Below are 64,857 nucleotides of genomic sequence, written 5' to 3'. Positions count from 1 at the left end.
TAGATAAGTAGGTATCTTGTAGACTACTGCTGTTATATGTGAACTTATCATATGGTGTCAATATGTTGCCATTCTCACTTAGTTTTATAAGCTGGTTAACCGCTTAAGTCTCAGTTGACATTCGGACAGGCATTTATGGAGTGTCTCTTGAATAATGTAATTCTTTAACTATTTACTAAAGATTTTATGTAGATATTTGGCATATTGTTATATATAAAAAGTGTTTTTGAATAATCATTGCTATGTATCATAGGTCTAGGGGATGATAAATATTTGCTATGTATGTAGATGTGCATTTAGTCAAGAATTCTAAATATGAAGGTTAGTCAGTATTATAGTGTATTAAGTGTACAGTATTTTATTTCATTATTTAGCATTTATTTTAATGTTTAGTTCTGTAGTCATTTGCCAATGTATATTTAACATAACCATTATAAAAATATATTTTTCTGTTATATTTATATCCTATAACTGAATTGTTCAATACCAAAACAAATTTTGTGTGCTAAAATTCATCGTGAAGCAGTGCTTTTGTATGTTTTACACCTGGTTCAACTATTGTAAACATTTTTTCATTTTATATGCTTGTATTGATAATTGTGTAGTAATTTGTATCAAAACATTTATTCTGTAATCAGTTTTGTTATTAAACACTTGTGAATTTAATTACTGGTTGGAAGTGTTAAGTTATTTTTTTTGTTTATCCCATTATTTTATTTTTTTCAATTAAAGTGATTTGATTTGTATTTTATTGGCGCATTAGCAACTAAGGCTATAATGCACCAAACAGTTAAAGTTTAACTCCTCTTACCCACTATCTCCTTTACAGCAATTTTAACATTGTAAATAGTTTCTTAGATCGTTATTTATTAAAAAATTTGATTTTATTAGCAAATTTGTGAAACATCACAAATTTGCTAATAAAATCAGATTTAGATCTTGCATCCCACACTGTGTATGCAATTGAAATTTTGATTAAATTTAATTTAATAAAAATTGTAACTGCAATTAAGAAAAGTGAACTTTTTAAAATTCTATTCTGTTTCATTTTCTGTTGTAATAAATATCCTTATTTTTGATATACCTTCTCAAATAATTTACAGAAATATTTCTACAAGCTAATGCTGAGCTGGCTAAGGTGAGGAATTTCATTTAGGATTCTGCATCTTACTGGCAGAAAAATCAGCCCTTAGAACACACACAAAATGCATTTGCATGATCTGAGTTCCCTTGTCACTAACCCTTTCATAAGTGAATTTGCCAAATGTGAATAGGCCCTGTGGAGTGAGTTTTTTCATAAAATTTTGAAATTCTGTAAATATGAATAAAAAAAAAATGTTCTTTTTATTCTCCACAATGGCCACTCATAGGAGTTTACAATAAATTATGAATATGATCATTAACTATATTTAGAAGTTGTGTGACCAAATTCTACTCAAAGAGCATGTGCTATTTGACTCAGCTGTCTTTCTTCTTATTTTGACTTGATTGCACGGAATTAGATTAATTTGTCACAAATCAAACCAAAATTTAAAAAAAATTATAATAAATTAAAAGAAGTCATAAATCAAACATGGGTAAAAAATTTTTTCTCTCATTATAATACCTTCTGTTCTTTGAGGCACTGTATGTAGAATGCAACATTTACTCTCTCCCCTTCACATACAGATTCCTAGTGAATCAAATTCTGTTTATTGTAAAACAAACAGCATTGTCTTGAACAGGTGCAATGCCCTCTTATTTTCAAAACCATTTTTGTGCTGAAATCTATTAAAAGTGGCAGTTGGAAAATTCAGATAAGCAATTGCAGCATGTGCTGGACAAATTTCAAGACAACTCATACATTATGGAAATATTATTTGAAAAAATATATTTACATACATACAGACCTACAACACAAGGTGTGGAAATAAAGTTCCTAGACTGGCACAATAAAAAGAACCAAGTTTTGAGCTCCTTCACTTTGCATAAGCACCACCTGATTGAATACTTATTACACCATTCTAACAGTTACTGAAGAGTCAGTGAAGGTGTTTAAAACAGATGCTCAGTGCAGCTGTTAAATTTTTCTTTTATGTCCAGAGCATCCTAAAATCTTTTCCTTTGGAGACAGTTTTCACCTTGAGAAAGAAGAAGTCTGCTAGTGCAAAGTTGATTTGTACAATGCCATGTTTCATCAGAAATATTTTCACAAGTGTGAAATGGGCAGGAGTATTGTCATGCAATGAGAACCAACTGCCTTTCTCTTGAAATTGTGACCTTTCCTGGGAAATGCACTTCAGTCTTTGAGACCCCTGTATGTAGAATGCAACATTGACTCTCTCCCATTCAGATTCCTAGTGAATCAAATCCTGTTTGTTGTAAAACAAACAGCATTGTCTTCAACCTGGACTTCTGTAAATGAAACCTTTTGAGCCTTGTTAATGATTTTTAAATTCACTGCATACTCTGATGCTTCATCTCTAGGTTATACTGAAACACATCTCCAGTGACAATACAGTTGAGGAAATTAAGATTATCTTGACAAGTTCTGCATAAAGTCTTTGCATGATGACACTTTGTTGCTTCTGTTCATCTGTGAGTTTGCGCAGCACAAATTTTGCACAGATGTTCCTCTCACCTAAATCTTCAGCCATCATTCAGAGAGACAAAAGATCTCTTACCACAATTTCAACTCAGTCCTCATTTTGAGAGGCTGACAGATGCCCACCTTTTGGGTCATTGTAAACATCCTCACATCATAAATATCCTCACATTTGTCTTTGAACTGCTTATACCATTCAGACACATTGGTATACAACTTAATGTTTTACCACCAAAAACAGTTTTTAACATTTCACATGTATGTTGCAAATTTTCTCGGTTTAAAGCAAAACTTGATATTCATGTGTTGCTCCATTGCAAAATTGTGACATGGAATGTTAAGGCTGTTAACAATACTGGCTATTACTTGCAATCTGTCAACCAACAATACAAGAGTTTTGGTAGCAGAGACAAGGGGGTGATTATCCCATTGTATAAGACATGGTTGGTACTGTATACAGGTCTGAACACCTTATTTTAAGAAAGATGTCTATCTCTTGAAATGGGTGCAGAGAAAAGGAACCAGATTGGTCAAGGACACAGAAGGGTACTCTTACTACAAAAGACTTCAGTTCTGCAAATTACAGCACTTGCAAGCCAGGCACCCACAACATGTAATTGAAATGTTTAAATGGATTGAGAAATAAATGCTGATGTCATCCTTAGTCTTTCTCAGGCAACAAATAAGGATTCATAAACTTAAAGAATGGCTGCAAGATAGACTTGCAAAATTTTGCTTTCAGTCAGAGGGCATTTGAGTGTAGGAACAAATTAGCTGGTGTTTGCAGAAGTGAGTATCTTGTATAAAGCTAAGGGAGAATTAGACAAAGATGGGGTAGGTGTTTATTTTTTTTTATATGATGCTGTATAAGCTTGCATCATTTGACAGTACTAATGAAAATTACAATAAAAACTCAACTTTATTACAAGGATGTCTTTGCCTTTTGTCAGATTTCCAACGTGTAATCTCATGCCATCGCAAGCTTTTATTTTGATAAGAAAAATATAATTCTTGGTTGGAAGAGATTTTTCCTGTGTTAACAAGAACATGTTGTTGATTTTCAAATATTTAGGCATAAGAAAGTATTCACTTGCTAAAGAATGTTTTTTGGATCAAACTTTAGCCTAACACAAGATAATCCTCTTTAAGAGGATTCATCCTAAGTAGGATAAACCACATTGAAATCATTGTATGACCCAATTATTCACACCAGTGATCAAGGCCAGGTCTAAAGCTAAGGGGTCCATGTGCAATAAAATTGTTGAGGAAAGAAAATAGGAGTCTTGTTTCCTGTATTGAGGGCCCATTGTTTTAATTTGGAGCTCAGTTCAGTTAGAGTACACTGACCCCATTCAAGTGTGGCCACTTTTTCCAATTGTGGAATTTTGAATAATCTCACAACTGCACTTTAAAATGCAGTTATAGTTCAGCATCTATAACTGTCAGAATTTTGTTGATTGTTCATACAAACCCCAAATTCTAGTTTTTTAGATCAGAATTGCTTAACTCCATATCAGGATGCTATTTAAATTGAATGTGGCTACAAGCAAGTTTGGAGTACATTATATTACTTCAAGTAATTGTTCAAAACTTCCGTGATGTAAGGAAGTTTACTCTTCGAGACTTAAGTGCAGACTTAGTTAAAGAATTGTTCAATAATGCACCTTTTCCATTTAAATAACAAACTGTATTCTTAAGTGCTTACACTTAGTTTAAGAAATACTGGTATATTTTAAGGATAAGATTGGTCTTAAATGCCTTAGTGTTCAAATTAAGGGCCTAGTGAGTTTAATCTAGCAGTCCCTAATTGTTTTCAGAGACAATGAACCAAGATTCAATATTACTGTAACTTTTAAAGAGCATGCCACAGATAATAAATTGCTGGGTATTTTTCATTCTTAAATATGAAATGCAATTTTTTCAATAAAAATTTATTGTCTTTATTAGTACATTAATACAGCAATGTTAATCAGTTTGAAGAGAATTTTCTAGCAGAGAAGTGCACTAGTATAGTGTTAAAATTCAAAGAGTAAAACCAAACTCCCAATTCTGGGGGAAACTTTGGATTCTTATAGACTTTATGCACAGGCTTTACTTTTGACATGTTCCTTGTTTGCATGTGAGGTCCTTATCACAAGGGCATACCTCAACATAACCACCTTTAACTGCTATTTGCTGATTGTTTGGGTAGTAAAGTGTTTTGTCTTCAGGTTTATTTCCCATACGGCATGAATCTCCTGCTGGTCTCAGTTTTCTGCATGAAGGAACTGAATAGCGCATCATTCCTACAGGTGGAAAAGTTAACAGCATATTAATTATATCACATATGTTACAATGTAATTGAACTAGAAGTTCTACATTTTATTAGTTTAAACTATCAAACATCTCAAATTAGTGTTCTAATATTTAGTTTCATGAATATTTACACCATACACAACATTTAGAACTGGCTATTAAAAGTATTATCAGCCAATATCTGAAAAGCAGCAAAATTCCTATGTTCTTACAGAGATGAGAACAGTAGCTAAATATCTAGTTTTGGATTGCAAACTACTCAACTACTGCTATGAAGTTGATTTGTTTGGACACCTTCACTTTGGAAGGGGGAGTAATCTCCTGTAGAAGTTATCAGCCAATTGACTACTTGTTTGTGTTGCATTGATGAGGATTAGTAGTTTCAGAACAGGGAACTTGCATTGCATGTTTCTCCAAGTGAATGAGAAACTTGTCCAGTAGTTAAGAGGAAAGCAGCAGTAAGAAAGACAAATCAAGAGGTTGTCCAAATACTTTGAACTGAAAACCAAGTTTGGATATTGCAACTGTTTTCTTTCTTTACTGTTCTTAGTCTTCCTTGCAGGAGGTTAAAATAGTTTAACTACTTTTATGCAGTATAGAGAAGAATAGGTGCATGTATACCAATGCTAGAAGTATAGTAAATAAATTTGAAGTGTTGGTCAAGACATCAAAGGTGGATATTGTTGGGATATCGGAGACAGTGTCACACAGATATAAGGAATGCCGAACTGGAATTTGGGGAGTACAATGTGTACAGAAAGGTGTTATGCTGTTAATAAAGAAAAACAAAATCAAAAGAAGTGCATCCAGTTGATATAAATGAACAGTGCACTGTTGAGTCAGTTTGGTGTGACATAAGCACTGCAAAAGCAAAAATAAGAGTAGGAGTGTTATAGGCCTAATGACTTGAATGAGTACAATTGTACAGAGAAATAGAGTGGGCTAGTAAATTGGAATGTCTTATAATGGGGATTTTAACTTCCCAGATATTGACTGGAACTTGTGGGTTGGGCACTCACACACTAGTCAGACTTTTGTGGATTTATTGGATGATTGTTTTCTGCAGCAGCATGTTTGAGAGGCAACCAGAGAGAGTAATACTCTTGATCTGGTTATCAAGAGTGATCATTCATGTATTAGGAATTTTCAGATAAAAGAACCACTAGGTGGCAGTGATCAGTGTACTGACATGGGATTTACTTACCATCAGGGGTAAAGGAAAGGGTTTTTGCTTCCATAAAGGCAAGTACAGTGGTCTCCGACAGTTTTTAAATTCTGTCCAGTGGGATCAACTGATGATGTTACCAACAGTAAATTCTAAGTGGGAAGCATTCAAGGAATTAACCGTGGAAGCTACTAAAAGTTTCATACCTATTAAGAAATATTGTTCAAGGTTTAGGCCTAAATGGTTGTCAAATGAACTAATGAGACTCTTAACAGAGAAGAAAAATGCATGGGATGCATATAAATTATCAAGTGACTCAGACGCCTATGGCAGATATAAACTAGTCTGTAATCAGGTGACAAAAGAGGTTAGGCAGACGAAGGCAGATTACGAGAAATCCTTGGCAAAAGATGCTAAGAAAAACAGCAAGGATTTCTTTACTTATATAAACTCTAAAAGGAAAGGGATGAATATGATTGGTCCACTTGACATCGATGGTTCGACTGTTGATGATCCTGCTCAGATAGCAAACAAACTGAATGAGTATTTTGCATCTACATTCACACGTGAGGAATTAAGGTTTGAAAATGGCAGAAGGTTATCAAATTGTAGCACGATACTTAATGATTTTGTAATAACTGAGAGCAAAGTGGAAGAGAAATTATTTCTCTTCCACTTTGCTCTCAGTTATTACAGTTATTATTAACAATAATTGTTGAAGTTAAATGTAAGAAAAGCACCTGGGGTGGATGGGATCTATCCAGTTATATTAAAGGAGGTGGCAAAGCAACTAAGCAAACCCTTAGCCATAATTATGAGAGCATCCTTGGACTCAGGGGAGGTTCCCACGGACTGGAGATGTGCAAATGTATCCCCAATTCACAAAGGGGATCAAAGGGTGACACGAGTAATTACAAACCAGTTAGTTTAACTTCTGTTCCGGGTAAAATAATGGAGTCTCTGGTTAAAGATGCATTGCAGGATCATCTAGACAGGACTGCAGCAATAATTCAGACACAGCATGGGTTTAAGGGAAAGTCTTGTCTGACAAATTTGATTGGTTATTATGATGTGGTTACAAAGGAACTGGATGCAAAAAAATTTTGATATCATATTTGGATTTCAGGAAAGCTTTTGACACTGTTGCGCATGGAAGACTATTGTACAAATTGGAGCAGAATGGTATTAAGGGTAAGTTGCTACAATGGATAAAAGGATGGTCAAGTATGAGAAGACAGAGGGTGGTAATCAATGGGTGCTGCTCTTCTTGGACTAATATTATTAGTGGAGTCCCACAGGGTTCAGTGGGAGGTCCACTGTTGTTTTGTATATTTATCAATGATATTGATGAAGGTATATCAGGCTTAATGTTGAAGTTTGCAGATGATACAAAGGTTGGCAGGGTTGTTAATGACAGTAATGGCAGTGTGCCACTGCAACAGGATCTAGATAATTTGGGCAGATGGGCTAAGAAGTGCAACTGAAGTTTAACCTTGACAAATGCAAAGTACTGCATATGGGTAGAAGTAACCCCAGAGAAACATACCAACTGTGTGGTACTACACTTAAGGTGGTAGAAAATGAGAGACCTGGGAGTAATTGTGCAGGCAGATATGAAGTTTTCTGAGCAATGCAGACAGGCTGCCAGGGCAGGTCATGGGTTTTGTCAATGATATATAGGAATTTTGCTAGCAGGGAAAAGGAGATGATTATCCCTCTGTATAAGGCAATGGTCAGGCCATTGCCTTGAGTACAGGTCTGGAGGCCTCATTTTAGGAAGGATGTAGATTTACTTGAGTGTGTACAGAGAAGGGCAACAAGATTGGCAAGGGGAATGAATGGATCCTCTTATCAAGAGAGGCTTAAGTTCTGCAAATTGCAGTGGCTGGAGACTAGGCACCTGTGTGGTGATCTGACTGAGGTGTATAAGGCCTTGAATGGGTTCAGCATGCTGAATTCTGATGGGATCCTTCCACTTGTTCAGATTATGAACCTAAGGGGGCATAAATTCAAATTATGAAAGGACAGATGTAGAATAGATGTGCAGAAATTTGCCTTTAGCCAGCGGGTGGTTAATTGCTGGAACAAACTTTCATCTGTCGTTGTGGAAGTTTATAGGTTGAATAAATTTAAGGAGGAACTGGACAGGCATTTGGAGGGAATGGTGAGATTTTTTAGCTGATGCTGCATAAGCTCATACATTTGCATCACATGCCACTACTAATTACTGGCATGTAGTAGATTAATTTCAAGTCTTAGCATTCATAGGATGATAGTTCAATGGAATTAATGTCCTTCAGGTAAGTAATCATGTTCTGCTTGCATACTTTAGTACAGTAAGGATTAAGATTATTTTCTAAATAAGCAGACTTTCAACATTAGGAAAAAAGTTTAGCCTTTGCACTAATTGTTTTTCACATAACTTCCTTTAGAAGGTACATGATACACACTATAAAGAATATGATTATAGTGCTTGTAAGATCCATTGCAATGTTGATTTATACAAATCATCTGTAGATCCTTAACAAATCTGAATATTGAAGGAAAGTTATTTTTAGAAGTTGTATTGAGAGAAAAAAAAAAAAAAAAAAAAAAAAATTTAAGAATTAAGAGTGACAAGGTTTCCAAAGAAAACCAAAAAATGCAATATTTTGAAAACATTGCAAAATTAAAAATGAAATTATTCCAACAAATCATTGGTTGAGAAGTTTTAAAAAACTTTCAAAAAAAGTCAGTGATTGAAAAATCACTAAGTTTTTAGCTCTAGTAATATTACCCTAGAAGGCACTGCACCTAAATTATCTGCCAAAGTCTTTTTTTTTTTTCAATAAAGCTACAGCTTTGTTTAATTGTGTGAAATTCTCTACAGGAGTTTTGTTAGGCAATTTTCCTAATCAGAAATACCAGTTTCTTTCCATATTGCATCTAGGTTTCTATTTTGAAAAGTTTGCTTCCCTGGAATATTTATAGAAATTGGTCAAAGTATTTGCAGAAAAAAAAAAAAAACTCAACTGGGCAAACTCTTGGCTCACTTCAGTAGATAGAAGCTCTGAATAACTAGTCAATGTCCATTAGACTAGGAGGTCTAATGGACATGGACTGTCTAGGAGGTTTCCGGATCAGCTAGTGTGTAATCTTGCTACCTCTACTCTGACAGCTAGTGACTCGAGGGAGTCAGAATAGTGCATATATGGGAGGTTGTCAAGGTCACGTTATGTCAAGGATTTGGGTATATTCTTACCATGTGTATGCTATATCCAAAAATTTCATTATTTCATACACCATGTCCCACCCATTTTTTCTTACCATTGAATACACCATGAATTGTCAAACTAAGAGCAAGCTTATGTGGAAAGATCTAAACCTCCCAAACACTTCCTAATTCATTTCACAAATATGTGGTCTGTTGATATTCTAATCTCAACAATGTCCATTTCCACTTGCAGTCTGCCAAGCCCCAAGTACTTTTTCTGACAGAATTTTAGTTGATTCAACTACTGCTCATTGCAGATGCCCAAATTATTTGCTGTATGATTCCTTTTGCCTCAAAGGTGGTACTTGTGCATATGTCCATTCTGATATTCCCTGTCAAAGACTAATTTGGAATCTCCTCTTTGATCTTCTCTAGCTTAAAATCTCTACTCATGTCAAATTCATCTGTTGAATCTACCATTCTCTCAGCTCCACTAATCACTTGGAGCTCTTTGACTTCCTCTCTTTGCAACTTTACTTTCTCCAGTCAAACTTCCCTAACAATGAGGTAATTTCCTTGGTGATATTAATGTTCACAACTCCAGCTTGCTTCCGTTTTCTAGTCACACCAACCCAGCTGGTCAAGATGCTGAGGCCTTGCAATTACTAATGACCTTGCACAGATTGTTCATTTACCTACAAGAATACCGGACAATCCTAATCATACAGCCAACAAGCTTATTCTTTTTCTCACAAACAACCCTTCTAAGTACACAGTTGAAGTGACCAGTCCTTCAGATCACAACTTGGTGATTGTCTCTTCTCCAATGGAGCCTTTATCTCATGGCTATTCCCAACCTTGTGTTGTTTGGCATTACAAGAATGCAAAATGGGATGACCTGCAAGATTTTCTTTTCCTTGGTTGGATTACTGTTTCAAAACTTCTGATGTCAACGTTTGCTCAGATAGTGTCAGTGAAATTCTTTCAGGAATGAATGGAATCCTTTATCCCACACTACACTTTAAAATATCATCCTTTATCTAAACCTTGGTTTTCCAATAAATATGCTAAGGCTGTTCAAGAGAAGAATATTACATATCGTAATTGGCTTGTTTCTAATTCTTCAGTTTCATTTTCTGCCTACACCAAAGCTTGCAACAATGGTAAAGCAGTTATTAATCAGTCCAAACTAGTTTGAACAGGCTAAGAGTAGAAAACTTGCTTCTTGCCCTAATGGTAGCTGAGCATTCTGGTCTCTTTCCAAATGCTATTGGCAACAACTTTTACCCATCTCTGCTCCCACCTCTGTCCAAACCAGATTGTTCTGTTTTCACCTCAGCCAAGGATAAAGCTTACCTGTTAGCATCCCCATTTTTCTTCCAACTGATGTATTGATGATCTTGGTAAAACACCTCCCACCATGCTCCATTCAATGCCTCCTGTGGTCTTCTGTCAAAACGATGTCAGAAGGATTTTGACGAATCTTGATGCTAAGAAAGCTCCAGGTCCCAATGATATTTCTCCACTTGTTCTCAAAACCTGTGCTCCCGAACTTACTCCTATTCTGTGTTGCCTTTTTTCATTTTCTTATTCCAAAAGGTGTTTTTCCTTCTGCTTGCAAATTTGCTCATATCCAGCCAGTTCCTAAAAAGGGTGACAAATCCCACCCATCCAATTATTGTCCCATTGCAATTACTTCTACTCTTTCTAAAGTAATGGAGAAATCAATTAACTGCCAACTCATTAAACTACCTAGAAACCTTCTGTCTGATCAACGATTGCCAGCATAGATTCCATCAGTGTCGATCCACTGGTGATATTCTGGCTTATGTTACCCATTTATGGACTAATTCAATGGAAAGGTTCGGTGAAACACAAGTAGTTGCTCTTGACATATCAAAGGCTTTCGATCGTCTGGCATAAAGGCCTTCTAAACAAGCTTCCATCTTATGGTTTGCCAACTGTTTTTTGTAATTGGTTATCCAATTTTCTCTGATCGCTCAGCCTTCTAACTTCTCCACTAATGCCGGTGTCCCCAAAGGTTCAGTTCTTTCCCCCTTGTATATTAATGACCTTCTACCATTGACTGGAAATCCTATCCATAGTTTTGCCAATGATAGCACATTGCATTCCACTTTCCATTTTGAGAAACCTTGTCCTGCTCAATCAGCTTCAACTTCTCAAAAATCTGCTACCAATTCCTTAAATGCCAATCTTCAGGTAATTCTCCAGTGAGGCAAAGACAACTTAGTTGATTTCAACCCTTCTAAAACTCAGTCTTGTCTTATATCTTGCAAAAAGGATTCTTCTGCTCCTATGCTTATCTTTAGTGACACTCAGATTTCTAGGCAAAATGATATATCTCTTTTGGGGATTACCCTGACTTCTAATCTCTTGGCACAAGCACATTACAAATATTGCTTCTTCTGCATCTAAATAACTTGGTTTTTTCTTTTGCTCTTGGCATTACTTTTCTTCCAAACAGCTGCTCACTCTGTATAAATCACAAATTCGCTGTCCCATGGAATATTGTTCCCACATCTGGGGTGGTGGCCCCAAAACCTCTTAGGCTGCTTGATTCCATTCAGAAGAGGGCAGTTAGGTTAATTAATGATCCATCTCTAACAGGTCTCCACTTGCGTCTCATAGACTTACTGTTTCTGCCACATGCCTCTTCTACAGATACTTCCATGGGCACTGTCCTTCTAGGCCCCTCCATAGCCAGGTGGGAAGGAGCAGCAGTGCTTAGCATACTGCTTCTTGATTAGACCAGGGTTTGAGCCTGTCACCACCAAATATGGAGGATGCGGGAAGGTCAGAAAATGACCACTGCCTATCCTGGAGCAATATGGCCTTAGTTGCTAATGCTCCTAAAAACCAAATAACTGTTCTTCTGAATTGGCCTCTATAATTCCCACTCTTTCAAAACAGTTCGAACACATGCAGCCACCAGCAAACATCCATTTACTGTACAACTTCAAACTCCCAGAACCAACTTTTCATCTTCCACATTTATTCATTCAACTGCCATTTTCTGGAAAAACCTTCATATGTATTTCCTGAAAATTAGTCTACAGAAGTCCAATGTCAACAAATATCTTCTTTAGTCTTATCAACCTCCAACCCAATCACGGTACTAAAGGTTCTAACACCTTTAGTGTTAGAGGTTTACACAAAAAAAAAAAAAAAAAAATTAGAATAGGACCACAATCAAGTTTGCAAATTATCAGCTACTTAAGTTGATTATTTACCTTTATATTAGGTCTTTCCATGTTTCCCAAATTCTAAAGCTAGGGTTTTTGTATACGTAGCTAAAGAGCTAGTTATAATATGGTATGATTTGCCAGAGGAATTTCATGAAGATGACACTAGGTCTTCAAAAGCAACTCTCCAGTTTTTCTGTGGCAAAAATGACTATTGGACAATTTAATAGGCATAGTTGTAGGAATAACTATTTGGCTACATTGAATAAATCAGCCATTCAAGGGGGAGGAGAGGAAATAAGTAATGCCTACAGCTCTAAATGAGGCATCACCGTTGCCATTATACCTTCTGTTGTACCTAAGGGCCTTGTTCTTAAATCATTCTGATTAGTGCATTACCACACAGTGAGTTAACTATCACCATACTTTAGTTCCATTTCTCTCCTCATAAAAATTAAACAAAACACCAAGGCAAGGGTTTTCTGCAGAACATTATAAATGACCCAGTTTGTCACTCACTTCTACTTTTGGTATTCTGGTCCTTTTTAATTGCTGCTTAAGGTCTAGTGTAGCAGCATGGTCAAGTGCAGCAATGCACACTACTTGAGTGGACCATTTTTAAGGCCCATGTGATTTTATTCACTGAAAATATTAATTAAAAAACTTATCTACTAGTCATTCTGGAATAGAAACTTATTACATTTAATAATAAAAAAATTACACACTTAACTTCACATTTAGTTTTACTTACCAATGACACAACATTCATCACTTTTACAGTCAGCCTGGCTGGTACATTTATCAAATTCTTCTCCATAAGATATCTGAAAGAAGTTTGAAATGTTAGATATTGTTTGTGCAAGAATGAAGGTTTTCAATGCATTATCTTCCCAACTAAACTGATTTATGCAACTGATGACTTGGCTGTTTTGCATATGATGTAAGAAAGCAAGCTTATACAGCATCAGCCAAAAAAAAAAACAACCCTTCCCATTTTGCTCATCCATTCACTCCAAATGGATGTCTAGTTCTGCCTTGAATTTATTTAAGGCATCAACTTCCACAACAGATGTTTGTTCCAGCAATCAACTACCTGTTGGCTAAAGGCAAGTTTTTGCACATCTATTCTACAACTGTCTTTCCTCTATTTGAATTTATGTCCCTTCAGGCAATTAATCTGGGCAAGAGGAAGAATCCCATCAGTATTGAGCCTGCTCAAACCATTCAAGGCCTTATATACTTCAATCAGATCCCCTTGCAGGGGAGCAATATGGCCTTATTTGCTAATGCTCCAAAAAAAAAAAAAAAAAAAAAAAAAAACTTGCAGGTGCCTAGTCTCCAGACACTACAGATTGCAGAACTTAAAGCCTTTCTTCATAAGAGACTTTGTTCCATTCACCAATCTCATTGCCCTTCTCTGTATTCTTGCTTTAGCAGCTCTAGATCCTTCCTAAAATGAGGCTTCCAGACCCCTATACAGTACTCAAGGCATGGCCTGACCATTGCCTTATACAAGAGGATAATCACCTTATCCCTGCATATCATTGACAAGAAATCATGCAGACTGTCTGCACTGCTCAACTTCATATGACTGCACAGGTCTTTTTTCATTCTCCACTACTGAGTATAGTACTACACAGTTGATGTTACTCTGGGGTTACTGCTACCCATATGCAGTGCTTTACATTTGTGAATGTAAAACTTCAGTTGCCATCTCTCAGCCCAATTTAACTTCATTCAAAGTTAAACTGCATACACAAGTTTATGAACACCAGTATAAATTTTTGATATTGGACTCTGAGTCCTACATAGACTTAAGTGCTTTATACCAAAAATAGAAGCATTTATTTTAGGACTGACCAAATAAACAGTAAATGGCACTATTAATTGTGATATCCATTTTGGAAACCAAAAATGTGTACTCTGCTGGTTCTTGAGCATACTGATGCTCTGTGGGAGGGAGTGGTTTTCTTTTTTACTTATAAAAAAGAATTTTCCTGTACTTTAGCATTGCTGTCAGTGTCAATTGTTATAGTAATACAACAGCTCCTATCAAGCACCAAGATCCACAAGCTACCTAACTGCATTAAAATATCAGAGGATTTCCAGGGGGCTAAGGGATTTTCCTACTATAATATATGGAAGCTATCAGTTTATGATCAATGAGATCAAAATTATAAAGCAGAGTCATTTATTACACAAAACTACTTACAAGTATATACATAACTGATATTCATTTAATCTATTAATAGTGTTTTTCAACTGGGTTGCCATAGCACTAGGGTGCTGCAACAATGTTCCAGAGGTGCCATGTAATTTGGATTTAAGTTACTTAAATTTTTTAATTTATTTCATTATAAAAAAAGGTGTATGGTATCTTTAAGTTTTGTGGTGATCTATAATTGATGTCTATTTATTATCTCTATATAAAGAATTATAATTTTATTATGAATTGTAATTTTGTTTATAGTTATATTATTGTAATACTGTGGGGAGGGAGAGAGAGAACTGGATATAAACGGGCAGAAAATTGAGTAGGGGTGCCACAAAATTAAATTTTGAGGTGCTGTTATTAAAAACAGGTTGAAAACCTTCTCATATTAATACATTCTATTTCCATAAATTAGCAATATCAGTTCTCTTCACAACTTCAACCCATAAACCACTATTACTAAACAATTCTTTATATTTCTTCAACCTTACTTAAAAATAATCTAGGCGCCTCTGTAGCCAGGTGAGAAGGAGCAGTAGTGCGTAGCAGACTGCTTCTTGATTAGACCGGGGTTCGAGCCCGTCACCACCAAATACGGAGGATGTGGAAAGGTCAGGGAATGACCACTGCATATCCTGGAGCAATATGGCCTTAGTTGCTAATGCTCCTAAAATCCAAATAACAAAACAATCTAGAATTTTATCTGAGCATCCTTTCCAATACAACAGTTCAGAGGACTTTTGTTCCTACTCTTTTATGGTAGGGTTCCTTTGTGAAGATTCCTTTCACATAGTGTGATGAAGTCTCTTCTTTGTTAAAGTTAGAGAGCTCTTTCAGTATAGTCTTATTTTGGAATGAGTTCTCTGATGATACTGAAGGAAATTATTGCAGAAGCTAGGGGCACTGATGGACCTGTTACTTAGCTTCTCTCACAGGAACATTCTCAACAACATATAAGTTGAACTTCCCTTAATAACGTTACTGCTTAAAGAGTAACTGGACAAAACGGGTACCATTTTACTTTACTCTTTTCAATATTCTCTCTCCTAACACTGAGACTTCTCCCCCACGCTACTAAAACAGCAATTGTAGTTTCCGGTAGAATTCTTCTAGAACTACAACAGCAACCAACATTTGGTACAAAACCTTTTTCTCCTCATTTACTTAATTCCAGCTAATTTAAACCTGACCCAATCAAGGTGTCATTCTTTAAAAAAAAAAAAAAAACTCTTCCCATATGCCAGTAACTCATTGTTTTTTCCCACACAACAGAACTATCTCTAGATCACACTTTTGAAATGCTACATACTGATGCCCTTCCCCAAAATGCACCGTGTCACATCCTCAAGTAGCGGCAAAATCTGAAGCTTTTAATTTTAAGGCTACTTCCATACTTTACCTACAATCGTTTACCATATTTATTATGTACCCTACTGCTAGGCCTACTCCCACTAATTGAAATATTTATGTAATGATGATGTTTTCTTTATTCCTAAAGTGCTTTACTCCCACACTATTCTTATTAAGAGAAATATTTATAATACTGTCTTGCAGTTCCAAATGAATTTGGAATACTAATTCTCCATGACAAAGCAAACAAAATTGTTTAATTTCATAAAACATTTATCAACTGTAGCTTTGAGAGTTGGAAAGTAGAGTCAGAAATCGGCAACTTTCCTTGCCACAAAACATGATTATGGCAATCATTTCTCTGACAACAGAGCATTTTGGATTATTGCCAAGGCAATAAGTGTAGCATGCATTGAATGTTCTATAGCTAGTTTGTGGAATGGAACTGAAAGAAGCCAGGAAGTAACCCAACATACTTCCTCCAATAGATTTGCTGCACTTGAAGCGACCATGAAAGCATAGATCATTTAGTAGTTTCAATAAACCTTGCCAATTAATTCAGTTTATACAGTGTTCAGGTTTTGAATGCTCAGTTCCTGTTAGTTATTATTGTAAAGATGTCAATCTTAATTACGTTTGCATGCTAGTACTGCAAATACATGTATAATTGATAGGACAAGACAATCAGCTTATACCAGTTGAGCAAGCTGCTTAACATGTTGAAATGTTTTAATTATGGCAGAATCACTATATCTAATGCAAGGTGCAGAGCTGAAGGATTTGTGGAGAGGTGGGGAGTTACATTTAATCAACTTTTTCCAAAACAGAATTTCTGGATTTGTATTTCATATTTAAGGCAGTTGCAAAAATTGAATATTTACAATGAAACTACTTTATTTTATATGTAGAAGGTATTTTATGTGTGATTGAAACTTCCTAAATGAGAATTGTTTCAATTCCAAACTCTTCAGAATTTGTTTATCATCTTGCCCTTCCCTACCTGTATTGCACCTTGTCAAGTAAAAATCATTCGGAAGGAAAGTTAAATGCAAATAAAAAACACCAAGCCATGAAGAATGAAACTGTAATATAATTAAGGACCTTGACTGAGAAAGTTTCCAGATTTCTTTTGAAAGAAATCCAATTTGTGATCAAGTGTATATATCCAGTGGTGAGCTGTGGTGGCAGTAGCGTAACTACCCTTTTTTTGGGCCCGGAGGCAAAGAAAATGTTCGGGCCCCTACTTAATGAAAATTGCAAAAACAGGAGACTGCGGGCCCCTAAAGGGCCCAGAGGCTATTGCCTTGCCTGCATGGTAGCTACGCCACTGTAGTGGGCTCTCGAGCACCCATTGTTATTACTTTTTGAAAATTTGGGAGCTTGTTGTTGAAACGATCATTTATTTTACAAATGAAATCCTGAATTCAATTGAGTATCCAGGGCCGGAACTATGGGGCCACAACCCCAGAATTTTAATGGCACAAATCGATCAGTTATGCATTTTAAAATTGCTTTGAAAATTAAAATTGAGTTAATTACAGTTGGACCTCTGTTTAACAAACTTCTTTATAGCATTTTTTTTGCATTCCTCTTGATAATTAGATTTAAAGTAGTTTCCATAGAACGAACGGATTTACGAGAGAACTTTGTACGCATTGTCCCCACCTCTGGCCTTTCGAAAACGCGAATTACTGTTCCACAACGTTAGTGGTGTCCGTAAAACGTAAGAAGCCACATTCTAAGAATGTCGCGTTAGTTAATGCTTTCCATATCCAGTCAGAGGATTAAGAAAATTCCGGATATGGATCAATAGCTCTGGTCAACCTGTGTTGTAGTTCCCCTTTATTGTTAGCCATATGGTACAAGGAAGCCCGAGGCTTATGTCGCATCAGCCAAAAAAAAAATAAAATTCCTCGAGTTATCCTGAGAGAGTGAAGTAGAAAGGAATTACCAAGAAAGAGAAAGTTAAATATTCTGGATTATTAAAATCAACTTTTCAATCTGGAATTTCTTAAAGATTTAGCACTTTATCGACATCCTGCAGGAGGCTCTTACCTCTGAAGAAGCTTTACAAAGTTGCATCACTATAATAAAAGGCAGATAAATTAATTATTCTATCACTAATTTGAAAAATTAGTGAAGAAAATTATGAAGCTAAAATTGAGAGCATGTTGAAAGAAACAAAATCGAAAGAACACATTTAAAAAAATTACCTCGTGACAAGTTATTAATGCAACAGAGTAATTTTAAATTAAATAAAGAATAATTATACTATTGAGGAACTGAAAGAAATTAAACATATGCTACCCGGAATCGTGGAATATGAAAGAACTTTCGGCTCGGTGGCAAGACTGAAAAACGAATAAGTTTTCTGATAAAATATGAAATAAAAATTAATGATTTGAGATTTTGTTGAAAAGTTTCTTTAAAATCAAGTGAAATTCCCTTTTCAATAAGAAAGGCAAAAAATTTCTTTGAAACCATTGCGATTAGCAAGGCTGAAGCTGAGCGAGCTTTCAACGTAATAAATAAATAAATAAATAAATAAATAAATAAATAAAGTGTGAATGAATGTTGAAATTAAACATGTTGCCCATACATTTAGATTTTTTATTATTAGCTATATGGTGCAAAGAGGCTTATGCTGCACCAGCCAGAAAAACAAAAAAATTCTGAATTATCCTGAGAGATGGAGAAGAATCACCAAGAGAAAAGAATGATATCCAGCTCAGGACCCTGGGTGTGCCAAACCTATACTCACCAGATAGGAGTCCCTTGGGGTTACGAAATAAGATATTTTGTATTATAAATATTTTATTGAACATTCGCAAATTCATAATTTCTGAAAGACAAGATACAATGGATTTATAACTAAAGTAAGTGAAGGCCTGACGTAGCCCAGTGGTCAGGAGCGGAGTGCATAGCAAGCGTTCCTTGAGTGGACCGGGGTTCAAGCCCGTGATTACTAAATACGATAAATATTTGTATTGACGATTTATTGTAAACTCTGACTTGGTTGTCGTGCCGGAGTATAAACAGAATTTATTTAGATGTATACTTACGATTGCAAAACGTATCTAAATGTCTCTAGAAAACAGCGTCGATTGAAATACCGATCTTTTAGTTGAAACGACATACGCACCTGTTAGGGACACCTAAAGATGGAATGTTACGAAAATGCGAGACGAAAAAATAAATTTGACAAATATTTGTATTATTGCAATCATACTTATTTCAGGAAGTATGACTGAGACGTCATACTATTCATAAATTCTTAAGTTAGAACTCTAGACTATCACATCCAAGTATCATCGTGAAGGGGGTAAGAGGAGTATGATGACCAGGCTGACTAGAGATATCATACCGGTCACGAAAAATGCGTCACGCGCTCTGACCACTGTACTAGTGAGTGCTCGGCGCAGACTAGTAGTGCGAACCGCCTCTGGCGGAAGCCGCGGATGACGTCACTTCCGTGACCGATCAGATTTACTCGACAGGAATCCCAAGGATGTTTCACATTAAGAAGCCGGCAAAACTGGGAGCCCATTCTTAAAATATTCACAGCTCACTATTGCATATATCCTATAAATGGGATATATCCCATTTATAGGATATATGCAATATTATTGCATATATATGCAATATTGAATATATGCAATATATTCAAAACAAAAACATGAATAAAGTTGTCCTAGTACTGTACCACCTAAATGAATAGGTTTTCTGTATTGTCTTTTGAATTACTCGAACATATATTTTATGATCTAACTTTGAAATCATGCGATTTCAAAATATACCTCACTTAAAGATACTTTCTTTTCGTCTAATGAAATTTGCCAACTTAATTCTAGCATTTATTTCTACCAGAAGTTTGCATCTGTAAATTTAAACACTTCATATGTATCGGCAGAAATTCAAACTTTTAAAGTTGCCGATATACACCGATGAGCCAAAACATTATGACCACCTACCTAATATGGGGCCTCCGTAGCCAAGTGGGCAGGAGCGGGAGTGCAGTAGCACACTCTTTGAGTAGACTGGGGTTCAAGCCCCTGACTGCTGAATACGGTCGATCTGCCAACCCGCACTGGACCAGCGTGGCAGATTATGGTCCATTTCCCTCAGCATGAATTGTTGAGGAGGCTTCCATCCTGCAGTGGGTTGATAATAGCTGCACTTTACTTTTTACCTAATATGGTCCTTCACGTGCAACCAAAACAGCTCGTACCCAGTGAAGCATGGACGCCATAAGATTTCTAAATGCGTCTTGTGGTATCAAGACATAACCATCAGATCCTTTAACTCCTGTAAGGTCTGTGGTTGAGACGCCACGGATCGGAGTTGCTGTTCCAACACAAACTATAGATGCTCGATGGGATTGATGTCTGGGGAATTTGGGAGAGCCTTCGCTCACCTCGAGAAGCCGTGATCATCCAACACCTCGCCGGCGATTCGTGGGTTTTCCCCCACTGGACCGCTTTCCGTGGGTACTTACCACGGCTGACTGAGCATCCCACCAGCCGTACCGTTTCGGATATACTCTAACAACCTTCTGCAGTCCATCAGGTCAGTCCAACATTGACATTACAGTCTCGACCAAGGATCTCAGGACAGCAGTCAGCGAATGGACTGTCATTCCAGACTGGACACTCAGTGACCATAGGGTGATCCTATTCAACCTCTGCCTGAACCTGAAAGACTCAACATCCACGAACCGGACCCCGGACTTTGTTAGGTTCTCCACGAAAACAGTTCACTGGACCGCTTTTGATGACACCATCCAGAATGACTTCCCTGATTCAAATATCCAGGGCCTGGAGCACATCTCAGCAGTTGACCTTGGACATAAGATTCAGAATTCTTTATCAAAAGCAGCGTACAAGTCTGCTAGGAAAAAGACTATCGTGCTAAGACCCTGTGCCTGGTGGACAGCTGAACTAAGCAAACTCAGGAAAGACACCCACAGTGCCAGGAGGGAATACCAACGCCATAGAGACTGGCCTCCCCCTGATGTCGAACGTCTTTACACTGCCTACTTGATAAAGAAGAATGAATACACCAAGGCTATTGCTGCTCGCAAAAGAGAAACCTGGACTGGATTTGTCAGAGACTCAGGTAATACTAACCCATGGGGCCTCCTGTACAAAATCACAAGGGACAAAACCTTTGTCCCAGAAATCTATGGATCGGTTGCCACTGCTATGAGAGAAACCACCAACTGGGAAGACTCAGTCAACGAGATACTAGATAAGCTTTTCCCCCCAGATGACGTATCAGAAGATATGCCAGAACATATGACAATCAGAAGAAACAATGCTAACTATATAGCATCCAACAGTACTAACCCTTTTACCCCACAAGAACTTGAAACAGCTATGATGAAAATTAATCCCAAAAAAAAAATGTCCAGGCCCCGACTTGATTGAGTATATGTTTATACAAAGATTTTATAAATTAAGACCCAGCCTACTGCTACTCCTGTATAACAAATGCCTCCTGGAATCAAAATTTCCGAAATACTGGAAGGAAGCACTCCTCCGCCTTATACCTAAACCAAACAAGCCACCAATGGAGCCAAGATCCCTTAGGCCAATTGCTCTTTTGGCCAACCTAGGCAAAATCCTGGAACGCCTCATGGCCCTGAGGATTGTCAACTTATTCCAATCACAAGATCTTATTTCCCCAGCACAATACGGTTTCACGCCTGGCCGCTCCTGCGAAGATGCCCTCTTCGACCTGGTTCTTCATCTAGAAACATCTAAGTCAAAGTATGAGCTTGCTGTTTGTGTTGACTTTGAGGGTGCATTTGACAAAGTTTGGTGGGAGAGTGCACTGGAGCGTCTCCGGTTAGCCAACTGCTCCTCACAACTCTACTGGCTAAATAGAAACTACTTTTCTGAAAGGTCAGTTATGGTGAAAACAAAACATCAGCACGTCACCAGACCAGTCTTTAGGGGCTGCCCCCAAGGATCTGTCCTAGGCCCCCTGATCTGGAATGTAGTTTTACAAGATTGGCTAAGCAGATCATTTGAACGCACCAAGGTCATTGCATTTGCTGATGACCTTACCATTGTTGTCTCCGGACACTCAAGACTTGCTCTGGAAGATACTGCTAACCTAGTACTAACTAACCTTACCAACTGGGCTAAGATTAACAAACTGCACATCAATCCTCACAAGACAAATATGATGATTTTTAAAACTAAACTGGATCTTCGGCGGCCCCCTCAGGTCAAGATAGATGGAATACGGCTCCCCCTGGTGACACAGACCAGGGTCCTTGGGGTCGTTATTGATCACCGGCTATCCTTCTTACCACACTTGCAACATTTATATGCCAAAATCAGAAAATTCTCTGCCTCAATTATCAGAATCTCCCGAAGCGACTGGGGTCTCTCTAAGCGTACCTTACAGTTATACTATAAAGCTGTTTTCTTACCTATCGCCACGTATGCTGCAGGAGCATGGTTTCACAGAGCGACCAATTGCAAAATCAAACAGAAGCTTAACTCCATCCAGAGAAGCATTATTCTTGCTACCCATCGTGCTTGTAGAACTGTGTCAACTGCATCATTGCAAGTAATATCTGGAAACATCCCCCTGGATCTATTCCTTATCTATAGAGGACTTGCCTACCGTCTGAAGAAAAGAATCCCAACTGAAATACTGGATATTGAACTCAACCTGGACAGTGATACCAAACAGGAAAGAGCTCGTTGCTATAACGAGCTAATCAATTACTGGCAGACAAGATGGGACACGACCACAAAAGGCATTGTTACGAAAAAATTTATACCGGATGTCACATTCGCAACCAGCAAAGCGGTCAACAAGTGGTTCTCAATCAGCATGGAAACATCCTTTCTGGTCACTGGACATGGATCTCTCAACCAGAAACTCCACCAACTAGGTCTGCTAAATACTGACCTCTGTTTCTGTGGGTCTGTCGAGAGTTGGGAACATCTACTATTTGAATGCACTATCTACGAGGACCATAGACAACAACTGCAGGCAGCAATTTTGGGATTTTCTCCTGACCAAGTAGAACTCCTTGTCCATTCCAAAAGGAACTTAGGTGCACTACAGCACTTTGCGGCAGACGTATTCAAGCGTAGGAGGAGGATCATCCTAGAAGCTTCTGCAATTCAATAACTAGTTATTTATTTTTATTATTTTTTTTTTACTCTCTCTCTCTCTCTCTCTTCTTCTCATAATCAGCTAGCACTAGTAGCCCTAGCACTCTCCTGATAGCCTTTTCCTATCCACCCCGTGTGGGATAATTTGGAAAAAAAAAAAAAAAAACCCTCTTTCTTTTCTTTCTTATTTATTTGTTATTTTTTTCCCCTTTAACATCATTCTGCTTGCTGACATCCTGGCTCTATTCCTTTCCTTGACCAGGTTGTGGGATTAAATCTTTTTTTTTTTTTTTTTCGCGTTCTGACCTGGGCTGGGGCTCCCCAGACCAGGAAAGCTCCTCTCTCACACTAATTTTTTTTTTTTTTTATTATTATTTATTTATTTGTTTGTGTTGTTGTTCTAGCTATCCATCCTGGACTGGGACTTTCCTGGGCCGGAACAGTCCTTCTCCTCTTTACTCCTTCCCTCTCTTCATCTTATACAAGTTTTTCTTTCTTCCCTGGGAACTCTTCCCCAGGGAGGAGGGCGTGCAGATAGTAGGGGAGGCCTTGCCCTTCTTCTGCTAGGGACGAGTACCTGGAGGAATCGTCCAGGTGCTCACTCCTTCCAGGTAGCCAATAGGCCAAAACACAACATCACGCTACAGAACACACACACAAGCTCACAAACACAGTTTTTCTTTCCTATCACTTTCTCCCGTGCGGGATGAAAAGCTTTTTTTTTTTTTTTTCCTTTTTCCCTCTCTCCCCTTCCTTTTCATCTATCTTCATGCAATCTGGGATATTCCTGTGTGGATTCGGTTTGGAAAAAAAAAAAAATATATTATTTATTTTTATAAGACACACACCGGCCTTACCCTTACAGAGTGTATAAAAACTGAACAGAGCAACGAGGCGGAGATGAACTTCTGTTCTAGGAGCCGCCCATACAAAAACACAAAAATAAAAATAAACTCTAACCCATCGTCTGGTCATTACAATCTGGCCTTTGTCAAACTCGCTTAAGTCCGCTGCCTTTCCCATCTGAAGAAAAAAAAAAACAAGAGTAACACTGATTAACGGAGCTCCATATCAGGTGTTTTTTTATACAGTGTTCCGACCCACGCACGCGCCGTACTTCACCTGCAGTTGCTTCGATTTGCATAACGACTCGCTGGTCAATGTTTTGGCTCATCGGTGTATATCCAGATATAAACGTAGCATGAGATAGCATCTGTCATTTAGATTCTTGCTGATTTTGTGACCAATGATCATTACTTTGTCTCTTGTGCTGAACGGTGAAGAGAAAAGCAATAATACGCTTTTGAAAACAGAATTTAGTTTTCCTGTACAACTTCTTAGGATGTTGTCTTTCTGAATGACGTTAGTGTGGAAAGTAATTCAAAATTAACATTATTTTGCAGATTTATGATAGGTACCAACGGGTTTGCAGAGTAATGGCTATTGAACGTTTCTTGGAATATCCATTGACCAGAGAAAAGTCGCATTAATCACCGATTTGTAGTGACATCTTCGAAACTAAATAGTTAAACACTACTGTAACATTACTCTAAGCGGTTCAGCGTAGAGACCAAAATGCATTTGGATTAATTACAGCGGTTCAAATGCTCATTTGGAAATGAGGGAATTAGCATTTTGTTCCCCGTACGTTCTGCAGAATCTTACCATACAGCAAGAAAAGTTCATTGTTTAAGGGACGAAATATGTACCTCAAATATCCATCCTTAAAAAACATTTTAGGATGGAAAAAGTTCTTAGTGAAGCTTGTCTAAACTATTTCTACAAAAGTCTTATTTTTATTGGGGTTTATTGGTACAGCCTATTTTAGGCAAAGTAGGTCTTAATAGCACCGGAGTTTGTTGCTGAAATCTGTATTGTGCATTTGGTTCACGAGTTGAAGATCTGACGAGGGCCCTATTCCCTCCTCCTAAGATCGGGTTTCTGCATCCTACTTTAGCTTATACCGACTTTTTTTTATATTGCGAATTCATTGTTTACCTGGCTAACTTCCCCAGAATATCCCACGATAAGCCAACATTCTTTGCTCGAGAATTAACTACAGGCTCTAGAATTTGTTGTAGTGGAGTTTTTAGAAGCATCAATTGCTAAGGTCATATTGCTCTTTGTATACTCTGTGAATTGCGTATGTTCTGTGATCGAATTTTTGTTTGTTGGACGAAAAACCAGAATTCGGAGAAAACGCCATGTAACTCAGCGTGTTGTGAAAAAAAAAAAAAAAGCCAGTAAGAATTCACGTCATCGACGGGACTCGAACTCTGGTCTTTTCCATCTGGTGTGGGGAGGACGGCAATTTTATCAACTGTGCTACCCACGAGGGCCTAGAATTTTCACTGGAAAGCATATTCCTTCAGCAAACGTCAGCATTAGATAACGTTACTCGTATAACATTTAGGCTAAAAATATTCACTCGCATTACATTAAGAAAATACTTGCATTAGTTGAACTGATGCAAGGCTAGTCCTTGCATCAGTTTAACTAATGCAAGTATTTTCCTATGCCTTTCTAAATGCAAATGTTGCTCAGCAGTTTTGGTTAGAGTAATCGAACCGAGACAATTTCAATTAAAATCATCTCAATTCAATAATTTCAGAGATTGGATTTAAAAACGAATCCAAACAGTTTGAAGATATTTAATGCCAAAAATTTTAAAACGACGAGATGCGCTACTTTAAATTTAACAGAAGATCATACCTCGTGGGGGATTTCAGCGATTTTTTTTTTTTTTATTTCCTTGAGTTCAATTATAAGACTTTCTTATAATTGATGCATCAGATATTCAGATGTACATTAATGGAGTTTTAGTTAAAAATTGGAACTTTCTCCAAAGAATTGTTTGGCATTGCAGCACTATGTTATGTGAAATATTTTCAATTGCTAAGACATTTTCTCCTACCAACAGTAGGATACACACGACCCTTACCCACCCAGAATATTTCAAAATGATAGGGCACTTACTTGCAAGGATACGACGAGGAGTACAGCAAAGATTATTATCTTCATGTTAGACGGTTTCGCTTTCCACAAAGCTGTAAAAGAATAGAGAATAACTGAGCGTGTTCTGTTTATTAGACAGAAACATTAATTTAACACTAATGCGAATGACCCGAGAGAATAATAGAACAATGGTTACCAGCACGAACTAACCTTAGGTGATTTACTCTGACCAGAACTAGTTTTGGGATGAAATACTTACGTGCATCATCACAGCAGCCTTGACCTAGAAATCTAGCGAAAGTTAGTCCAGACATATGGCATGCCTCGAGTCGCGGTTTTCCCGTCTTTGAAATAGTCGTTTTTAACAAGCCGCGCTTAATCACTAGAAGTGGACAGGCAAGTTCAGAATCGCGTTTGACAACACATTCCTGAAAGTTTCTTTAAAGAATGTTATTTTAAAGTCGTTAGAATATATGCAATGTTAAGCGAATTCTTTTAGACTGGTATTTATACATTGTGTTCATGATACATCCTATCAATTCATGTGAGCAATGGATGTTTTTCCCACTTTCAAGGGCTACCCCCCCCTCCAATTCCCCCTCCTCCGTCTATATCCCTACCTAATAGACTTCATTACTCCATTTTCAATGGAGAACTATAAGTACGCCAATACTAATTCCATTTTAATTTATGGGGCAAGAATAGGTTAGTAAAATGGTAAAGCAAGTTAATCTTGTATACTTTCTGAACACGCATCCTATTTCGATTCTTCTTCTTCGAACCGTTTTGCCGAAGAAATAGTTACATGGATTTTCCTTTAATACTAATGTTGGAACTAACTGAATTATGCAACATGTATGCACGTGTTGACTGTCTGCCCACTATTACGAATAAACAATCATAGAAACAATTTCCCCTTATACACCCAGTTTACCCTTAGCAGCTTTTATTCGATCAGGCAGCCTTAGAGTGCTTTAGATTTTGTTTTAGTAAAGTGGTTTTAGGAGATACAGCAATGATTTTAGAAATTTCAAACAGAATCAAACGAAATTATTTGATACGACAGTTGAATTTACTTTAAGAAGCGTTTTATTCGGGTTCTGCGAAATGGAGTCTGCCAAAATGATTTCAAGAGTTCCATTCTATTATGAATATAGTAAATCACTCATCGGTGAAATAATTGAGTGGATGCGCACTTGAATGCAAGAGCCAAAAGAACCAACAAGAGAAAAAAAAGTTATAAATAGCATCAAGGAAGAGTTAAGTTTTTATCTAACCTTTACTCTTTATTTATAATGGATTAAAACAGTCTTTCAGAACATAACCAGTTTGCCTTAATTACCTACTAGCTGCATAAAAATAAATAATAATAATTTAAAAAAAAATGAACAAGTACTCAAAAACGTGCTTACCTTGCTCACACGAATGTTGATAATTGGACCCAGAAGACAGCTTCTTGTCGATTGTCACTGAGGGTAATTTATACACCTCGTGCAGAAATGGGCACGTGTTTTATAAACCACTACAGTAGTGACGCCACATTTGCAAGGCGCTTATCAGGAGATCCTAGTTCATCTGATTCTGGTTCTTCCGGGAGAGTCGTCCTCGAATGAAAGACAAAGGGGGGGGGGGAATTAACGTAAATTATGTAACGTGGGCGTCCCCGAAAGTAGTGACTTTCCTCAAGGTTATAGATAATTATGGTAGGAACCTCTTCAGTTCCTGGAAAAAAGAATACAAGTTGATTTGCTGAATGTCAACAATGTCTGCGATCCGTCTGAATTTTGACAACAGCGGTTTGATCTTAGAAATAAGTGATGACATCGAGACACAGAAGAACTCTGATTCTCCGAGTAAACAAACAGTCTCCATCCTTCCTTTAATGCTAACTTAGTGGGAGGTCCAGCGTTTTCTGCTGTGATAAGCCTACATTGACTAACACTTAACTGAGGTGTGTTCAGCTGTCATCGTGAACTGAAAGTTACCTACTGTGTCAAATCAGAGGGCTTTGCGGTTTTGAAACTACAATTTTTGACTCTTTTCCGGGTTCTGTACTTAATACACTACCATAGAAAAATATTAGAGAATGCAATTAATAGCGATTTGGTTCTCTTTTAGCAATGATGACAGCAGTAATATTTCTTGTCATTGATCCACAACGCGTGAACACACCGTGTGCTGTTTTAAATCATCTTTCGAAAGATTTCATAAGTTTTCGATTAGATTCAAATCCGGGAAGCTAGGGAGATGTCACATACATTCCAAGAACTCTTCAAGGCACTTCTGCATAATTCTGTAATTGCAGTGTCATCCTGAAATATTATTTCATCGCTGTTTAGGTGCATTGGCAAATTTAAAATACACATGAGAACTGATACACAAGAGAAACCCTTCAGGAATGACAATGGCCAGCACGAATCAAGAAAACATTGCCCATTTCAAAACACTGCCACCATAGGTCCGAACAGAGGGCACGATAAACTCTTGTCTCTTACTCGTGCGGCTTTCTCCATACCAATTTGCGTTTGTTGGTTGTAATGAGAGTGGTACAAGATCCATGGACCATTTGTTCCTTCTGTCTACTGACTGATGTAGACAAGGGCACCATTCCATACGGATATGAATACTTTTCCCAAAGATTGGATTGTAAAGTGAAGCTATATACACTGTGCTGCCACTTTATTAGGTACACTCCTGCTGTGCACACAAATGGTTTGTCCCACAACGTTGCAAGTCACATGACCACAGTTGTGGATATAAATGCAGCAGAACAACCTTTCTAGTATCAGTTAAGCGTACAAACCGTAGCAAGAATGGGGAAAAGGCGTGATCTAACGGACCTCGAACGTGGCATGGTAGTAGGTGCAAGACGTAATGGACAAAGCATCTCTGAAACGGCAGTTCTCCTGAACTTTTCACGCACCACAGTTTGGCGCCTCCGTAGCCAGGTGGGAAGGAGCAGCAGTGCGTAGCACACGCTTCTTGATTAGACCGGGGTTCAAGCCCGTCACCACCAAATACGGAGGATGCGGAAAGGTCAGGGAATGACCACCGCATATCCCGGAGCAATATGGCCTTAGTTGCTATGTTCCTAAAAACCAAATAACAAACAAACAAAACAAACAACAAGCACCACAGTTTCAAGGGTGTATCGAGAATGGTGCAACGAACAGTAAACATCCTCTCAACGGCACTCCTATGGAAGAAAATCGTTTGTTGATGAGAGAGGTCAGAGAAGGATGGCTAGAATTGTGCAAGCAAACAGACTGGCCATAATGTCACACATCACGTCAGAATACAACCTTGGTGCGCAGAACAAACCACTAGTCGCATTTTGTCACGAATGGGCTACAACAGCCGACGGCCACATCGCGTACCTTTGTTATCAACGAAGAACAAGAGAGCATGCCTCCCGAAGAACAAGAGAGCAGCACTGGACTATTGAGGATTGGAAAACAGTTGCTTGGTCTGACGAGTCGAAGTTCCTGGTGCATCATGTTGATGGAAGGCTCAGAATTTGGCGAAAACAATATGAATCCATGGATCCGTCATGTCTGACGATTACTGTGCAAGGTGGTGGGGGCAGTGTCAGAAAACATTGCCCATGGTGTGGGGAATGTTTTTTTGGCACACGTTGGGTCCATTGATACCCATAGATTCACGTCTGAATGTCACATCGTACCTAAATATCGTTGTTGACCATGTGCATCCGTTCATGTTGACAGTTTATCCTCAGTCAGATGGTTCCAGCAGGATAATGCGCCGGTCCTCAAAGCCCGAATCACTATGGAATGGTTCCAGGAACGTGACAATGACTTTTCTTTGCTGCAGTCGCCCGCTCAGTCCGCGGATCTCAATCCTATTGAATATCTCTGGGATGAGCTGGAAAGCGCTGTTTGCTGCAGGCTTACACCTCCATCGAATCGCAAGGTACTGCGTGACATACTCATGTCTGCATGGTACTCGATTTCTGCACAACGTTTTCAGCATCTTGTTCAATCCATGCCTAGACGAATTCAGGCTGTTTTGAATTCTCAACACGCTACTAGGTAGGTGTACCTAATGAAATGGCAGCACAGTGTATAACCATTGTCCTCAGCTTCTGCCATGCTGCTGTTTGATATCAGTACCTCCTCTTCGGCAGTAAAAGTAACTGCGAGTTTACGCATCATTACTAGTTGATATTTGATTATAAAAATTGGGCCAACGGAATACCTGTAAATTTCTTTGTCCCCATGTAACAAAACCTACTGCATACCAAATTAAACGAATTTTAGACTTCGTGTCTTATGCTATTCTTAAATATATGCAAAAATATATATATAGCTGAGAGAATGATATAAATTTATTATGGTTGTACAGTACTTCTTTTGAGGATTTCTAGGGCATGGATTGTAATAACTGTCTTAGTGCGCTAGTTCATATGGTGTATTGTTTACAAGTGAGTGCGTTTTCACAGCACTTTGGGGCTGAAAAATAACAGCTTTCAGACACAATAGAGCCAATAAAGAAATCTCTCAGTGTATCAAGCCTCATATATATATATATATATGTGGTCTTTTTGATAACTGGTAAGTTAAATTCTTACATATTTTATACGTATAATATACATTAATTTTTCCTGCTACCATTGTTTAAAAATGAATAATTTAAAATTATTTCAAATTGTTTTAAATTTGTACTTCTGTATCTTCTACTCGTTTGGAATAAAACCTTTCTTTCCCATTACTTTTACCATTTACAGTTTTGACCTTGTGATCGGTGAGGGAAAACTGTGGATAAAAAGAAAATTGATGTTCTCGCTTATAATTACCAATCCACCCCTGACAGAAGTCTCGATCAACTTCGTCCAGCTTTTCTTGTTGTTGTTTTAAGATTTTTCTGGTCTATAACTACTGATTTTGATTCCATCACAGTCTTTAATCTCAGTAATTAGTAGGGATGCTTCCACTATGGGTACCGACAATCATTGAATCATTAATGCTTTATTATTTGTGTGTGTGTGTGTGTGTGTATTTGTGTGTGTGTGTGTGTGAGAGAGAGAGAGAGAGAGAGGCTAAGCAGCTTATAATACGGCGTATTTCATTTAGATCTGTTAGCAGGTGTTGGCTTAATTTGGCTGTTCCGTTCTCATAAGTTCGATTCTCTGAATTTTGGCAAAACAGCAAAGAAGAACGTTACACTCCCTCCTCCTATAATTGATTACAACGCGCACACGTTTGACTTCCAGAGGAAGGAATTTTGGAAGTCTTGGTGTACATGGTCGCGAGTGTATGTTCTAAAGATATTATAATTAAATTAATGAAAATGCCATAATTCAAGTTTATTAATTGCATGAGTTGAAATCACCAATATACACTCCGTGTCAAAAATTTTCTTACACTCAAAATATTAATGAAACCCTCTTGAAAATTTGCATGACAATATATTGTGATGTGTATGCAGGTGGAAAACGGGCTATAAGTTGGAATAAAAAATAAGTAGGATATAGCGTTATTGGACTATTCAGTATGGCATATGTATTATTATTTGTAATAATAATAAAAAGAAAACCCGAATATTGAATCAGTTTGCTGAATATGCTTTTACGCTAACCAAGCCACATGTATGACAAGCATAGGCCTAAATGAATGATTTTGAACAGAGTTGACCATGCAGCAGGCTGGATGGGCTACTCAGCAATTTGATGGTCATATTGAACGAGATCTTAAAAGTTGTTGAACGTTGACCTAGACGAAGCAGAGCACACAGCCTAGGTTCTAGAGCACCTAACAAAACATCAGGGCGTGAGGATATAATTCGAGGCGAAGTTCATTCATCTTTAGGACATGCAATATCGAGAAGCACCCATTAGTAGACTATGTAGTGAGGGTGCACTCACGTTGTGCATTGCATCGATTTCTTCTCTTGCTCCTCAACACATATTGTCCAAAGTGACTTCCTGGTGTAGAGAGCCAGTTGGAATGAAGAATGACAACATTGTCTTTGTATAAGTCAAGTTACATTTCTCCAACTCTTATTGTAAGAGGACGGTGCTCGGTCTCATACTTCGAACGTTGTTAGACAGTTTCTCTGCACTGTCGATATGCTTCTCTGGCCTGCTCGGTACTTATGTCTCCTGTTGAACATGCCTGGGACATGATGGGACAGCAAATAAGAGACATATCTCAACTAGCTAAAACCATAGGATTTAAAAGGAACAGGTTAGCTCAAGCATGAAGCGAATTTCCTTAAAAGGGTACGTTTTTTTTACTCACGGTAAAAATGTTGGTTTGCATCACTGTCGAAGGGGCGGTTATATTTGGTACTCTTGCATACTGGATAGATAAAAATCTCTTGTTTTGATATGATGCTTTTCATGCTTCTCTTATAAATTTGTACACCAAAGTTCAAATCAATCAAGATAAACCTTTTTAAAGCGAGACAATTTTTCTGATAATGTGAATATCTCAGTGGTTTATGCAGCTAGTTATAGAGTGAGGACCCCAGTTCGAATTTTAGCAAAAAAAAAAAAAAAAAACCTATGCGAGGGTGCAAAGTACACGTGCTTTCAGTGACCGGGGTTCGAGCCATGGCTGCTAAATACTGTGCTGTTTCTTGTATTCTCTGTATCTTACCAGCTCCTCTGAGTGTGTGGTCGTTCCGGAGTATAAACAGAAAATTTGTTTTTTATTTGGGTGTATAAATTGTTAGTGTTTGTCGTGATCTTCTGCCTCTTCTTCTCTGTGTGCCATCTCCTAATTGAGGTCAGCGGTCACCACACCAAATGTCTCTCGATTTCTAGTAGCTCTGAACAGCTGCTCAGTGTTCATTCCCATCAGATTCTTGATGTACCTTGATCTTCTGCCTATAACTGCTCATTTTTGAATAAGAGTATCAACTATTGCATCTTCTCCTTACAAAAATAAAATAACTAAAATAAAAGAAATGTAAATAATTTATTTGATTTGATTTGTAAGTATCAGTCATTGATGAGTGCTGTTTATTAGTAAATAAATAAATATTATTTAAATATTAATGGGTACTATGAAAATATGATAAATAAAATGAATGGATTGCACCAATATTATTCTTTTATAAAACATTTTGAAATTGATCCTAATTAATCTCATAAAAAATCAATATATATTTGGACATTGGGAGATTTCCACGATTAGTCTGGGCACAAGACGAACTTCCCAATTTTTGGAAGAAGAAGAAGAGAAAAAAAAACAAAAGCCCACGATTGACTAACAGAGCCATGATTTGAAACTGCTCGTACAGTTCAGTTACTTTCTTTTTTAAAATTACTCACACAGTCTTTGAGATATATCATTGAATTTGTTCCGCCAGAAGCCCAAGGCATGGTCTCTATAGAGGCCTCTGAATGCTGCAGGAAGTAGTTGTCGACAGGATTCAAACGTTCTGTGGGATTAATATCCGGCGAATTCGGCAGCCAAGGTAGTACTTGGAAGTCACTTTCGTGTTCGGCAAACCGCTCTCGTATACAATACCGGCAACGTGGCCAAGCGCATTATTCTTCTGGAAAATACTTGTGCCATCCGGGAAGACAGTCACCATGAAGGGGTGTACCTATCAGTCACAATGGATAGGTAATTTTTAACATTCAGAGTGCAGTCAGTCTAGGGGTATAAGAGCTCTAGGAGATTCCCAGGAAAATATCACCAATACCAAAACAATGTCGCCACCAGCCTGTTTTTGTTGGACACCAAGACATTGGAGTGGTTCCACTCTGTAGTTTGTAGCCGTACCCTCCACCTACTGTCCACACGGCGTAGCAGGAAATGTGATCCGTTGGAAAAGGCAACTTTTCCCTGGTCGTCAATGGTCCAATGACGCATTTAGATGCAAAGGCGTGATGAACGTGATCTGACGAACTCCAAAAAAAAAAAGGATTCCGTCAGATCATGTCCCTTGCCCATGTCGATCAAATACTTCGTATAGTCTACATTCCACGAACCTGCAGTATCACATTTATCGATTCTCATCGCGGAGATGAGAATCGATAAATCGTCAGGCTTGAGGACCGGCCGATTGCTAAAACACGGCGGTGGTGATAATGTTTTTATTGGACAGTGCATATGGTTCATATTTTTTCAATTCATGGAGACTGATCCACTCTTATAACTGGGTCTCCATTCAAGAGTCTAATAAAAAAATTCAGTATGGAAATAAAGCATGTCGTCATAATGAGAAATATTTAGAAGAAAAATGATTTGCGTATTTTGTCATTCTTGACCATTCCGGTCTGAAAGTGTAAATAGAAATAAAAACATTCCCACCTTTGACTGGATTTTGGAGAAGATGTGCATTGCAAGGCAGCAACTCACTTAAGAAAATCTAACGCCCTCTTCTGTAATGATTCACCTCTTCTGCCAATAATGACACTAATTAAGGGATAGTGTAAAACGGAACTGCGTTCGTATGTACTTAATCGAGACACTTCTTAGTAAAAATTGCTTAACTTATTCGTTTGTCTGTTATTACTGAGAAATGATGTTACAACAGACAATAAAAAGAGGTGAAATAAAGGTCATTTTTTGTGGTCTCGCAGTATACGTTACGTCTCACTTTGATACCTTGCCAGGTTCTTTCTTTATCGCTTACCTGATTCATATTTATGTACCTTTGGTAATTGCAAAGAAGATCGTAACATTTATTCTTAGAACCATATTATTCAATGAAAATGCCGAAACATCTCTTAAATTAAATTCGCAATGAAATAATTTTAAACTTTATTTTTCCTCCTTATTTCGGTAAAAGTGAAAACAAATCTTTTCTTATTTGCCTCTAATATTTCGATTTTTTAGAGAAGCAGTTAAGAAATAAAAGGCAGTGCACCCTCAATATAACGCGGGTTTCAGGCGACAACTTTAATACTGGTATTATAAGCAAAGCGCGCTGTAGCTGAAAAAAAATTTACTATTTTTTAAACATACTGTAAATACACTTTACCTAATATACAAATACTTTATTTATTGATGTTTTATGAGTATACAGACTGACACATTATCTTCTGGGTCTGCACATTATCTTTTGGTTCTTCGATTTCTTCCTCGTTTAGGTAATGCACAACTGGGGCTTTCGCATCCGCCTCAATCCAAGCAGCCAAATCATTTGCTCCAAGACTGTCACCAAGTACGTTACAAGTAGCCTTTGCTTTTTGTTCTGAAAATGATGCTAATTCAAGATTGTTATTAATGGTCGCTTTTTTTCTTTTACAATACATTTCCCTAGCAGTTTTCAATTGCTGCTGAGCTTACTTTTCCCCTCGCTAATCTAATATTGTATGTAACATTCAGTGTTAATGTTTTCAGAAATTCTAGAACTTTAATTTACTAGTTCACAACACTAACAAGTAACTCACCGCGATAGTAGGCTTTGAAGGTTCGAATAATTCTCTGATCCATGGGCTGAGTTAGTGCAGTTATGCTCCTTTGTAGAAACGGGACTCTGATCTTGCCATCTTTCGTTTTAGGACATCAGCCGAAGGATGAGCTTGGCAATGATCTAACAATAACCTTTTGTTTCCAAGCGTTAGCTATTTTTATAAATCACAGGTAGCGATTTCATGTTGACATTTTCTTAAAACAGCGGGGACTTCGGCTTTAACCGATGCAAAATGGCAGTCTTCTTTGCGCACAGTAACACAGTAATTTTCTCTTTGTTAGTTCCATGACCGCTTTGTTGGTTGCCTTCTTAATATCCAGTGACTCGTCGGGGAGAAGTTTATAGTACAGCGCTGTTTCTCAATAGTTGTACAACTGTTCACATGTGAATTCACCATCTTGAATCATATTACGCAGAAATTCAGAAAACTCTTCTGCTGTTGTAATGTAATCAAATGCAGATTCGTCTACAAGACTAACCTGGGTTATCCCATGACGAACATTCCGTCTCCAAAGTCACCATTTAGAAGCTTTAAATATGTCATCGTCTCCATCAAGGTTATGAAATTTAAGTGCCTGTGCCTCCTTCACTACGCTTCTGCAGAAAGTAACTGTATAAACATTCGTCCACATCTCTGTTTTCACAAACTTTTCTTTCTTTGGAAGCTCATCTTCTACGGAGTCCACTAATGAATGCAATTTTTCTTCCTCTTTCATACAACTGCGAATCTTTCTGAAATTCCACACTCGCGAAATAGACTGTATATAGTTTCGGCACTCTTAACTCTTTAGATAATCTTTAACTTTTCTTCAACTGTGTAATTTTTTTTCTTTTGATGGCCATAGTCCTACTGATTTACTAATTTTGTCGTGTATTGGTTTCTGATGCCCTAGAATTTGTCTTGCCTTGAGAATATTAATAAAAACCAAGCTATCCAAACTATGCCGAAGTGCAGTCACATGATTTCTCCAAAAATAACTTGTCAGTTCATTTATTATTCGGTCTAGTTTAGTCCTTAGCAGTTTCTGCTATCCAAAGTGTAACTTCTAGTCGAAGAAAGGATATCATGTGCTATTGTTTACAAAAATTTACTTTATAACTAATGTAACGCTGATATACTCTTATCTCTAGCTGAGGGGACAAACTGGGTATCTACAGTAATTACTCTTTGACGAGTCCTGCTGTTTACAAAAAATACTTTGAAACTGAATATATAAAAATGAATATACATTCAAATTTTTCATTTTGGAAATACTGTAGTAGGATGTATAGTATTCACTTTTTCCAGTTCCCAATATGAAATTGCCTAGTTCTTTGAACACGCTGCTTTTTCATAATTCGTTTTGGGGATATGATCATACCTGCGGTATGAAGAGGCGCGTTACATTGAAGTTGCACTGTGTATATATAGATTGTGCATTTGAAAGCGAACAGTTATTTTCGTAGTAATAGGTTGCACAGTAACTAGTTTTTATGCAGATTCTGACTGGAAACTAAAACATACCTAGAACATTTTAACGCTCATATGAGGGAAAGTATTTTTGAGGATTAAGTGGGTGGAAGAAGAGGTGACCGAATGAAATGAATCCCCAAATGGTAAGTCGTAATAATGCTTCCCACTTTCTATCAGCTAGTGCAAAAATCGGTCCCTACGTAGTAGGTATCATTTCTTGAAAGCTTGGCCAAAGCTTTACGTTATCTTAGCTAAATATATTCACATTTTCTTCTATACACGACTGATAAAATATCTGCAACCCTCGCAAATAGCACATCTGTTACGATGTGGCCCTTTCACGCTATGAGCGAGTGAAAAAAAAAAAAATGAGTTTTTTCTACACGGTATGAAAATAGCCCATGAGCAAGGGAACGCTGTTCTTCTTTGGAAACTAAGGGGTTTTTTTTTTAAATCCAGAACGGTAGACAAACTGACCACAGAGTACTTGCAATTACAGGCACAATATATTGACACGTCTTAGCCTTAGTTGCTTTGGTAGAAAACAATAAACAGTAAAATCTATTTTTGTTAATAACACTAACATCTAATCACTTGAACAAGATACTGCTCAGTTTAAAATACTGTACTGCACTGTATTTATTATGGTTTCTTTTTATTATAGAAAGAGTAATCGTTTGAGATTTACTTCATGAATGCCAATCGTGATCGCCCCATTAACAACAACAAAGTATGATATTAGAATAATTAAAATATTCATATCACTGAATATGAATTATAACGTGTAAATAAATCAGTAACTAAAAAGAGATCAGAGGTTATCTATTCCCGAATTTCAGTATTTTAAAACAGGCATGCGGAAGTCAAAAGATAAGCCTGATCTTTTTCGGCTTACCCCACTTCCAAGTATAGTTATCAACATTTACACTCTTCCGGTTTGCAAAGGCACGTGGATGGAAGCTATTATATACAGTGTGTATATATATATATATATATATATATATATTTATTTTTTTTTTAATTTATTATTATTTTTTTTAAATTTCCACTGAACAGTTTTCTTTTAAACAATGCTTTATAAGTTATTTTGAATATACCTTATTTATGGAAATTACAGAAAGATGAATACTGATCTATGACAGCCCAAGTGGGAAGAGAACATTAGTTAGTTACTTGTAGCTGCCATCATGAAAAGCAATGCACACTGAATGAACAGTTTTGTATAAACATTATTCTATTATTATTTACGATTTACATTAAGATTCAGTTTATCATTTCATGATGCTGATGATGGCAATTTTCAGTCATGGTGTTCGTCATTTCCTGGACAGTGAACAGACAGAGCCTATCTTTTCGGATGTGGGTGCATTGTTGCAGCGGGCTCAACAATGCACCCACATCCCGATTGAAAAGGGCCCGAAACCAAATAAAGTTGTCCTCGTCAGTCGCAGCAAGCAGGACAGAATATCCAAATATTATTGCACTTGGTCCCCGAATTCTAGGGCCTGCCTCTTCCTGTGAAGTTGTTATTTCTGATAATCCTCAAATTTTGTGTATTTTGCCTAAAGATCTGACTTCTTTGCAGCAAGAGGATTAAGAGAAGGTCATTATTACACTCTTAAATCACCACACAATTCGTTTCAGGGTCATGGTTCGCTACTCTACTAGAAGCAGTCATAATCAGAAGAATTGAGGGGTGTCAGTTCTCAATAAAGAAAACTAGACAATAATGCCTAGCTATTACAGTCTAGGAATATATTGGGAGTTATATGCATATTCAACTTAAATGAATATTTAATTAATTTATGAATAATTTGACACATCAGCTAGTTTTTATCATAGTGCGTGGAGCATATATGGTGCTACATATAATTCCTTATCATGTATTGTATATGTCCAAGTGCGAGTTCACGGGCTGAATTGCATGCTTTGCTGGCTGAAAATTGGTTAAAAGCAGTAAATATTTAAAAAAAAATGTCCGACATCTAGTTCTTAATCAATGTTTTTAATTAAATTAATTAATTTAGTCTTAGGATGGAAACTTAACCATACTTACACTTTTCATGATGTTATTGTTCCGAACTAGTATTAGCATTAGTAGTGGCAAAAAAAAAAAAAAAAAAAAAAAATGCAAGGAGGCAAATTTAAACAGAATCACCTAAAAAAATTACCCACATCATCTGTCTATCCCATCTAATAATTTATCTAATTTTCCCTTAAATTTATTCAAACTACCCGCTTCAACAATACCAGGCTGAAATTTTTCCGACCTTTCGCACATCTAATCTGCAACCGCCTTTTTTCAATTTAAATTTATGTTGTATTATGTCACGTTTCAATTTAATTTATGTTGCATTGTGTGTCATCTGAGAAAGAGTAAGGATGCCACCAGCATTTAGTTTACTCAATCCATTTAAAGCTTAAACACTTCAATGAGATCGCTCGCGGGTGTCTAGTTTCTATACCTTTGCCTTATATAACGGGATAATCATCGTCTTGTCTTTCCTGGCAAGATTCCGGTATATCATTAACAGAACCTCATGATCATGCAAACCAGCAGGTAGACAACCCTTAGCAGCTTGTTTACCTGTTTGCAAAGTTTTTGTCCAATATAGATTGCAAAGGTTTTAGTTAAAGACAATATGTCCAAATTCATGAAAACTTCATGTACGAGCGTACAATTATTACTAGGTCTTTTTTTTCTTTCCCCACTACCTCGAGTGTGGCACTTTTCACTGGTTTGTTATTCTCAGATTCTTGCGGTATCGTTTAACGCCGCACCTAGCGGTATGGTGTTAAACTTCAATTATCACCACTCAGACATCTGCCCAATTTCTCTAGGTTTTGTTGCAGTAGCATACCTTGATTCCTGTCATATCACTATCAATAGGCATATGAATGCGAACTTAAACATTAAAATTGATATGCCTTCATCAGTATCATTAAGAAATAGTGAAAGCAACAATGGTCCAACACTGAACCCTGAGGGATTTCATTCATTAATTTTACTCGTTAATTGCCCATTAACCACTCTCTGGCTTCTTTCCCTCAATTATCACTTTATCCATAGCAGTAATTTTCTCTAATGTCCCACTGCTCTAATTTATACAGCAGTCTTTCATGTGAAACACTATCAAAAGCTTTTCTGAAATCTAAGTATATGGTGTCAAAATTATTATTCTTTAATCCAGTTCCTTTGTTAGCGCGTCATAGAGAGGACAGAGAATCTTTATTATAACGATGGGCCTGTACTATGGTATTATAGAGATAGACCTGTACTATTAATAATCTAAAAAAAAAAAATTATAAACTCTAAGCGTATAATATTTAAGGTTAAGAAATGAATCAGTGTTGAAAAAATCTCTGTTGAAAAATCATCTCTCATTTGAAAGTACTATCAGGTGTTCATTGTTTATTAAAATTGCTTGATCTGTTGTCGGGGTTCTTATAAAATATAAGGAATCCATCATGTTGTAAAAATGAAGAAATAACGAATATTTTAAGGTTGAAAATCGAAAGATTGAGACTGAAAAACTAGTTATATGATGTGAATTATGATTGAAGCAGGACATAATTTCACTCTTCCCAATAAAATAGAGAATTATGCTTTTAAAGTTTAATATAGTTAGTACAATACGTAGTGTAAGTATGGCATTGGTGATATTTTTAAAATTAGATGGAAAGAAATTTTGTTTTAAGGACGCAAACGAAAGTATAAATAATCGATTTTTATTTTATTATTTTAATTTTGTGTTTCCAAGTAAATTTTGTTTTCTGACTAAAGCTGACGAATCCTTGCTTTCACTCCATGAGGGCGCGCTGTAAAGCGGAGTGTTTAATTCGTTCTGGATCTTGCTTGGTGCGCGTTTTTTTTTTTTTTTTTTTTAATTATTTAAGTTGTATAAAATTTCAATTAGAATGCAGTGTTGGGAAATCATAGTATGGTAATTCTTGCTACCCGAACTCCATCCACAGATAAGTATTTCTTGTTTTTCATCGAATTTTTATTTTATTTTTATCCTTAGGCCTAACAAGTTTGCAATTGCATGAATTTCATTACGAGACGCAGCTGGAAAAGAAGTTCTTAAGACTACACTGCTTCCAGTTGTGTTCCTTTTTCCTTTTTCACTTTCTTTCCATTGCAAAATTGTCTGTTTGCCCTTATTGCATTGCTTAAAATTTTCTACTGTATAATTCGCAATCTTTTCAGTTATGGTTGTTAAAGCCAGCCGATTGTACTCTGTAATATAGCGGTGTACATCTTGTTTACTACATAGTTTAAAAGTGCAAAGGTAACAAATATTTGCTTGAATATTTGATTGTTTGTATAGGATAATTACAGTATTGAAGGGTAAACCATCAATAGCTACGAATCAGCACTTAATGTAATGTGATTTGGCAATGATATAGCTCAGCGATTTTCAAACTGTGTCACGATAACCTTTCCCTGGGAGGGGGGGGGAATCACGATCAACTTGAGAAAAATTGCATTTTTTTTTACTTTGCCTCACTTGGGTTTTTAAATATGATTGTCTTGAATTAAAATGATATTATTTTTGCCTTGAATTAAAAGGATATTATTTTTGCCTTGAATTAAAATTATTTTATTTCTGTTCTATCTTATATTGCAATCAAAGATTTTATTTATTTTATTTCTAGCGAAATGTATTTATATTATAAACTTGGTTTTATCATTGTTTTATTTGATGTATATAGTTTGAAATTTATATTCGCTCTCAGTATTCTCCGATAATTAAAACGCAACATCTAACAGCATCAAGTGTTCAATAACAAGTTGGTTCTTTATTTATTTATTATTTTTTTTTAATTTGAAGACAAAATTTTATGGGCTATCAGCCACATTTAGTGGTTAAAACCATTAGTGTAACTGTGCAGAATTATATCAACAAAGTTCACATTAGAAAATTTAAAGTATCGTTAACTTTTTTTATAATAAGAATAAATACTGCTTCTAATTTTAGTCGATTGTTTTTATCTATGGCACTCAGATTGTTATATATATATATATATATATATATATATATATATTTTTTTTTTTTTTTTTCTATTCACTCAGTGATTGTTATAAGCAGCTTAGTTTTTGGCATGCAGGGCGGAAAAAGTTCGCCATTGCTGGTATAGGACCTTTGGAGGTTGTGTAGGGAACCGCGAACCCCGATGCCTGCCTTAACATTTGGATAATTACATGTTTCCTATGTGGCAGTTCTTTAGGACAAACTCATGTTTCTTTAAACAGGATAGTGCCCATGCTATCACAATTTTCAGTCATCCGCGGTGACTGGACACTGTAATTCCTGAGCGCGGATCCTTGTGAAATATTTTTGTGCTATTCGAGATTGGTTCATGGACATTAATGCATAAAAGTTGGGATGGGCAGCACAGGGTTTCGATTTGAATTCCGTGCCCATGGGATGAAATGAAACTTTGGGAAAGGGGGGGGGGGTTGCAGACCAGCACGTAGCATATCGGTAGCTCGACTGGTAGGAAGAATGGAGGACCACACTTGGCGCAGTTTATCGTTCGTTAGTGGAAAGCCTACCTAAGAGGATTGTGTGTGTCCTTACGGCAAAGGGGTTTGGAGACAAATATGCTGTTGAAGTGAGTGGCAGTGATGTCAATGCGAAACCGATGTGTGTCAGGATAATATTTGGATGGTAGTGCACACTGTTTTTGCACTACCCTCCAAATAGTATGTATTCCAGTAATACAGAATGGATTCTTGAGCAACACGACACAAAATGTTATGTTTATTACAAGAGGGATAACACCAGTCTTTAGTGAAGGATAGCGAAACCTCCCAGATTTTAGCACGTGTTTGTTTAAATGATTTTGCATAGACCTTTTGTTACATTCCTTCTTATAGGGAAGAGTTAGACAAGAAATTTAACTCACATTTCACCGTTGTTGAGTGTCAATATCAGGGATGGCAGTTTTCAAAAAAAGGCACAAGCAGTGCATGACATAATATGATCCCTTGTCTAGCTGAACTTTATCAGTAGTTGACTGGAGGGCTGTAGGACAGTAATATTCATTTCAGCATGTGCAATGACAGGTGATGAAACTTGACGAACGATGACACTGATTGCTGAACAGAGATCGTTTCTTGAGCATAGAGGAGCCCGTAAAATTAACAGATTTGGTAGAATTAATAAAATATGGCTTATTGGAGGTAAGCAGAGATCATCAACTAGGCTCAAAATGGATAAGATGTATTGATAAAGTGCTCATGTTGGATTAAAAATATTTCTTATGGAGTCATCAACGGCAATTCAATATCCCCCCCCCCCACTTTCACTCAAACAAATGAAATTCACTCAGGTGGCAACTTTGTTTTGGCGTACCTATAAACATTTGGTAAAAATTGGACGACAATTTGAAAATGAAAAATGTTACAACAGTCCTTTTTGACATGTATTATGCTGCCATCTGCCGGACTTCACCGTTACTTCTGGAATAGGGAGGAGGAGGAGAATTTTTTTCGTTGGAATCGCAATATACACGGGTGTACAAAAGTTGCAACCACAAAATAATCTTTGATTTCAAGAGTGATTTCTGTAGTTGTTGGAATTCTACTCAATGTTTTGTGGTAAAGTGTCATAAGACAATTTTAAAAAGAACAGCCAATTAGCTAACAATTAGCCACTAACAAAATCTAGAGTCGTCTGGCTTAAAGTATTCCAGAGAAGCATTTTTCTGAAAATAACAAGTTCTTACCTGTTTGCACATAATTGGTCTCCATAGAAACAACATTATTTTCACGTTGGTGAAATCTTGTGTGGTTTCTAACGAATAGGCTGGTCGAAGGACACTGACAGAGGAGTCCGGCATTATTGATAAAAGTTTCTTTGGTGAATATCGACATCTCCGTGTACGATGTGTAGACAATAGCATTTTGGGAACATCCAGCTAAAGGTGGAGTTAGGGTGCAGAACTGGAAATTAAACAAATTAACATTATGCTTTATTATAAATTACAATTCGGATAATTGGAAAGGAACAACTTCAGAAATAATAAATCGGATAGATTCAGGCTTAGTTAGCCTTAGTCACCAAGCTTGAATTCTTGCACTTTGAATCCATAGTAACCGGAGTAAATTGTACCAACTATTAATTAATCGAATCCCTTGGAGACTTCATGATTCATTCACAACTTCAAATAACAATTACAAAGTGTTGATTACGATTTATGGAAATGGTTCCAGGCAAGTGTCACGACATCCCTTGAAATATGACTAGTGTTATCTGTGATAACGCAGCCGACAGTCTGCTGATTGTTTTAGAATAGGCACCTAGGCAGGTAAGACCATTAGGGGTCGGTATATAATGTTCATAAATTGCTTGTATTCTATAGCCACTTCGTCTGTTTTGGCGGATGAAAGACCAGGAGGTAAAATAATGTATCTGTCTTCCTAGATAGACTTTTTTCATTCTCTGCAAACATCGTTATCGCCTGCGAATTTGAATCTTGAAGCTGAAACTCTGGACGTGCGAGTATTAACAGATTAGATAAAAACATAGTCAACTTCTGTAGACTACCGTAGTAGTACAAAAAAATCTCGGCTTCCTCGCAAGTAACCATTAAAAATTCCAGCAGATATTTCAAGTTTTGCTGTTCCAGTTGATGGTTCGCTCCTACCACATATATCGGCCGCTGGTTGGCTTGCCCCAGAAATGGCTGTCATTCGAAAAGAATCGATATATTTCATTCATATTTGCAATGTGAAATGTTAATGCATCTGAAGTGCGAATCCTAATTTAAATAAATATTCTGCTTATATTTCGGGACGGCGACACCGGAAAGGAGTTTACGAAATAGACTACAGTAACATTTGTTATCTGCACACAATTTATATGTATATTTGAACATTACCGTATTTTTGGTACACGTGGTTCAAAATCGTATCATTCATTTTTGAATAATTTTACTTCGAAATATTAAAAGACTTTTATCTATTATTTCTCCTCCGAAAAATCGCTATATAAAGTATAATTTGATATAAAAGTAATTCAGTATGTTCGAAGACGGTGATGTAATGCTCAGAAGTTACCTTCCGATGATACACGCACCAATCCGCTCTTCAAATGAAGCGACATCTCATATACTACGTGCAGATTTTGGCTGTTGAAGGCCCGCTTTACCAAGGTGAAACCAAGACCCATCTGAGTCCTGTTGAGTCGAGAATATCCAGTCCAAGTCCATTGTTCAATAGACGGCTTGTTTTCCTTAAGTTCATGCTCCATATTCACTTTATATGGGCAAAACTTCATTTTTTTACTGTTCTGTGTCAAGGTCGTGCGAGTTTTCTTAGGGATCTGTGAAGGTTTCTTTGTCTTTTTTAAGTCTTCGACGCATTCTATCGAAATATTAGGTCTGCCATTCCGTCGACGATCATACAACAAAGCCGAACATGGACAATTTTTAAGTTATCATACCGAAAATGATATGAAAAGTACGCGGAAAATATCTCCGGTAATATATTACTAAAGTAGGGAATAAGTTGTGTTGAACTTCAATTACATTATTACCCGGTAGAAATCATAAAATCACTCTGGGTGTATATAAAGGGAGCAGGGAGACCTCGCTTAATGCTGTAGTTGAATTCATGAAAGACGACGACGAAGATGTGGAAAAACTGAATTTCCCATTTACGTACATCAATAGCCCTTACTACTACTATTTTAAAATTCCGTGATATGTTCTGGTTTTCTTTGCAGGAAGTACATCGATGATTCTCTTCAATATATTATACTGATAACGATTGTAAGCAGATGCGAAGGTAGGAAAACTCTTTCAACGACCACTTCCCTTCATTTCGAAATAAGATACGCAAACCATCGAGAGCCTATTCGTGATGGGACAGTGCGCATGAGTACTCAGAGCCTCCCGCCTCGCCTTTTCGATTTGATTACGGTTCTTTTCGTTTTAAATTCACGGTTATTAAATGAATGACATACTGGTCATTCCTTGCCATTGACGTGAATCGTAGTTAATAGTTATATGCAGCACATAGGTATTTACAAAATATGAATCCAAAAGCACAACCCAAACTTGGAATGGGTCTTTTTTCGTAAATAGCTCAGTAGATAATGGAGAGTAATCGAATGTCAGAGCAATCAATGATGGGTATAATTCTGATCCAATAAACGTGAAGGAACTTTCTTGCAAAGATTTAGTAAAAATGCGAAGACGTAATGAAAGAAATAAGTTCATTAAGAAAATATTTAGATTCATATGCAAAAATAAGTAGTATTCTATTTATGCTACTTTTATTCATGGTCACAGTGATTACAACTAATCATTTTGTGAGGTCAGTGTCTTCGTTAACGTATTTTGCAATCACGAATCATTCGACTACCTCAAGTCTTACTACCCTTAAACTCTCTGTTTGCCATATTTAGTGAAAGTAGTAAAAGTTAAAGAAGCACTGCAGGATCAACTAGACAACACTTCGGTTATAGTATGAAAGAAATAAGTTCATTAAGAAAATATTTAGATTCATATGCAAAAATAAGTAGTATTCTATTTATGCTACTTTTATTCATGGTCACAGTGATTACAACTAATCATTTTGTGAGGTCAGTGTCTTCGTTAACGTATTTTGCAATCACGAATCATTCGACTACCTCAAGTCTTACTACCCTTAAACTCTCTGTTTGCCATATTTAGTGAAAGTAGTAAAAGTTAAAGAAGCACTGCAGGATCAACTAGACAACACTTCGGTTATAGTTCGGACACAGCATGGGTTTAAGGGGAAATCTTGTCTGACCAATTTGATTGGATACTATGTTGTAGGCGCCTCCGTAGCCAGGTGGAAAGGAGCAGCAGTGTGTAACACACGCTTCTTGATTAGACTGGGGTTCGAGCCCGTCACCACCAAATACGGAGGATGCGGAAAGGTCAGGGAATGACCACCGCATATTCTCGGAATAATATGGCCTTAGTTGCTAATGCTCCTAAAAACCAAATAGCAAACAAACAACAACTATGTTGGGGTCACAAAGGAACTGGATGCAAAAAATAATTTTGATATCATATACTTGGATCTTAGGAAATCTTTGATACTGTTGCACATGAAAGACTACTGTACAAATTGGAGCAGTATGGCATTAAAGGCAAAATGCTGCTATGGATAAAGGGATGGTTGAGTGGGAGGAGACAGAGTGGTAATCAGTGAACTCGTGGACTAATGTTATTAGTGGAGTCTCGCAGGATTCGGTGTTGGGTCCATTGTTGTTTTCTGTATTTATGAAGATATGATGCTATTGATGAAGATATATTAGGCGTAATGTCTAAGTTTGCAGACAATACGAAGGTTGGCAGGGTTGTTAATGACACTAACGACAGTACGCTACTGCAAGAGGATCTAGAAACGTTGAGCAGATGGGCTGAGAGGTGGCAACTGAAGTTTAACATTGACAAATATAAGGTACTGCGTATGGGTAGCAATAACCCCAGAGTAACATATCAACTGTGTGGTAGAGCTAGAATAAAACCTGGAAGACAAAGGCGGAGATGGATAGATGAAATTCATGAGTTTGTGGGTAGTAAATGGATGGCCAGTGCTCAAAACAGAAGGAACTGGAAAGTTGCTGGAGTGGCCTTCATCCTGCAGTGGATTGAAAATGGCTGATGATGAACCCCAGAGTAACATATCAACTGTGTGGTACTACACTCAAGGTGGTATAGAATGAAAAGGACTTGGGGGTAATTATACAGGCATGTATGAAGTTTTCTGAGTAATGCAGACAGTCTTGGTGTCTCATGGTGTCTTGTCAATGATGTACAGGAATTTTTCTAGCAGGGATAAGGTGATTATCCCCTTGTATAAGGCAATGTTCAGGCTACACCTTGAGTACTGTATACAGGTGTGGAGGCCTCATTTTAGGAAGGATGTAGAGCTGCTGGAACGAGTACAGAGAAGGGCAACAAGATTAGTGAATGGAACAAGGGGTTGCTCTTACGAAGAGAGGATTAAGATTTGTAAATTAGTGTCTGGTGACTAGGCACCTGCGAGGTGATATGATTGAGGTGTATAAGGCCTTGAATGGTTTGAGCAAGCTCAGTGCTGATGGGATTATGCCTCTTGCCCAGATTAATCGCATGATTGGGACATAAATTCAATCTGGGAGAGACAGTTGTAGAATAGATGTGCGGAAGTTTGCCTTTAGTCAGCGTGTGGTTGATTGCTGAAACAAACTCTCATCTGTTGTTGTAGAAGTTGACAGCTTAAATAAATTTCAAGGCAGAACTAGACAAACATTTGGAGCGAATGAATGGGTGAAATGGGAATTTTCTTTTTCTTTTTTTTTTTTTCGCTGATGCTGTTTAAGCTTGCTTTTTTGCATCATATGCTAATGCTCTATCATTAAAATTAATAACCAGAACTTTAATAAAATGTATTTTTTGAACTGTGTAATAAAATTAATTAAACAAAATTTTGATTTCCATTGCTTCTACGACGTCGTAGCAATAATTTTTTTCCTCCTTCCCTTTGCTTTTCCTGTTCTGCATTTTCTTCATTCCTGCAGATATGGAAGTACTGTAGTTTGTTTTTACAAGAACTTATGTGCTCTGGCCACCAGATGGCGCAACACGTACACTGGATCGCCCACTTTTCGTTTCTGTCAAACTCAAATTTTCTGGGCAATACGAAGCTCTTTTCAAATTAACAGTCAGAGTGCTCTACTTAAAAAAAAACATAATTAAATATAAACTAGCAGCAATTTAATTGTTCTATTATGATCACGAGATACAGGAGTTTGAAGTTGTGAATGTATTTGAATGTTTTGTATTTAAAATTTCTCAAATTTTATTAATGATTAATAAATACTAGATGTGCTTGAAAAGTTCGTGGCCGTTTTTCCCCTGTTGAGTTAATACACTTTTGCCACCGATTCTGCAATACGTTGATTGCAGCTGCGAAGAAAGTTTTCTCTTGAGCATCCAGGAGTGCATCCATTACAACAATGACTTACTGGCAGTGGGATAATGGATACCAGACAGGTATTTTTTCAAATTAGGAAATAGGTGAGAGTCCGATAGTGCTAGTTCTCATGAATTTTGGCGATGGTCCAAGATTTCAAAGCGGTACTCATGCAGTACTGTGCTCGTGGGTAGCACAGTAGGTAGAATCGCCGCCCTCCCCACACCAGGAGGAAAAGACTTGAGTTCTAATCCCGTCGATGACGCGAGGAATTTTTATGGGCCTTTTTCACATCGTGGCTGAGTTAGTCGGTGTCAGGAGAGGGTAGCATGGTTTTTCTTCCAGGAACTCTGTTTTTCGTCCATAAAACAGAAAATCAGCCACAGACCACACACAATTTACAGACATTATACACGGAGCAATATGGCTTTAGTTTCTGATGCCCCTAAAACCCTGCTACAACAATCATGCAGTACAGCCATGGCAATAACAGACTTGTAACCGGGGCCGAAAAAAAAAAACGCACTGAGTTTTCTTTGGCTTTTGTTTTTGATGTTTTCACTCAAACACTTCACAAGGCTTAAGTAATATTTCCCTGCGACTGTCTGGCCTTTCTGAAGGTGATCTACTAGCAACTCTATATTTTTATTTTTCTTCCACCAATCCGTCAAAGCAATGTTGTTAAATTGTGATTTTAGCACTAAATCCGCCTGAAGCTCAGTAAGTTCCACCTGTAAGTTTTCTGGCACATTATTTACATCAGCATCCATCTGACGAGCAGATATAGCGAATGTGGAGTCTGTTTTGGAAGTCAGCAAACCTTGTATCAAATTGCTCTATTAGTGCTTTCAGTTCTTCTCCATAACAATTATAAGGGATATTTTTATGAGTTGCTAGAATAGGAAAATGATAACAATTTTTAGCTCTTATCTGACTTTCCAACAATCTTAATTTATTACAAAAAGCTTTGACATGTCCATGCAGTTCAGGAACCAATTATCCTTGTTTTTGCAATTTGAGATTCAGTTCGTTTAGGTATCCGGTGACATCTACAAGAAATGCTGAATCACACACCCACTCATCATCTTTTACTTGGTTAATTATGTTTCCTTTTATGTCCATAAAATCTGCAATGTCTTGTCTCAGATCATAAAATCGTTTTAGCATTTTACCTTTACTCAACCACCTCACTTCACAATAAGACACATCTTCATAATCCGAAAATAGGTCTGCCAAATACTCCTTAAATTGGCGGTGATTAAGTGCACGTGACTTAATAAAGTTAATACTGTCTACTACAACTTCCATAACATTTGTGAATCGATTTTGCACACAGATTTTGTTGGTGAATAATGCAGTGAAAATTTGTTAAATTTTCCTGATGGATCTGTAGTTCCATTGCTCTTTCATGAACTATTCCAATAAATCCCTTCCGTGCACCAACCATTGCAGGGACTCCATCAGTGCATATGCCAGATAGTGAACTCCATTTAAGCCCAAATATCTCGAAGACTATGTTGACTGTTTCAAATATATCTTCACCGGTAGTTGTTCCTTTTAACGGCCGAAGCACCAATAATTCTTCTGTGATGTTGAAATCCGCATCAACTTCTCGAAGAAATATTGCTAGTTGTGCTCTATCGGAGGCATCGGTGCTGTCATCCAAAGCAATGGAAAATGCTTTCAATCTAGCAATCTTCTCTTTTAAACTTTTTTTGATATCATCAGCCATAATTTCTATCCGTCGGACAACAGTACGTCTCGACAAACGAATATTCTCGAAGTCTTTTTTTCTTTTCAGGACATATTATACTTGCAACATCCAGCAGACATTCTTTGATAAATTCTCCTTCACCAAATGACTTAGAATGCTTAGCGATTTTTTCGCTTACCACAAAGCTGGCTTTGACAATGCTGTGGTGTTGCGTTCTTTGCTTGTTGAACATTTGCTGCTGGGTATCCAAGTTCTTCTTCAACTTCTGTATTTCGTCTTTTCGTAGTTGTCCATCGATTTTTTGGTGATCCGCATGTCTCGAAGTAAAGTGTTTCTTCAAGTTGTATTCTTTGTTGACAGATACGGATTCCTTGCACAGCAGACATACAGGAAATCCTTTATTCAGAATAAAATAATAATCCTCCGTCCAGTTGTCTTGAAATTGAGGATTCTCTGCATCTACTTCTTTTTTTTTTTGACATAACCCCTGACATTGTCCCAAATTCATAAGCGATATTCAGAACTGTCAAACTGTCTTCTACACCGCAGGCACTGAACAGAACACAACATCATCTCAGGCACCGAACAGAACACAACATCAATGCAGGCACCGAACTGACACGTTGTAACACGTTCCCACACACGCCGCTAGTCAAAGTGAGAAAGAAACCTTGGTGGGAGAAAACATGGTGTGTTTTGCGCAAGTCATATGACGTAAGCTTAATGTGAGTTAGTAGAATACACCATGTTTTCTCCCACCATGAATCAGACAAACTTCGCTGAAATAGATTTGGGCCGGATCAAAAGAAGTAGAGGACCGGATACGGCCCGCGGGCCGGGGGTTGCCCATATGTGCTGTATGGCGAGCCTTTCTAGCTCTGTATGAATATTTCTGAAAATATAATATCTGGTATGATGAAGAAAATGGTAAATCTACATTTTGTAGATTTACCATTTTGTAGATTTACATTTTGTAGATTTACCATTGTAGAATATCTAGCTTTTATGATTAGAAATATTAGAGGAATCGTCTCTTCTATCACGTGATATTCAAAATCAAGACTATTTCAGTAGTAAAAGCGGATAGATTAATTCGCAAATGCATAAGGAGACACTGTACTTAATGAAAGATGCCGAAGGAAAATTTGAAAATCTTATTCCTACAATAATAAAATCAGAAACTTTAGATTATAAATATACAAATTTGGTATCTCTATTTAATATATTGGATCCGACAACACGGCCAAAAGACTTTGTTCGTTCTCCGTTAGATGGTGCAAGAAAACTAGAAGACTTATGAATCCTTATAAATTATTTAACATCTATAAACGATTTTCGTGATTTCGTAGACGAACGAGATTTACCTTCCAATCAGTCTTCAAAGAATATTAAAGAATTAAAAAAAATATATTGAAAGTTATTGCAGTTAGTTCAACTGAAGCTGAAAGGGCCATTTAGCGTAATATTGCCACTAACTACAGAAATGCTTGTGGAAAATACTGTATATCCCATTTGATGACCGCAAAGTTTTTTGGGAAACAGATTTGATTGGGATGCGACACCATTCGTTAAAGCTTGGTTACGTCAGGAGTATCACACTACCGATGATACCAGAAATAAAAAAAAAATAAAGTAAATGTACAGTACATGTATTTTAATTCAATATTTATGTCGTATATGTATCAATACTTCATCACTGGGCGTGGCCTGTTGGTGTTCCGTTTTTTGATAAATAAATAAAATGAATAATTTTGTATATATTTCGTATGTGAATAATTACAAACTGTAAAACTTTACGTTTTTTCTGATACTTCACCCGTTGGTAAAATTGCTATCAGTTTTGACAGAAACTGGTTGTTAATAAATTGGGATGATACTACTGGTCACATAACTAAATTTCTTAAAAATTCTGATTTTATTTTTAAAGAAATCTTTAATTTTTTAAAAATAAAACGAGTCTTCCTTCCTTGATAAGCAGAATCGCGAAACCTTCTCTTAATATACCTTTTACTTTCAATACTTTCAAGAACATCATTGAGATGAGTCTAACTGCAGCGTGTGGTTGGGAACCCAGTATCTGGGGCTGTTTACAATTTTGTCGCTAAACAGAAGACGGTGTCTTAATGGTAAACAGCCAATCTTAACAGTATTAATTTTTCACCTCATCGATTATCCCACTAACGCTTTAGGGGGAAGCTCCATCTCTTAATATATATGACTATGTTTCTTCTTTAGCAGCAGGTCGTTTTTATTAGTCTAATAAGGCAGTTTCAATAAGCACTTTCGGCCCATGTTTTTTATGCTGAGAAAAGAAAGACTCTTCCTCCCATGATATCAGGTTTCTGTTTTTCTACCTCTGGACATCTGTTGGTTTGGTTAATGGTGTACAAGGTGTTCGTCACTCTGAGATAATGTTTTCACCGTACCTCCTTTGAGAGATTGTTAACTTACTGTGTTTTCTAATCGAGCTTTCCAAACAAATAAATGTGTGGTGCAATCTATATTTAACGGGAAGCAAGGAAGTAATTGTGATAGATCCCCGAAATCTTGAAGACACCAGCGAAATAAAAATGTTCAAGAAATTTTTTTTTTTTTTTTTTGTGAATGGGGATCCAGTATCATAACGAAGAATTTTGGCTTGTAAAATATGAGAAATACGTCTGTACTTTTCAGTTTCATTATATGTAATATAAACGTACACCGATGAGCCAAAACATTATGACCAGCAAGTCGTTATGCAAATCGAAGCAACTGCAGGTGAACTACGGCGCGTGCAGGGGTCGGGACACGGTATAAAAACACCTGATACTGAGCTCCGTTAATCAGTGTTACTCTTGTTCTTCAGATGGGAAAGGCAGCGGACTTGAGCAAGTTTGACAAAGGCCAAATTGTAATGGCCAGACGACTGGGTCAGAGCATATCCGAAACGACACGGCTGGTGGAGTGCTCACGGTCAGCCGTGCTAACGAAAGTGGTCCGAGGAGGGAACACCCACGACCGACCCGCCGGCGAGGTGTTGAACGACCAATGTTCATCCATGCTCGAGGTGAGCAAAGATTCTCCTCGATGGTACGTCGCAACAGAAGGGCGACTGTGACGCAACTCGCCGGTAATTTAAATGCTGGTGATGGGAGTAATGTGTCACAACACAGTACATCGAACCCTGCTGAAAATGGGACTGCGTAGCCGCAGGCCGCACCGAGTGCCCATGCTAACCACTGTTCACCGGCGACAGCGCCTACAATGGGCACGCGAGCATCAAAACTGGACCTTGAGTGATTGAAAGGTCGTCTAGTCCAATGAATCACGTTTCCTGTTGCACCTTGCGGACGGCCGGGTACGTGTGCGTCGTTTACCTGGTGAAGTGATGGCGCCTGAATGCACCGTGGGACGAAAACAAGCCAGTGGTGGCGGTGTCATGCTTTGGGCGATGTTCTGCTGGGATATCCTGGGTCCAGTCATCCAAGTGCTGGGCACTCTGACATCTAAGAAGAAATGAAGCGGCTATTGGAGGAAACTCCGGGCTCCGCTCAGGCAACCTAACACACCCACACCTAAGAAACGTGGGCTCACCTGATGTTCGACTGCCACCAATATGACGATCTCCGCTGTCAGCTGGTGACAAAATTGAAACACTCCCAAAGACCAGGAACAGTATATCCTGGATGACAAGGAATCATACATAGCCTTCACTGATTATGCCCAGGAATTATTCGCTATGCGTCGAACCATGCAATCTCAACAAATGAACCAGCAACCCAATCAAAACGTGAATGAAGACTCAGAGATTGGAAACTTTAAAAAAAATTATGATATTAGGGTCCCCTGTAAATGATTACATTTACCCATATATTTATTTTGTCTGTAAATTGCGTTTCTCTGGTCGATTTGCCTGTTTGCTGGACGAAAAAACCCCAGTTTCTGGGGGGAAAACTTGCTATCTACACCTGAGACCGACTAACTCAGCCACGGAGTTAAAAAAAAAAAAAAAAACAACCAAAGTTCGTCTCGTCATCGACGGGATTATCCCGAGCCTTTTCCACCCGGTGTGGGGAGGACGGTGACGATACCACTGTGCTACCGCACAGGCAGAGATGGAAACTGGACATGTTTTTGTAAAGGGCAGCACCTAGAACGTCTGTTCAACTCCGCCTTGTGTCTCTGTGATGAACAGTATCACTACAAATGGGCCAGATATGTGTTTGACGTATGTTTGTGTGTATTATGTGTATGTTCTGTTGTTGTGTCTGGCTGCTTGGCTACCCACAAGCATCAGTCACCTGGAGAGATGATTCTGAGTACTCGTCACACTACGGGAAGGTGGGCCAGTCCCAGTAATGCACGTACTGTCTCAAAAGAGACTCTAACCCACCTGATGTTTCCAGCAGGTGGGCCAGGATTAATAATAATAATATTGATAAAAATAAATAATAATAAATTTAAATAAATAAAAATCAGTCTGGAGTGACTGACTCCAAAAAGAATGCAAGGGAAAAATATATATAAAATAAATAAATAAAAAAAATAAATAAAAAAAAATAAACAAAAAAAAAAATAAAATAAAATTTACCCGAGAGAGAGAGAGAGAGAGAGAGAGAATATTGGCATGGGTACACTGGAGAGAGAGAAAAAAAAAAACGGAAAAATAAAAGAAAAAAAAATAAATAGAAGGAAAAAATATAAAAAATAACATAACTACATTTGAGGGAAAAAATAAAAAAAATAAAAGAAGCAGAGGAAAAAAAAAACCCTTTATCTAATCCACTTCAGGCCCAATGCCAGGGGTGTTGACCACTCTATATGATCTTCTCCTTCGAGCAAAGATTTCCGTAGCAAAGTTGTGAAGAGCAGATAAACGTTCAGGGGTTAGGAGTAACTGGTCTAATTAATTTTCAGATATTGGGATGGTGTTCACTAAACCTTGCCTCAAATCTTCGTACAGGATACAGTCAAAAAGGAGGTGCCTCCAGTTTTCCTTTTGCTCTGCAGTAGCACAGGTCAGTCGTGCAGAGGCCTGTTGGTGCAGTTTTTCATTAAGAGAACCGGGAGGGAATAACCAGGAAGGAAGTCTCCATGGTGAGGGAAAGCTAGGATTGGACAGAATTAGAGGATGTAAAGGTGACATCAGGAAGGAATCTTCTATTAACCATCCCAGCGGGTCTGCCAGATGTTCACTAACTCGTTGTAGCATCTGGCTTTCTCAGCTTTTGGGTCGGTGTCAATAACAAGCTCGATGTCAAGGAACTTAGTGGGGATGTTGTTTTTAATTCTAAATACTAGTCCTCTGTACGCGGCATACAGATCCAGAGGAAGAGTTCCAGCTATGACCTGGATGGCTGCTGTTGATACTGTTGTGCAAACTCTTAAGTGTAGCCAGTAGCATTGTACGTTGGATGGAACTCAATCTGTCTCTCATCTTGGCCAAGCCAACTCGGCGAAACCAGGCATCGGCTGCATATGTGACGATCAGCAGGAAGATTGCTTTATGGTAAAGACGAAACGTCCTCTTGAAAAGGCCCCAGTCGTTTCTGGAGATACGAATAATGGAACCAGAGAGCTTCTTGGGTTTTGATCTGAGATGGGTGAGGTGTGGCAGGAAGCTCAGTTTGTGGTAAATTACTACTCCAAGAATGGTAGCTTCAGTAACTATGGATAGCCGGATTCCAGAGATTTTAACCTGTGGTGGGCGGGCGCCTGAGGTCTAGCTTGTGCTTAAAGAGCATCATTTTGGTTTTACTTGGGTTAATGCGGAGTTTGTTCAAAGCTGCCCAGGAGGAGAGATCAGACAGGACCAGATTGGCGTTATGTTCAGTGGCACTCCTAGATTTTCCAGACACAGCGATCGTAGGGTCATCGGCAAAGGTTACAACTTTGGTGTTCTCAAAGGAGCGGAAGAGTCAATTCTGTAGAACCATATTCCACACCACAGACCCCAAAACCGACCCCTGGGGGCATTCCCGAGAGACAGGCCTGTGGACATGTTGATACTTGGATTTTAAGATAACAGTTCTTTCAGAGAAGTTGATAAAGTTGATGAGAACAGGAGGCAGATCGGAGGCGCTCCAAAGTGCTGTCCCACCAAACAGTGTCAAACGCTCCCTCAAAATAGACAAAGATTGCCAATTAGAGACGGAAACTGGATAACATGAAATAAAACTGCAGAGGAGTAACAAAGCAACATTATATTATGACAAGACTAAGGACGGAGACCAGATTATTTTATTTAATTAACTCCGCCGGGCCTTGGAAGCTTAAACACCATCACAAAATGTGATCACACAGTTCTAACAAAGAACAACCTCTACATCTGAATTTAGAGAAACGGACGCGGAACTCAACTGCATGAAAGACCACAGTCCTGGACTGAACCAGTGACCGGATTGTAACACACCGATCTAGACCACGCAGCCTCGCTGCCGACACGCCTTGTTGGTAATGAATCGAGCACTCTGACTTGATTCCTTTTAATTCCCTTCCCTGGCAGGGAAGAGAGGAAGCAACGGTACACGACACTACACAAATTCAAGATCCATACACTTTTAAATCTCTGGCTTTCCCAGCAAACTGGCGCACCCATAATGAAAGCAACGCGGAGATGGGGGGGGGAACCCGTGTTGCTGCTTGACATCAACATACTTTACACTTTACCTAAAGTGGCTACACCGCGTTTTCCCCACACGTACAAATTTAATTAACACCAAAATTCTTGCCCGACCTATTAGGCCTCAAAGTTTGATATTTCTAGCCCATAACCCCATCTAGAGAAATTTCTAAAGTTATTGGCAGAACAGATCGCGTTCAACTTTTACTTCTTAGGTCCTAGCCACTGAAATCTCAGGAAAGTAGGTGGCAGGACCTGCCAGAGTAGATTTGTCTTAATGGTACACCCGGTCGGCCTCCCCGTGGTTGGGTGTGGTAACGTTGGGTCCCACCAGGGGCCCGGCGGCTAACAAACTGGATGAACAATGGGCACAACACACTACATATCACATGATCCATACACTTTTAAAATATCTGGCTTTGACAGGGTACTGTTACTCGATACATAGAACACATGCGGAGATGAGAGAAATCCCAGAAGCCGTTAGACCCTCAACATACTTATACATAAGTGGCTGCTGCACCAACATTCGAAAGGAAGAGCCACAACGGATCCACAGAAAAGCAAATCCTCAGAAAATAAGAGGTTAACGGCACATCTGCAATCTATCTGGCAAAATAGATGGAATCTTACCACAAAAGGGCAAGTCACCAAAAAATTTATACCCGATGTCAGCAGGGTATATCCTATCTCCCCGTCCTGGTTTTCCCCTGGCTTGCACACCACCTTCCTTCTTATGGGACACGGCTCCTTCAGAGGGAAACTCCACAAGCTGGGAATCTCCGACAACCCGAGCTGTAACTGCGGGCAGGAGGAAACCTGGGAACACCTTATCCACGACTGTAACAACTATTAGGACCTCAGATGTCAGCTATACACACGCATTAACTCCTTGCTAAGGAACCGAGAAGAAATAATATTGCAAGAAGAAGATAATTACCGGGCTTTCACTGTCTTTGGTCTTTGCCCGCGAACTCTTTGTACACAAAGATCCCTGCCACATCATCTCTAACTTATGAAAACACAGACGTGACTACCGGAAATGTCTGCAAAACTCTGAACTAGTGACCACCTGAAGTAGAAACAACACATGAACGTGACGAACTGGATCTGACTTCTGGACTTGGACCTCCACCGGACTAACACAAAGGTGAAGATTGCATCTTATGATGCCATACAGCCATATGGCGCCCCGGCTGGACACTCTGCCTAGCCTGCTTTTTACTCCTCCTTCCCTGGCAGGGGGAAGGGGACGGCCTGCTATCTTCTCCCCCTCTTTCCACCCCCTCTTTTTCCTCTGGTGGGGCATAGGAATGCCCCACTGTTTCAACAGGGGTCATCTTCATTATCGACCCCTTACTTCCAATTTCCAATCCCCCCCCAGTCTTCCAGCTCCCCTCCCATCTTTTTCCCCTTACACAGCGCATGCCCCACACGTCCAAATTTAAAACACCAAAATTCATGCCTGACCTATTAGGAAATCTTATCACTTCCAGTGCATTTCCCTTATAGCCCCTCCAAACAGTGTATAATATACCATCCCAACTGTGCCCAAAAGAAAAGAAGTTTTTTTTTTTTTTTTTAGGTCCTAGCCACTGAAATATCAGGAAAGCAGCCAGAGCAAACTTTAAGGGAACACCTGGCTGGCCTTCCCTTGGCGGAGTACGTAAACGTCAGGTCCCATCAGGGGCCCGGTGGCTAACAAGCCAGATGAACAAGGGGTGCAACATATTACACAACACATGACCCACACTTAAACCTATGGCCTTGACAGCGTACGCTCCTCGATACAAAGAACATACGCGGAGATGGGATAAATCCCTGGTGCCGTTAGACCCGAAAATACTCTGTACTCTGTACCTAAATATCATTGCTGACCAGGTTCACCCTTTCATGGCAACAGTCTTCCCCTCTGGTGGTGTCGTCTTTCAGCAGAATAATTAATTTATATGCTATTACTACTACTGTAGTGATGCTGCGACTTTGTAAAGCTTCTGAAAGGTAAGAGAGCTCCTGTGGGATGTCGATCATAAGTGCTAAATCTTTAAGAAATTCCAGATTGAAATGTCGGTTTAATAATCCAAAATATTTAACTTTCTGATTCAAAATGTTTGCACAAAGTGGGATAATTCCTCCAACCCTCAATTGCTGTCCGCAAGCTACAAGCAGCCCATCCTGGCCCGAACACACGATCAATCTTTATAGTTTCCACATCAAGTTCTTTAGCAATAATTCTTAATTCGCGCTAGTTTTTTTGGAGATTGATGATATAATGCATACAGATTTTTTAAATTATTGCCTGTATGCTATTATATTTTGGAACATTTTCTTCACAGTGAAAGCCTCGACGCGGTTTCCAAATCTGCCCACATTTTATCTTTGGAAAGTTTACTTAATATCTTAGTTGCCTCATTCCCCTCCCTTCGACGTCGCCACTGTCATTAGTTCTTTGAATACTGTGCAAAATATCGGAATCACTCGGATATTCAGCTAGTGTGACCATGTAAACATGGACAGAAGAAATTTACTGACATGCTTGGATCACTCACTTTTCCGAAAAACTTATGACTTCTTGCGGAGTAAAGGGGAACCACAATACAGGTTGACCAGAGGTTATTATCCGTGTCGGGAATCTTCTTAATCCTCTGACTGGATATGGAAAGCATATTAAGTAGAGCGACTTTTCAGAATGTGGCTGCATATGTTTTACGGACATCGCTAACGTTGTGGAACGGCAATCCCTTTCACCCTTAATTCGCGCTTTCTAATTGCCTAAAGGCCAGAGGTGAGAACGATGTGTACAAAGTTGTCTCTCGTAATCTGTCCATTCTACGGAAACTATTTTAAATCTAATTACCAAGGGGAATTCAAAAAAATTCGCTATAAAGAAGTTGGTTAAATAGAAGTCCGACTGTAATTAACTCAAAAATGAGGTAATTTTAAAATACATTGTAATCATTTCTTATCTGGGGAATTTAGTGAAAACATACGTAAAACAATTTCCTTCTTTATTCAGGACTTGGACGAACTGTTTCATTAAACCTAGCTTCATATGCAGAGGAGGTAAGAATATTTCGTTTCGGACTACTAGCAGTTCGTCTTTAATATTTGTTTGAACCTGATGCTAGAGACTATCTTGGTAACCACATTATCCTTTCCCAAAAAGTTGTTGGCCAAGTGGCAGACCAATAACTTTGAAATCTCCACACGCTAGCCAGCCATGAATCTTGTACTGAATTTTTTTTTCAAAAGAAGCTTAACATTTTCGTAGTTTTCTATTAAGAAAATTACGAAAATGTTAAGGAAATTTGATGCATACATGTTTCCATTACGAAGGGGAAGCGCCTTTTGACGCTTTGCTTCGATAAGTCATGAATATTCTCCATTCTGTTTTGGCCTGTATAAAATTCCCCCAAAAAAGTTCATAACTGCAGAATTGTTGTTATAATTTGTCATTGAGCCTTCTTCGGAAAAATGGGGAATCGATTCTTTTTCACGATGTCCATACCATAAAAGACTGTTTCTGGGGCTAGCAGATTCTTGGATTTCAGTCTTGACCCTAAACGTTCTGCAGACCCTTTTGGTAAATTTAAAACTATTAAGAGATTGTAGAGTTCACGAAATTGTCTAGAATTGTGAATTTCTTCGTCACAATATTTTATATCGTCCTGTAGATTAAAAATATTAGATTCCTGGATCTGATGTCACATGTTTAAGAACGATTGGTAGAGGTGGTACTGTTAGTTTAGTTCCCTAAAGTACTGGTTTAGAGCTGAAGTAATGTTGTTAGGGTATACAATGTTCTGTATGTTCTTCGTGTTATAACCTGCTACATTTACGGAACAAAAGTAGGTAGCAGTTGTTAATATGATACTGAGGTTCCCTCCACACCATAGGAATGGCAAATGTCGTGGCTTTCTTTTTTCTTTATTTCCACAATCTCAAGCCGTCCACACATGTACGGCACACTCTATGGCAGGCCCAGTTACATAGAAAAAATTGTTAATATCACGCGTAAGTAATAATGCTCACGCTCTTGTATTCCTTCGTCGACATTGTTCATGAAAATCAGAAACAGCAGTGGTTCCAGAACCGATCCATGGGGAACCACTTCTGACGGTACACCAATCCGAAGAATATCCATTAATTTCAACCCTCTGCTTTCTGCTCTGCAGTCACCTTGCAAGCTTAGAGAGTAACCTCTCACGAGGGATTAAGTCAAATGTCTTGCTAAAATCTAAATAAACTATGTCTAAACTGTTTCCTATATGAGCCTTATCCATTTCATGAGTAACTGTGTCAAAATAGTTTACTAGGTTAAACACGATTTTCTCTTAACAAAATGTGTGTGTCTGGAATTCTATTTCTATCTAAATGTCCCTGGGTTGCATTCTTAATCATTGTCTCCAAGATTGTTTCCTAGCACTGAAGTGAGGGACTAACCGGTCTGTTATCTCTCTCTCTCTCTCTCTCTCTCTCTCGTCAAGTGATACTCTCATCAAAATTACTGAATATATGCCAATCAACTCCAGGAACCATGCTTGCCTTTAGGCTCGAATGTTTTTCTAATAAACAATCATCTGTAATTTCTAAATCAATCTGATTTCATATAGCTGTCTCATTGCACATCTTCTCTTCAGCATAAAAAGTCTTTTGTCAGTGAAGATCGATGCGAAATACCTATATAATACATCAGCTGGATTATCTAAGACTTTTACAGGCCACACTCAGGAAACAGGGGTCCGATCTGATTCCTTTTTTCATCTTTGTATTCATATACATGAAAAGCTCCTTGTCCCCATTCCTTGCTCTCTTAGCTAGTGCTTTCTCATACTCAGCCTTGGCCTGCCTAGCGTTATCTGTGGTACTGTTACAGATCAACTTATAGTTGTAGTCTTCAGTGCTTTTCCTCCCTCTGTAACTTTCCCATGCTATCTTTTTCTGCTTTGTCAGACTGGACAGTTCCGTATTCACTCATCTCAGCATCCTCCTCGTGCTGGATTTCCTTAATGGTACATTTGCGTTCATGGCTTCTATGATTATTGCTTTAAAGTTATTCCATAATTCTAATATATTCGCCCTCCGTTTGCAATCCGCTCAAGTAACAGATATTACGTAGAGCCTTAAACTATCACAGTCCCCTTTTCTGAAATTGAAATCCATACCTTTACTTTTCAACTACAGCAACATATTTCTTCATTTTCCGACTAACGTCTACCTGTCAATGGTTCCTGTACTATAAGTTCTCTGATTCGTGAGTAATCATGAGGTCTGGAATATTCTTACCACTAGTATTTTGTCTAATGCAGAGAATTTTCAGACTGGAGTAGTCCCAGAGCGATAAGAATTAAACCGTGTTGTTGAAAAGCTGTTCCTGTAGGTTATATAGCGAATAAAGTTCTTTTGTGCTGCTTCATATCTTGTTAGCAGACAACAGCATTTGACATAAAGTTGGAAAAAAAGAGTGATTTACATTGTTTACATCTCATAGTAAAGATATAAACTGATGAAGAAAATAAATTTAAAAAATGTAGAAAAATAGTTTATAAATTAAAATAAAAAACTTTAATTGATCTGCATATACCTTAATTTTGATGAGCTTTTACGTTAGGTAATAGTCATCTGGTCACCTGAGGGTAAACACGTGCTTTGATAGCTTTGCAGAGAATATTTCTCTCACCCGACTTAATTTTTTTGGATATTTAGAGAGGTGGCATTTATTAAGTTTTACTCACGATTTTTCCCTTTGATCTGTTAGAGTAAACAAGTCTAATTTCATGTTAATTTAGGGGTAGCCATTATTGTTGTGTGCTGATAATATAGGGGCGGCCAAGGTGGCCTTCCAAAGCAAAGTGGGTGCCGCTCGTTTGTGTCTAGTAAGAATGGGATTAGTACATTCGTGACTATTTAATTAAAATGGGTGTTTCAGCACGTATTTTATTGACCCATTTGGAGCGGCAGTTGTTGGATGATGGTGCTGAGCGAGGGGAGAATATTAATCATTGAGATTCGTAGGAACCACCTAACGGAATTCTATTTAATCGCAATACCGTTGCTTTCGTGCTGATTGCATCCATCCTTCTCTACACGTTATCTTTGAAGATGTTTCAATAGCCCGCGTGGGTAGCACAGTTGGTAGAATCGCTGTTCTCCCCACTCCGGTTGGAAAAGACCTGAATTCGAGTCCCATCGATGTGCGGAATTTTTAATGGGCCTTTTTCACAACGTGACTGAGTTAGTTGGTTTCGGGTGAGGGTAGCATGGTTTTTTTTTCCCACCAGAAACTCTGGTTTTTCGTCCAGCAAATAGAAAATTGACCACAGAACACACGCTATTTACAGACAGTGTACACAGAGCAATATGGCCTTAGTTGTTGATGTTCCTAAAACCCTACTATTACTACGTTTCAATATTTTCATGTGTATCCTTAAATTTATATGCTTTGAAATACTGTATTATTTGATTCAGGGTTATAGGAAGATGATATCATTCTATCGCCATTCTCTACAGTTGGATTTCAAATTTTCCATTGAAACGGGTATTTGTAATACTGTGTGTATTAAAGCAGGTAAATTAATGGATATTATGGAGTTAAAATTTTAAGTTCTTGGAGGAGTGTTAATCAAATGAAATGAAAGTACACATTCATCCTTCAAATAAATGAGAAAACGCGTTCATTTTTTAAGCGTATTCGTCTCACTTTTGAAGTATTTTCATTTCTTTTTATCAAATGAAATTAATTTGAGAAAAGAAGTAAAGGGATGATGACGATCGCAAAAATATTTCATACAGCATGCTCTGCAGTATAAGAGCATATCATTACATAAGAGCAGTCAGACTTAAAACAGGTTTCTGAAGATGACAAAAGTGTTGCCAGAAGGCGCTTGTCGAGATTTAATTGCAGGTCCATTTTCTGCTAACAAGTTTATCGACTGCAAAATGACCTAGTTTGTCATGATAACGAACCTCTCCCGATAAGGTGTGTTTGTGGGGAACATTTGCCTTTATGATCAGCAATGAAAGTTAATTTTAGTGCAGTAAAAATATAAACCATTTCTCGTCGCCTGTTAGTGATTCAATTAAGAGCGAATTGCATGCTAATTATATTCTAAAATGTCATTATTCGTGCCGTGATGAAAGGTCCGATAGCTTAAATTGGAATAATGCATTGTTACCCCATTGTCAAAAAGAAGAGAAAGAGCTTCGTAATGGAATGAAATCCGATACACACTTCGAAGTTTTCATAGAAAATTTCCCCATGAAAGCTATGTATAGAAACGGTGACATTTGCTGTCTGCACGTGAGAGCAAAGCTCCTGAGATACGGGGTTATTGAAAAGCTGCTGGGTACTAAAGTGTTGTACAGTTTTTCAGCTCTGCTCCCTTTCGGACCCTTGTGGGGGGTGGAAAACAAAGATGATTGATGAGAACTTTTTTTATATTTTATATAGTTCTTATTTATTTATTTATTGTTTTATTGTTCTTATTTCGTTTTGTTCCCTATTATGTATTTGTCCACTTTATTCTTATTTTCTCCACTTACGCATCTGACTTTACTTCCTAGGAGAATTCCAGATTCGAGGGAACTTCTCAATTAATTATAATTCCCTTCGGAAAGGCTGAGTGATCAGGAATAACCAACTCACAAATTAATAAACAACAA

At 37.8% G+C, this 64,857-nt stretch overlaps 2 protein-coding genes across 2 annotated transcripts; both read right to left on the bottom strand.

The window, feature by feature from the left end:
* Nucleotides 1–4,540: 4,540 nt before the first annotated feature.
* Nucleotides 4,541–27,625, bottom strand: LOC150087405 (astakine-like). Its single transcript, XM_090372044.1, has 4 exons — nt 27,506–27,625; nt 26,115–26,185; nt 13,192–13,264; nt 4,541–4,869 (listed from the first exon to the last, which is right to left on the bottom strand). The coding sequence occupies exons 2-4, from the start codon at nt 26,157–26,159 to the stop codon at nt 4,676–4,678; spliced, it is 312 nt and encodes a 103-aa protein (XP_090228170.1). The 5' UTR covers nt 26,160–26,185; nt 27,506–27,625; the 3' UTR covers nt 4,541–4,675.
* A 22,537-nt stretch (nt 27,626–50,162) lies between these two features.
* Nucleotides 50,163–50,612, bottom strand: LOC150087404 (general transcription factor II-I repeat domain-containing protein 2A-like). Its single transcript, XM_090372475.1, has one exon. It carries the CDS (start codon nt 50,610–50,612, stop codon nt 50,163–50,165), a length of 450 nt encoding a protein of 149 aa, XP_090228601.1.
* Between the last annotated feature and the right edge of the window lie 14,245 nt (nt 50,613–64,857).

The sequence above is a fragment of the Mastigoproctus giganteus genome, chromosome 4 (genome assembly GCF_048544385.1).
Source record: "Mastigoproctus giganteus isolate SK-2022 chromosome 4, ASM4854438v1, whole genome shotgun sequence".
In the NCBI taxonomy this organism is placed as follows: Eukaryota; Metazoa; Arthropoda; class Arachnida; order Uropygi; family Thelyphonidae; genus Mastigoproctus; species Mastigoproctus giganteus.
This window is presented reverse-complemented; position numbering and strand designations above follow the sequence as displayed.

What these genes read in the sequence shown, in the direction of transcription:
- LOC150087405 (XM_090372044.1), bottom strand. Translation starts at nt 26,159, where the DNA reads ATGAAGATAATAATCTTTGCTGTACTCCTCGTCGTATCCTTGCAA. An exon ending in TCCTCGTCGTATCCTTGCAA is followed by an intron (nt 13,265 to 26,114) that starts GTAAGTGCCCTA and finishes AACTTCTTTCAG; the next exon opens with ATATCTTATGGAGAAGAATT. An exon ending in TGATGAATGTTGTGTCATTG is followed by an intron (nt 4,870 to 13,191) that starts GTAAGTAAAACT and finishes TTCCACCTGTAG; the next exon opens with GAATGATGCGCTATTCAGTT.
- LOC150087404 (XM_090372475.1), bottom strand. Translation starts at nt 50,612, where the DNA reads ATGGCTGATGATATCAAAAAAAGTTTAAAAGAGAAGATTGCTAGATTG.